Source organism: Beta vulgaris, chromosome 6 (genome assembly GCF_026745355.1).
Source record: "Beta vulgaris subsp. vulgaris cultivar EL10 chromosome 6, EL10.2, whole genome shotgun sequence".
In the NCBI taxonomy this organism is placed as follows: Eukaryota; Viridiplantae; Streptophyta; class Magnoliopsida; order Caryophyllales; family Amaranthaceae; genus Beta; species Beta vulgaris.
The window spans coordinates 58,125,269-58,186,017 of NC_079207.1; the positions used below are offsets into that span (position 1 = coordinate 58,125,269).

The 60,749-nt window shown below is 36.0% G+C and overlaps 1 protein-coding gene and 2 long non-coding RNA genes across 3 annotated transcripts; 1 reads left to right on the forward strand and 2 right to left on the reverse strand.

The window, feature by feature from the left end:
* Positions 1 to 16,257: 16,257 nt before the first annotated feature.
* Positions 16,258 to 17,046, reverse strand: LOC104897197 (uncharacterized). The gene has a single exon (XM_010684020.2). The coding sequence runs from the start codon at positions 17,044 to 17,046 to the stop codon at positions 16,258 to 16,260; it is 789 nt and encodes a 262-aa protein (XP_010682322.2).
* An 11,293-nt stretch (positions 17,047 to 28,339) lies between these two features.
* Positions 28,340 to 29,257, forward strand: LOC104897789 (uncharacterized). Its single transcript, XR_790693.4, has 2 exons — positions 28,340 to 28,522; positions 29,021 to 29,257. It is a non-coding gene; the product is annotated as an uncharacterized LOC104897789 (long non-coding RNA).
* Positions 29,258 to 34,106: 4,849 nt separating this feature from the next.
* LOC130591697 (uncharacterized) lies at positions 34,107 to 35,392 on the reverse strand. The gene is made up of 2 exons (XR_008969710.1): positions 35,321 to 35,392; positions 34,107 to 34,253 (listed from the first exon to the last, which is right to left on the reverse strand). It is a non-coding gene; the product is annotated as an uncharacterized LOC130591697 (long non-coding RNA).
* Between the last annotated feature and the right edge of the window lie 25,357 nt (positions 35,393 to 60,749).

Here is a 60,749-nt window from a genome sequence, read left to right on the forward strand (position 1 = left end):
GATTCAACTGTGTTTAACACCTATGAATGAGCTCTTTGGAAATTTATTAATGTTCTTATTGTACGACTTGTTTAGAGTTATATAAAGTAATGATTAGAGTTGTAGACACTCTTGATTAGAGTTATAGGAATTTATTGCCATATCTTTTATGTGTGCAATACTTTGAATTGTAAATCGTTGACTTACAATTAATACCTATTTAATATGCAGAGGCAGGAACTAGTAACTCTACGCAAAGCATAAACATTGCGTCGTTAAATCTGTCTACACCACCTAAACGAAGTACAAACATCACCCCATGCGGAGAACATGAGTTCACTCGAGTTGTTCCAGCAGAATTAATTCCTAAAGTTCGGCAGATTTTCGACAGTCTTAAAGATGCAACAGACTTTTATAATATATATGCTGTAGCATGTGGGTTTGATACTAGAATGGCTACCGAAACTCGAGCAAAGGATGGGACTATTGTATTCAAATACATTTTGTGTAACAAGCAAGGAGTGAAGGCAGTGGCTGCAGCAAATCAAACAACTAACAGTGAGTCGGGTGAGCCAATTTCCCTAACTCAAAAGAGGAGGAGAAAACTTACACGGGTTGGTTGCAAAGCCAAGATTGTTTTCCGACTTCATGAGAAAGGGAAGTATCGAGTTTGGTGTTTTAATGAAGGACATAACCACAAGCCACTAAGTCCTGAAGAGGGAGAATTCCAAAAGTTGAAAAGAAATTTGACGATGTATCAAATAACTGATAATTGATAACTCTAAACTCAATATTGGAGCAACAAAGACGTACTGAATGTATAAGGAGAAGGTTGGTGGTTATAAAAATGTTGGAGAAACTGTTGACGACTTCAAAAACTTTGCACGGGATGTTAAAGCATACATTGGAGAACATCATGTTGATATGTTTATAAGCACATTAAGCATAAAAAAGGAGATGAATAGTGGATTTTCTTTGACTATGTAGCTAATGCGAAAGAAGGTTTGCATAGAGTGTTTGGGCCGATGCTTTGTGTAGGAGAAATTACTTTGCTTTTGGAGATGTTGTCTCATTTGATGCTACGTATGACACAAACATGTACAACTTGGTATGTTGCCCATTTACAGGGATTGACCATCATAAAAGGTAATTCATATAACTCTTATGACTAGTCAAATACTCCTGTAACTCTAATTAGTAATTCATATAACTCTAACCAAATACACTTGTATCTCTAATTAGTAATGCATATAACTCTAATCATATACTCCTGTAACTATAATTTCTCAGTCTAGTCTATCTTTTATGTATCTTCGTATATTTTAAGATTTTATCCTTTCCTTTTCATAGGTCTGTGATTTTTGCTGCTACTGTGACATCAAGAGAGAATGACAATTCTTTTGTGTGGGTTTCTGAAAAATTCAAACAAGTTATGAGCAATAAGGAACTAAACTTTATAATCACTGACCAGGATCCTGCAATTAAGAAAGCTTTCCCAAAAGTAATCACTGATGCACAACAATTCTGCATGTGGCATATTATGGGAAAACTCACTGACAAGGTGGGGAAAGGGAAAGACATGCAGATTACAAACTCAAATGATATAGAAGGGTTGGAAGAGTCGGAACCTAATGACATGGTGGGGATAGATGAAAGAAATAAAGAAAAAGATTTCCTCAAGAAGATAAATGCTTGTGTTTGGGATAAAGAATTAGAGCCACAAGAGTTTGTTGATAAGTGGAATAAAGTCATAAAAGAATTCAATCTGCAGCAAAATAAGTGGCTTAATGACATCTTCAACATAAAGGAGTCTTGGATCCCACCATATTTCAAAGAGAAATTATGGCTGGCTTAATCCGCACAACGCAAAGATCAGAGAGCCAGAATAGTTTTTTTTGGTAATCTCAATAGTCCATGTGCTACATTGGTTGAGTTCTGGTTGCGATTCCAAACGGCTGTACAACAACAATGACATGCTCAAAGCAGTTTGAACAAAGATAACGACACTTCCTACCCTCAACTTATCACCCCTTGGCCGATGGAAGCAAGTGTCTCGTAAGCTTAGACCATGCTACGAAGCTGACTCTTACGTTGGAAACAAAACAAAAAAAAATGTTTGTAGGTAGGCCAACAAAGGAAACCAATATATGAGCGGTCCAACTCAAAGTTCAACCCAATCCCAACCAATTCACTTATTTTCTCAGTCGAAAATTCCAACCCACCTCTCCACACATAATCCACCAGTCACCACCCACCCAATTTCCATAACCTAAACCCGAATACTTCCTTTAATACGAGTTCCCTTCAATCTAGAAGCATAGAATTCGAAGACTCAGTGAGCAGGAACTGCAACAGATGAAAGAGAAGGGTTTGTGTTTCAAATGTGACGAGAAATGGACCATTGGTCACTTATGCAAAGGTAAAGAGTAATAGGGTGGAAGATGCTTTATCAAGGGAGTATAACCAATACAACTAGAAGCTCCAATCTCCTCTCATGGAGTGGTATATCTTCTCTCATGGAGTGTTATGTGATGACATTTGGAGCCAATCCAAGATCCCTTGATTATCAAGATCAAACAAGAGGTGGAGGAAGGGGGAAACCCAAGTAAGGGATTTATAGTGGAGCATAAGATACTAAAGTTAAAGGGAAGAATTTTTCTCCCCAAAGGCTTAGATTTGTGCAAAAATTATTAATGGAGTATCATAACTCTCCTGCTGCACGAAGATGGAAAAAGAAGGGAGTTGTCCTTTGAGATAGGACTTCAAGCTTAGACTATAACCAAAAATCGGTCTCTATCTGGCTGCCAAATAATATGGGTCTTTCACCATAATGGAGAAGATACGGGCAATGGCTTATAAACTTAACCTCTACCCCCGACTCGAATACACCCTTTGTTCCATGTCCATATTTCCTTGATTAAAAAAGCTCTTGGAACATATCTATCTGCCCCCAACTCTTCCACCTGAGTTACCTTTAACAACAGTAGAAGTAGAACAACCAGTCTTAGGTGTAAGACAAGCAATGCAAGGGCCCCATCTTCGCATTGAGTGCTCATTCAATGGCAACATCTACCCCCAACACAAGCTACTTGGGAGGATTGCACTTCCCTTTAACTTAGTTTCCCATCTTTTCATCTTGAGGATAAGTTGAAAATCTGGTTGGGGCTAATGCAAAGAATCACAACGGCCCACCCATTCAATACACCTACACCACAAGGAAGAAAGGATAAATTAGAGGACAGATGGTAGTAAAACAAGAGTGGCCAGCAGATGAAGAAAATAGAGAATAGTCTTATTATGCTATTGTAGCGGAAATTATGTAATAAACAGTGTGATTGGAGGCTGTAATCAGCATGAAAATATTGTGTAAGAGAGAGAAACTTGGGAGAGTCCTCATATATATCTCAAATAGTGGGGTTGTATTGTTGTTCATACTCTGAGAATTTCAAGACAAACTATTTGGTTACTTATTTTCTAGTGTGTTTTAGCTTGATTCTTAATAGTATATTGAAGAAATTCTCACTTATGCATATCGGTGGAGCTGAGTAAAAGAGACTGTAAGAAAATCTAACTTTCACAGCATGCAGCTTCAGCCACAATATATAGGGGTAATATATACTGTAGAGAGGTATTCGGGAATGTAATTAAAATCTGCTATTGAAGAACATACATCTTCTACGGCAAAATCATTTTGTCTTTACATCTAAAAGTTTTGATATATAACCCACTTATGAAGATAATAGCCTTCGGTATTTCAGATGATTAGATGGACAAAAGGTCAAGATCATCCATGAGTTTGCTTTAAGCTTGTCTAGGAAGCTAAAATCTCAGGTGAAACTTTTTCTTCATATGCACTTAACTTCATCTCCAATAACTCATACTTTCTCCGTCTAAAAATAATTACCACATTTGAAAATGGCACATCTTTTAAGAAAGAAATTTGAGGGCATGTAAGGGTATATTAAAAAACTATTAAATGCAAAAGGAAAGTGTGAGTAAATAAGGAATTATGGTTATCATCTCCGGTATTCAGAAAGGGTTGAAACAAAAACCATCAAGCTTTAAAGGTAGAGCGACGCGTAAACAAAAAGGAAAGCTAGATACGAATACAACCATGGAAATAAGTGGCATGCATGATCATACCTGCAGCATGATTTGTGTCCACCGAAGGACTACTGCAAATCGTAATAAGCAGGTAAGACAAATCTAGGTCTTTCCTTGCTAGAAATCAGCATATGCTCCATCAAGTTAAACTACCATACCACTCTTTTTCTACTCTTTCCATCCTAACCCAGTACCGTAAATGCAAATCCCTTTTGCATCCAGTTCAATGAACCGTAAGATTGCTAAATGCAATAGAATTATAAATGCAATATAGGGTTCATGTCAAGTTCACTTCTGTAGATCATGTAGTCTTATTATTGATTAAGTTAGATCTTAAGATCGATGTGTTCAAGAAATGTATTCCACATAGAACGAAAGCATTATAGATATGATTATCTGGCAATAGTCACCTACTTACAGCTTTTTCCGTGCTTGGAAAATGCTTCACCCTGCTTGATCGAACTTTTTGCATGTGGACCAATGAAGCCAAGGCAGTTGCCTGATATAGATATAACGTTAGGTTAGAACAGGTCAGACATTCAAGACAACTTACACAAAGAAGTATAAACCATAAATATCACACCTCGACAACATCCACAATAAGAAATCCAGCCAAGCTGGGTAATGTTCTCTTTACAGTAATATGCACAGTAACAGAATCTCGCGTGCCTTCCTCAAATCCATAAATCACATCAATTATCAACGATATGTATAAAGAAGATAAGCATACATGTACCAAAAGGCTAAATTCGGAAGTTCGACTCAAAGCTAGGAGCAAGCAATCCATGTCTTTAGACAAAATTTAAAAAGAAACAAGTACATACGTAGCCAAAAGGTAATTTTTGAAGTTCGACTCATAAGTTGGAGCATGACATCAAGCTATCTATTTGCTCACCTCATTTACGAATGGAAATAAATTTAAACAATTTAGGAATACATTATTATTATTAAAAAAAGAAAATTATAGGTACAACATCCAACAGCCAAGACTTTCTTTTTAAAGTACTAAGGAAAAATGAGCATGCCACTAAATGTTAGGCAAACTGTACTAAAATTGAGGCTGCTCATGACAGCTTCATGATAGAAACTTTTGTAAATAAGTTGTTAGTTGTAAATTATGAAGAATAAAGTTAGTTAGAAAACTTGTAAGAGAAGATTAGAAGTTACTTAGAAAGCTTGTAAGAGAAGTTTAGTTTAGCTGTATATATATGTATGTATATATATATATATATATATTATAATATATATATATAATATATATATATATATATATATATATTATATATATATATAATTATATATTTATATATAATATAATATATATATATATATATATAGATATATATATATATAGATATATGTATATGGATTTCTCTTAGTTTGTAAGAAAGAAATACAGAAATAAACACATTCTTACTCTCTTCTCTTCAATTGTCTCTGAAACATCTTTTATTTTCCGCACTGATTCAACTTTAATAGGTTGAATTCACATGGTATCAGAGTTGCAATGGTTCTTAAGGTCATTTTCTGCTTGAATCTTCAAGCTCTAACACAATCAAAGTTAAATTTGATCATTTCCTGATCATTCTCTTCTTAAATTTCTTGAAATTTTCTTCAAAAATTTCTCTAAAATGGATGAAGCTGCTGGAAATTTGATTCCAAATACACATGAAGTAACAGATAAAACCTCAAATATTGGATATAGTGATCCATTCTACTTAGGTTCTAGTAATCATCCAGAACAACAACTTGCTGCACACAAATCTAATGGCGATAATTTTTTGAGCTGGAATCGAGCGATTCGAATGGCACTTGGAGCTAAAAGCAAGTTTTGTTTCATTGATGGATTAAGCAAGAAACCTGATGTTGATGATGCAAATATGCAAAAGTGGATCAGAAATGATTATATGGTGCAATCTTGGATTATCAATTCAATGGAGAAAACGAAATCTGAAGGATTCCTCCTACAACAATCTGCACATCAATTGTATGAAGAAATTCTTGAGAGGTATTGTCAATCTAATGCACCTCAAGTATTTGAATTACATCAAAAAATGACTTATATTCAACAAGATAACTCTTCTATTATTGAATATTACTCTCAAGTGAAAAGAGTTTGGGATGAAGTTCAATTGATTGAAGGATTTCCTGATTGTAACTGTGGTGCTTTGGCCAACTGTTTTTATGGATTGCTTAAGAAAGTATTGGCTGCTGATCAGAAACAGAAACTGATTCAATTTTTTGCTGGATTAAATTTGAATTATGCATCATCCAAGACTAATATACTTAGTATGGATCCATTACCTACTGTTAATCGAGCATACTATATTATGTTGCAAGTTGAAAAGCAGAACAAACTGAATAATAAACAGCCAGAAACCTCATCTCAGATTAGTGCTTTTAATTCCATGAAACAAGATTATCATACGCCTCCTTATAATTCTAGTGGAAAGAGAGACTACAAGAAACTTAAGGTTGATAAGAGTGATAGGAAGTGTGATTATTGCAAGAAGATTGGTCACACAAGAGATCAATGTTTCAAGCTTACTGGCAACATTCCTGAATGGTTCACTAATTAACCTCAAAAATAAGTAGTCAAATGGTGTAGGTTCTACTTCTAAAATGGCTGCAAGTATGTCTGATGTTCATACTGGAGATTTTGTTGGTGAACATCTGTTGGATTATCATGCTAATTATTCATCTCAGAAAGAAGTTATTGTGGATTCCTCCTTAGTAAATGTTGTATACAAGGAGATGATGAAGTTGATGAAGAGTAAATCTAACTCTGCTGGAAATTGCTCACAATCAGCAGCCTCCATCAACTTTACAGGTACTTTTAATGCTTCAAACAAGTTATTATCTACTTGTTATACACACCTGGATTGGATTGTGGACACAGGTGCAATAGATCACATGATATGTGATAAATCACTATTCATTGATTACAAACTATTACCTCAACCAATAAAGGTTGTCTTACCAGATGGTAAGATGAAATTAGTTGATCTTATTGGATCAGTCTCTCTTACTCCTGATATTATTATCTCAAATGTTTTTTTCTACCTGATTTTAAACACAATCTGTTATCTGTTGGTAGAATTTTGGATGAACACAATCTGATTGCCAAATTTACTTCTACATCATATATTTTCCAGAATCCTATAACTAGTCATATCAAGGCAACTGCTGTGAGACAAGCTGAGCTTTACAAATTTTAATCAGTCTCTTCTACTATTCATTCTTTAAACAATGCTTTGCATGTTAGCAAGCTACCTTCATTTGTTGTTTTTCATTCTAGACTTGGTCATCTTTCTGTAAATAAGATGCATAACTTGTCTCACTTGTTCAAAATCAATACTCATTCTTCTTTAGATTGTGAACCTTGTGTGTTTGTTAAAATGCATAAATTCCATTTCCATCTTCTATGTCTCATGCTTCTACTTCTTTTGATTTACTACATGTAGATCTATAGGGTCCCTATAAACATCCCTCCTTGACTGGTGCTTATCATTTTCTTACATTACTTGATGACCATAGTAGAGTCACATGGACTCATTTAGTTCATTCAAAAACACAAGTTCTAGTCATCTTATTTCACTTTATAGCCTATATTGAAAATCAATTTAAAAAACATTTGAAGAATACGAGTGATAATGGGATTGAAATAATTCAGAGTTATTGTACTCAATTATTTTCTCAAAAAGGCATTATACATCAAAGAATTCTTCCTAACACTCCCCAAAAAAATGGGAGAGTGGAAAGGAAATATAGACATCTTTTGGATACAGCTAGAGCGATTAGATTTCATGCTCATCTACCTATTAAATTTTAGGGAGATTTCTTATTAGCAACTAACTACTTGATTAACCTTATGCCTACTAAAATTCTTGGATGGAAAACACCATTTGAAGCATTGATGCAGCAAACACCTAGTTATGATCACTTAAGAACTATTGGTTGTTTGTGCTATGTTGCACAAAAGACGTTCTGATAAATTTTCATCTAAAGCTACAAAATGCATCTTTCTTGGTTATCCTTATTCTCAAAAAGGATATCAGTGTTATGATCTACAAACACATAAAATCATTCTTAGCAGACATGTTACATTTCAGGAAGATATGTTTCCATTTGCTTCATCTCCTTCTTCTTTTGTTTCCAGTTCACCTTCTCCTATCAAGTTAGTTAATCCTGCTCCTATTGATCATGATCATCATAATATTTCTCCTCTTCCTCCATCTTCAGTTCATCTTCCACCATTTCCGCAACCTTCTTCTCTTTCTATTAATACTCCCCCTGCTCCTGTTTCTACTGCATCTCCTCTTTCCCACTCATCTACGGATTCTATTAATACTTCTTCTTTTTCTTCTTTACCTATACCTACTGTCACTATTCATGTTCTTCGGAAATCAACTAGACATCATCAACCTCCTGCTAAATTAGCAGATTTTATTGTTGATCTTCCTACTATGCATCAACCTCAACATTCTGCATCTAAATCTCCTTCTTTGGGTTTTAGCACCTCTACTTTCCCCCTATTCTCTACCTATAGTATAGAACACTTAGCTAGCCTTGCTAATGTTCTTTCTACTATTGAACCTGCAAATTACAAACAAGCAAGCCAATATAGCATATGGATTGAGGCTATAAATAAGGAAATTGCTGCCTTAGAACAGAACCACACTTGGGATCTTGTTTCTCTTCCTCAAGGGAAGAAAGCTATTGGTTGTAAATGGGTATACAAGACCAAATTTAATCCTGATGGCTCAGTTGAGAGATGTAAAGCTCGACTTATGGCTCGAGGAGACAGACAAATTAAAGGTAAGGACTTCAAACACACTTTCAGTCCTATTGCCAAGTTCAGTACTATTAGGATACTTATGGCTTTGGTTGCTTCTTGTAACCTTGAATTGCATCAGTTAGACATCAATAATGCATTTCTTCATGGTTACATTGAAGAAGAATTGTATATGCACCCTCCTCCTGGCTATAACAAGGCTTCTCCAGGACTTGTATGCAAATTAAAAAGGTCCATATATGGCTTAAGATACGCTTCCAGACAATGGAACCTTGAGCTAACAAAATTTTTGCTCACTCATGGTTTTGTTCAATCCAAGCTCGTTGGATATTCTATGTTCATTATGCAACATGGATCTGACTTCACAGTGGTGGTGACTTATGTAGATGATTTGTTAGTTGCTGGCAACAACATTTTTATAATTCAAAATCTCAAAGCTTACTTGCATAAGGCTTTTACTATCAAAGACCTTGGGTCTTTGAGATATTTTCTAAGCGTAGAAGTCAAAAGGGATTCATCTGGAATTCTATTAAATCAAAGAAAATATATCCTTGATTTACTTACAAATTGTTCTATGTCCAACTGTTCATCTGTTGTAGTTCCTCTCCTTAAGGGACTTAAACTTAGCATTTATGATAGAGATAAACTTCCTGATCCAGAAGTTTATAGAAGGATTATAGGTAAACTCCTATATTTGAACATGACTAGAACAGACATCAGTTATTCTGTATAGTAACTTAGCTAATTTTTATCTGATCCAAGAGTGCCTCCCTTCTTAGCAGCACAACATGTTCTTAAATATCTAAAGGGTACATTACATCATGGGTTGTTTTATTCTGCTCAAAATAATCATTAGAGGACTGCATATTACGATGCAGATTGGGGAAATTATCACTATTCAGGTAGATCATTAACTAGGTATTGTATTTTTCTTGGCTCCTCCCTCATATCTTGGAAAACTAAGAAACAAAAAGTTATTTCCAAGTGTTCCACAGAGGATGAATACAGAAGCATGAGCCATATAACCAGTGAACTTGTTTGGCTAGTTGGGGTTCTAAATGATCTACACATTTATCCTTCTCTTCCAATTCCTTTATTCTGTGATAATATAGCAGCAGAACATATTGCAGCCAATCCAGTTTTTCATGACAAGACTAAACACCTCAAGATTGATTGTCATTATGTTCGAGAGAATGTACAGTATGGCTTTCTTGTTACTAATCATGTCAATTCTCATATGCAAATTGCTGATATTATGACAAAATCCCTTGGAGCTGTGCAACACAAGTTTTTAACTGTCAAGCTTGGAATGATTCTTTCTGATTGATCTCACATTACTACTTAAGGAGGGGGTATAAATAAGTTGTTATTTGTAAATTATGAAGAATAAAGTTAGTTAGAAAACTTGTAAGAGAAGATTATAAGTTAGTTAGAAAGCTTGTAAGAGAAGTTTAGTTTAGCTGTATATATATATATATATATATATATATATGGATTTCTCTTAGTTTGTAAGAAAGAAATACAGAAATAAACACATTCTTACTCTCTTCTCTTCAATTCTCTCTAAAATATCTTTTATTTTCCGCACTAATTCAACTTTAGTAGGTTGAATTCACAACTTTCCTACCATTAGCATGACAAAAAGTCTTCTAGGCAACTATAAGTTTATTCCATTGCGTCCAGATCGATTTCTATAGTACACCACATATACTTCCTCCGTTTATTTTTAGTTGTACCTAAAAGACTTGGCACGTTTGCCAACATCGTGGTTCAAAAATACGGTTTTGGTTTCGGAAACGGGAACGGTCGCAATTTTGGGGTAACGGAACGGAGACGTTGGTCGCGGACCACGTTGTGGTTGTCGGTCTTTTTGCTTCAATTACTCTTCGATCTTAGTGGGCATATAGGGTTTAGTGGTGCCTCTTCCTCTCTTTCTTTCTCTTATCTTTGAGTCACTATTGGAGGTAGACTGGTGCTACTGTAAAAGTAAAGATAAGAAATTTTGAAAAAATCTGCAAAAACTTGCAAAGTGATGTTTTGCAGGGGAACAAAGGGCGATCCCTTGTTATCACGGGTGATACGGCCGAAATATCAGGCTTTTCAAATCAACCTTGTTAGGTCGAGTTCGGTTCGCCAAAGCTGAAAATGGTTGCAACTCGAGCGAACCGTTCCGATACGGCTATATTTTTGCACCATGGCCAACATACAAATATTAGCATTAATATCTTAAAAAAAACTTGTACATAACCAACTTACTTTATCACTTTTTTAAAAAATTACCACCTTAATGTATTTTTTAACTTACCACCAAAACAGTCATAATTTATCGAAAAATCCCTAATTCCTCCGTTTATGGGTAGTGATTCATATCCTTTCCCTTATAAAATCGAAATTTATACTTCACTTCTTCGTCAAACATTAAGAAAAAAACATTCTTCTTCAATTGAAGGGAAAATTATAAGCGATTTTGGAGAAATTTCGAAGTCAATTAAATCTATTTCAACTTCATAAACCAAACTCAGAAATTCGACAAGTTTAAGTCAGAAAGCAGGTTCTTTTTTAACAATTATTAGGGGAATTTTACAAAATTAATATTAAGATTACATAATTGATGTTGGAATTTTGCAATTGGACATTTCTAACAAGTAATAATCTACTACTAATTGAAGCTTAATTTTGGTAGAATATGGCTAAATGCCATTGTGGTTATTCATTGGTGTTGGTTTCATGACATGAAAGTGAAATCTTTAATCGAATCTATAAACTAGAAAGTAGCAAGAGAAAGGAATGGAGAAATGATGCGGATGAGAGAAAAGAGTTCCCTAGAAAAATTTAGTACATTGATGAAAATGGTGGAAGAAAGTGAAAAAAAGAGAGAAAGAGTGAAGCACGAAGAAAGAAAAGGATTTGGACGAAAGAAGATGAATCAGTTAGTATGTAGTTCCGTCGGGGATTAATTATAATCAATCCCTGACATGTTGACGATGCGACGATGGTTCTGCATAAGAAATTCGTATGACTTGCAAAGACTTTAAGGACCCCACAAGACGAAACAATTTGGGATTTTTCGATAACAGTTAGGAACTTTTAAGAAATTAGAAATATTTTGGTGGGAAGATAAAAAAAATATTAAGGTGGTAATCTTGAAAAAAGTGACATTAAGGTGGTAATATACAAATTGTCTTATCTTTAAATATGCATAAGCAAAACTTATAAAAAGCTTGTATTGTTCTGAAACAAATCTAACAAGATTGCACATTATTATATGTTTATTTAAGTTAAATTACAAAAGAGGATCAAAGTAAACTATGTAAATATTATCAAAAGTCAAAAAATAAAAAATGCAACGTGACAGCTACACATTTACTTAATTTGTTCTTTTCTTTTACATAATTCTATTCAATAAAAAGAATGTAGAATCTCTAAGTTCAAATTCTCAACAATCCTATCTGAAAACAATTTCAACTTAAGTTTAAATTTTACTGAAATTTATTTGAAATATGAACTATTACAAAGGCTAGTATCCATACTTTTCCATTTTCTTTAAAAAAGTTTATGACAATCTACCTATTATAAGCCAATTAAGGAAGAAAATAGCACATGTGGTTGTGTTCGCGGTAACAATTGTGATGGCGGAATATAACGGATGAATAATGGAACAGATTATGGTGAAAAAGATATCATATTAAGCTTTTTAACCTCATATTTGCATTTTGTTTCTACTTGAAAAAAATCAACATAATACGATCCAAACCTATCTAATTATTGGTTAGATATATAATGAATGAATATTGCTTAGAAACATGAATGCCCCGTGGCCGTCCCATTATTCATATAAATAGACACAAACTCATATACATTACCAACTCAAAAAGATGTGTCACGTTCTTCTCCCTTCTTTTGTGTGTGAATATTGTTAATTTTTTTTTTTTTGCTCCTGAGGAGGTACAAGCATACCAAAAGAAATAAAAACTAACTAAAACACTGGCAAACCAAACTAACAGAAAAACAAAGCAAACAAGAACTAAGGAGGCAGAAGACGAGGGAAGAAACCCCTCTAAAATCTTCATCAAGAATGGAGCGAAGCCCCGATGGTGCCGAAGTATGAAGGATGGTGGGGAGGAGCTGAGTAACTCCATGATTGGCAAGCCAATCAGCAGCTCAATTACCCTCGCGATAAACATGAAGAATCTGCACATCCCAGGAGTCATTATCAAGCAACTGGATGGAGACATTGGTTCAGCAGATGGGTGCACTCATTACGCCCTGATGCTTTGTGTTGCAATAATTGTACACAAGCTAGATTATCCAATTGAATCATCAACTTGCTTATTTGTAACTCTCGGGCTAGTTTTAAACCCTTTAACAAAGCCATGACTTCCGCTTTGAAGGAAGTATAGTGACCAAAATTCATAGATAGCGCTGAAATTAAACCCCCACAATGGTCCCTTATGAGGGCACCACCACCAGCAGGGCCAAGCGCACCTTTTGCTGCCCCATCTGAGTTGAGGACGTACCATTCCAGCGGTGGGTGTTGCCAAGAGACGCCACTTCTTCCTAATACAGGTTGTCGAGGTTTCATGAAAAAAAGACTTCCTATCGATAGCCCGACGCACTTCATTGTAGCGCACATGGATGAAGCCTCCAATATCTTTGGCACCTCCTGATTTCTACCAAACACTATACTATTCCTCCACTTCTAAATCCACCACACCGCCACACAAAAGAGTGTCACCCATATCATATGCCCATCTTTATCATCATGCTGAAGATTGGTGGAGATCCATTGCTTTATAGTCGGCTCATAGAACCCCGTCGAGTCTGCAGGCCCTCCAAGCTTAGACCACACCATTCGGGCCGTCGCATAATTGCGGAGAATATGAAGACTTGATTCCTCGTCTGCACCACAGACCTAGCATTTTGGGTCGTTCGTTAGGCGCCGTTTGTATCTCAAGGAGTTACTCATTATCCTCTCATAACAAGCTGTCCAAAGAAAGGCTCGAACGCGTTGTTGAATAGGGGCAGACCAAATGAGGTTCCAGCAATCTTCATCTATCATTCCCCATAATTTTGCATTAGATTCAGCGAGGATCGAATAGAGAATTTACCCTGCTTACCTTGCCTCCAGTAGATCAAGTCCCCCTGCTCATCCGACTCGCGTAATTCGAATGATTAGATAACTTTAAGGACTTCATGGGGGAGATAATCCGTGAACAAATCCCAACGCCAACCTTGATTGATATCCCACATTTCATTCACCGTAGCTCCCAACAAGGCCTCAGGAATAGGTTGCGTAGCTAGAGATGACAACGTAGACTTTGATGCCCACTTGTGGTCCCAAAACAACGTAGTCTTCCCATTATTTACCGCTACTTGGGCTCCTTCGCAAAGGAATTTGATTCTCTGTAATTCCTCTCCACACATTTGACATCCAGGTTTGGGAGAAAACATGTCATATCACAGCGACCTTTACAATACTTAGCCCGCAAGACCCAAGCCCAGAGAGCATTGGACTCCACCAGAACACACCACCCAAGCTTTGTCATGAATGCCGCATTAGCTTGTCTTGAAGACGGAATAGATAAGCCCCCCTGGCCTTGGGGTTTTTGAAGAGTTTCCCATGCAATAAGATGCAAGCCTCATTTATCATCGGAACCACCCCATAGGAATTTACGCACTTTTTTATCAACGTCATCACACACGATCTCGGGATAACTTCGCCGATTGCATTGAATAGTTTTCCATAGTGGTCAATGTGGATTTGGCAAGAGTGATACGACCCGCCAAGGATAAATATTTTGTCTTCCAACCCGCTAGCTTTATGTCAATTTTCTCACAAATGTGCCCAAAAGTGGCTCGCGTCACCCGACTTGTTATGGTAGGCATGCCAAGATACATACCCAGGACCGTTGTAGCTTCGATGTGCAAAGCCTCAAAAATGCTATGTTGACTGTCCGCATTTACATTGTTAGAAAAGTACACCCGGGACTTCGGCAAACTGATTTTTTGGCCTGATGCATTACAGAACTTAGTGAGACAATCATGGATAATATGGGCCTGATCTTCACTAGCTTCTACGAAAAAGACAATATCGTCCGCAAAGAACAAATTAGACAACATAGGTCCATTGCGACTTGCGTAAATCGGTTTTCATTTTTTGTTTATAATGGCTTCTTCAATTGTTTGGTACAATCTCTCCATGCACATCACAAATAAGTAAGGAGAAAGGGGGTCCCCTTGACATATCCCTCTACTAGGTGTGAAAGAATCAGTGGGTTCACCATTCCACAAAACTTGAAAGGTAGGCGTGGAAACACATTCCATAATAACATTAACCAAAAGAAGGGGAAGGTTCATTTGAAGTAACGTGTCTCGAATGAAAGACCAGCGAAGTCGATCATAAGCTTTCTCAAAATCTATTTTTATAGCCATATAGCCTTTTTCACCCTGCTTACGTCGCATTGTATTCAGAACTTCTTGCATAATCACAATATTATCAGTGATCGGTCTTCCTGGAACAAAGCTTGCTTGAGTATTAGAAATGAGTCCTGAAAGAATTGGTTTCAGACGATTGACAATAACCTTGGTGATGATTTTATAAACAACATTACATAATCCAATGGGCTAAAATTGAGAAACCGTCTCCGGATGCTCTACCTTGGGTATTAGTGCAATGAAAGTTTCGTTAAGACCCTGAGGGAGGCCCTTGCCTGACAGTGCTTCAAGCACTAACGAGTATACATTATTGGCTTGCCAATCATGGAGTTACTCTTCTGATAAAATAAAGCTTGGAAACCATCCGGACCTGGAGCTTTCATTGGGTGCATTTGTGTGACCACCTCATCAATCTCTATTTTGGAATAAGGTTTAGAAAGGGCATCCCAATCTCAGCTTGATAATTCCGGGAAAACATCTTGTGAAACAGCCAAAAGGTCACCCCCCCCCCCCTTCCTCGGTGAATAAAGAGGTGAAGAAATCCACAAAAAGATTTTTAACCAAACTTTTATCATGAATCCAGTTACCATCATCGTCCTTAATGGAGACTATATTATTTCTCCATCGACAAATCAAAGTGCTCAAATGGAAAAAAGTCGTGTTTCTGTCACCATCACATAGCCAATCGACCCTGGATTTTTGATACCACAAAGTTTCCTCCCTGTGAAGAATTTCATCTAGTTCAAGTCTCAACTTAGCCTCCAATTTTATAAGGCCCCTATCCTTTCGAGAAGTAAGAGCAGATTGGACCCCTGCAATACGCGCAAGAAGATGGCGTTTTTGGATAAAAATATTGCCGAAGACTTCTTTATTCCAGACCTTAAGATCTGTCGCAAGAGATGATAAAGCTAACATGAGTACCGAATTCTTGCACCATTTATCCTCTAAAAAAGATCTGAAAGATTCGTGAGACATCCACGTCGCTTGAAACTTAAAGGCCTGGGAATACTCTGAAGTGGAATAAACCCATTAGGGGAAATGAGCAGGGGAGTATGATCAGATTGGATAGCCGGAAGGTGGCGAAGCTTAGCATTTTCAAACATTAAACCCCAAGGACCATTGCAAAGGGCCCTGTCTAACCGAGCACTCTGACGAGTATCCGGAGTTAAGCCTCGAGCCCAAGTGTGAAGGGACCCAGAAAATTCAACTTCAATTAATTCTAAATCATCTATCCATGTATTGAAGGATTGAGAGCACCGAGTGGTTTCGTGGCAAGCACTACTTCTCTCAGATGGGTAGCGGGTCTCGTTGAAATCCCCTGCAAGGAGCCATGGCTCCTTCATATGGTGCGCAAATTCCCTTAGTTCAGTCCAGAGGTTTTGCCTCTTAGTCGGGTCCGGGCTCGCATATATTGCAGTAAAGTACCAAGGAAACGAACCTACGCGAGTCACATTCATAGTAATAAACTGATCATGCTTTATGATAAGGTCAACAGTGACCTCTTCTTGACGCCAATAAACCCAAATTCCACCAGAGAAACCAACTGCATCGACTCTAGTGTGACCACTAAAACCAATAACCCTAGCAAGTTTTTCCGCGTGGTCACCTCTCATATGGGTCTCAACCAACACTACAATATTAGGCTTATTCCTTTTTAGAATTTCTTTTAACGCAGCCATAAAGGCACGACTTCCCGCCCCTTGAACATTCCAAATTAAACATGAAATAGGCATGGTATTGTGAATGAGACTAGGTAGTCTATCAACCATATCCATAGGCAAGTGGTTTAGAGTACTTACGTAGGCTTGACTGAGAAAATTGACGAGCCGATTGATCTCATTGGGGACCGACATCATAGCTATCAGTTTCGGCATCGTTTCTGGCTCCTCCCAGGTTTGGAACACAATTTCCACCTTGTGGATCAGGTGGTTTACCTCCACTAAGTAAGGATTCTCCATCTGTCTGCCCACAAATAATGTTTTCTCGGGGGGGAGGAGAAGAGATATGGCATGAGGGGGATGCATGGAGAGGGGGAAGGTGGACTGCTGGAGTAGGCATGGGGTTGGATTCAGCATGGTTGCGAGTGACCGAATTTTCACGAGGGGTGGCTGGTATGAGAGGAATAGAATTTTCCTTGCCTAAGGCTGGCTTGCTAGAAACCCTGGATCGAGCTTGGATGGTCACATTAATGTCTTTCACTCGCAATATTTGTTTCCTTGTTGGTTTCGATTTTGAATTTTGCTTTACGGGTGGAATAATGGGCTTAATGGCAACAGCAATCTTCTTCGGAGTTGAAATTTTATCCTTTCTTAAATTGAAGCCTACTGAGAAAGGCTCCTTGATGAAATTTGGGGCTTGAGAAGATTCTCCGAGATTCACGGTAGCGTACGAAGGTTTCTCCATAACATCCTCAACCACTTCCTCCAAGATAGGAAGGTCATTATTATCACGATAGATAAGCCAGAAAGTTGCTAAGTGACAAATCACTATAGAGAGAGAATGGAGAGAGTGAATGAGCGTATGCATGGATGTGTGAATGATACTGATATCTCCCCTGAAGAAAGTGATCAGATTACTCGATCTAATAAGAAATTCAAACGCAAGATCACGAACTGGATATTTGATAATAATCTGGCCACAAATGCGAATATGGTGGAAGCTTCACCTCTGGTGGCACCTCCTGGTCCTCAACCCAACGACGCTCCCCTAATACGAAATGCCCCTCCAACCTCCTTCAAAGACATGCTTAACCACCGCAATTTTTCTAATCATGTAAACCCACTCCATTCCTTTCCTGAAGAGGAGGATGAAGCATCGGATGATGACTGTGCCCCTGAGGAATTTAGAGACAATCCTCTTTGTCCTGCCATTCTCTTATCTAAAGCGAAAAAGATTCAAATGCGTCGACCATGGAAATCTGCGCTAATTCTCAAAATTTTTAATGGCAAATTGGGGTATATGGCCCTTATGCGAAGATTAAAGAAAAAATGGAGCCTTAAGGGAGACATGACACTGACGGATATAGGATGCAAATTCTATATTGCTCGGTTCACAAACCAGGATGACTATCACCATGTGCTCACTCAAGGCCCATGGATGATTGAAGATAATTATCTCACTATTAGGAAGTGGGTTCCCAACTTCATTCCAGATGAAGCCCCCATTAAGGTGCTCACTGCTTGGGTCCATATTCCGAACCTCTCAGTTGAATACTTTGATGGCAATTTCTTGCACAAAATTGGCTCAAAGCTGGTAAAGTCCTTAGGATTGACAAGACCACTTCAAATGCTGAAAGAGGCCAGTTCACACGACTCAGTGTTGAGATTGATCTAACCAAACCTCTACTCTCCAAATTTTGGCTTAAGGGACGAATCTGGAAGGTCCAGTATGAGGGCCTTCAACTTATTTGTTTCAATTGTGGATGTTGGGGTCATTATGCTCATGAATGCCAATCTCGCCTTAATGCGGAGGCTAACATGGACCAAGATGCTATCCCAAATAATGCTCAGCCTGATGAAGCTCAACCCAAGGCACGTCCAGAACTCGAGCAAGATTTGGAGATTGGATGATGGTTCGTAAACCCATTCGGAAAAGGCCTTCCAGGATCGAAGTGAAAGACAGAGCAGGGGGCCGGACTGTGGTGGCTGAACCACCCCCAGTTTCCCCTCAGGCGAAGCCTGTTAGTAAAACAATTCAAAATTTGAATAGTTCGTCCCCTTGCGCGCAGATTGGTCTGACCAGCGAAATTCGAGGAGACGGGTCACGTTTCTCAGTGTGAATATTGTTATTATGCTGCAATGTATGTTTATCCCTTCTCTTTTCTGGCCAAATCTTACAATTAATGAACATACAGTCTAACAAGTAACCGTCGCAAAATGGACGAAGCCATGAGAAGGGCATAATTTTTGACGTACATTATGCAATGGCATTTCGCATAACGGCAAGTTCAAAATTCATTACATCATGACCATTATGTTAGCGGGACGACCTAGTTTTAATTCTATGCTAGAAACTCTAACAAATATGCTAATATAAAGATGTTGAGAAGATCAATTATAGAACGGGGAAAAAAAAAGGAAAAGGGGATGGAACTATAAAAACGAAGACCACCAACTTTCCGTTGTTTCACGTGGATGCTTGAAAGAAACAAACCAAACAATGATAGAAAATTACCAATTATTATTATAGTTAAAAAGTCGACAAGAAGTTAAGTTTACAATCAAGGAGAAATCTGAGGCAAATAATTGCAATAGCTGGAGGGAAATCTCCATACATTGTCTTCAAAACAGCAATACATCCGTGCATAAAGTCTGAAGATGACAAAATGCAACTTATTTTGAATAACTTCGGAAATCTTAAAACATGTTTGTTTACTGTTTCACCATGACTTTGATTTTAATTGTCATTTTGTGTTCAATAGATATTAAACACAATTTTGTTTCAAAATAATAAATTTCTTTTAATGAATCTGTTCATGGTAATTGCCCAGTGCCCACTAATTTTGAACCACAAATCATAAAATTTGTAGCAGTTACGAATCTTGAGGAGAACTATGTACCATCAACCACGGCTGGGTGGCGCATCGAATTCCGGTGCAGCCACGGTGATTGAGGTAATGGTGTATAAAAAGGGAGCGAAAAGAAGTGCGGTGTTGTTGGTAATAATGCAATAGCAGAAGCTGCTGCCGGCGTGCACTAGCCGTCTGGTTGCCGCCGGTGTTCGCGGTAATGGGAAGTTGCGGTGGTGAGGTGGCTCCCTACTGCTGTGGCCGTGCATTTGGTAGTCTGGGCAGATGACAGATGTGCACTGCGCTGGGCGGCCTTGAGTTGCTGGCGCTTGCTGCGGTGGTCGGATTAATCTCCACTGCCATGGCAGATCTTCAAGTTATTGAAGATCTTGCCATTAGCGTGATTTCGGGGCAGCTCTTCAAGTTATTGAAGATGATGATTCCGTGACAAATCTTCAGGAGGAAAGCCGAAAGTCTCGGCTGATTCATGGTTTTTCAAAAAAAAAACGGAAAAGGAAAGGGAATTCTAAACGTTTTAATTTTTTTTCAATGACTGCAGTGTTGTGCAGTTGAGCACCTTTTCTTTTCTTTTTCTTTTTTAATTTGAGCATTATTATTAATTTCCAATCATGCAAATTAAAATTTAATTTGATTATTTCCATAATACGTCCAAATTAAATTAAAATAAGAGAGTTTCCTAGAGTTAGTTTACTACTTAAATATTTTCAAAAAAAAAAAAAGTTTACTACTTAAATGGTTAAGTACTGTAACGGATATGAAAGCGGGTTTTTTTTTTGCTCTAGTTATTTCTTAAATTTGTTAAGTTTAACTTAGTTGGCATGTTTACTTTTAATTGTTAACTCGTACATATCATGTTTCTTTTGCTTATTAATTGTTAATGAGTATGTATTTATTTTATATTGATATTAGAAATGCATGGATGCTTAATATAATATGTATGATATTAGAGAAGGTATTATGTCAGACCGTCCGACCATAATCTTTGGTCGAACGACTTTCAGTTGGCTTCAATTTTTTTTCAGTTGGTTTCAAAAAAAATTCAGTTGGTTTCAATTTTTTTCAGTTGGTTTCAATTTTTTTCAATTGGTTTCAATTTTTATTCAGTTGGTTTTAAATTTTTTTCAGTTGGATGTCAGTTACCTCTAAATGAAAGTAACTTACCTCTAAATAAAAGTAACTTACGTCTAAATGAAAGTAACTTAACTCTAAATGAAAGTAAGTTACCTCTAAATGAAAGTAACTTAACTCTAAATGAAAGTAAGTTACCTCTAAATGAAAGTAAGTTATCTCTAAATGAAAGTAAGTTACCTCTAAATGAAAGTAACTTACCTCTAAATCAAAGTAAGTTACCTCTAAATGAAAGTAAGTTACCTCTAAATCAAAGTAACTTACCTCTAAATGAAAGTAAGTTACCTCTAAATGAAAGTAACTTACCTCTAAATATTTCTGAAAAAAGGCTTTCACATAAATCATCTAAAAAACCCCTCAATTTCTTCAAATTCAAAGTTTAAAAACAATCTGCATTTAAATAGAGGAGAGATGAAGATGAGAGAGAAAATCTTGAACATATTATTGATGATCATCCAAGCGGAATAGCGGTTCTCTTTCTTCTGGAACGTGGAATAGCGGTTTTCCATGATTATCTCTTTCTTGAATAATAATCTTGAACATATTATTCCATGATTATCTCTTTCTTCGGAACGTGGAAAGTGAATGGGATTGTTTAGGGAATCGAACGAAGTTGATAAATACAAAGAAAGAGGGATTGGGTTGTAAAGTATAATGTTACGGGATAATGTATTTGTTAGTAAAGATGGTGAACTAGAGTTATGGTCATAGGTAGTGCTTAGTTCTTCTTCAAGAAGTGGTGAAAATATGCTGAACATGAGGAAAGAGAGAGCCCGTCTGACAGGATGTATTGGGTCAGACGGTCTGACCCAATACTTTCACTATGATATTATGTTTTGCATGTTGTGACGAGTATGACCCAAAACTAGGATAGAAAATACGATCTGTGCATCGTTAAATTTTATGTAAATTAAATACTGTAACACCCCAAAACTTTGGTTCTAAAACTTTATAAAATATTCACTTTTCATTAAAATATCTGACCAACCTTTAGGGTGTTACCGCCGCATTTATTGTTCAAAATAAATGCAAGGCTAATTATTAGAGATAAAAATTTTACTCACAAACCAAAGTATCAAAATAAACCAAACTAAGTTGTCTACTTTATACCAAAACAAAACTAAACAATCTCAAATGACAGTACTGTAGTGTTTATTAAACTAGGTGAACTTAAAAACTATAAATTCACTCATTCCTGCAACGTAGTCCCTTTCACCAACCTGCACAAAATAAATATGGAACAAAACAAAGAAAACAAAAAATTAGCGAAGCTAAGTAATTACAATCCATCCCGTAAAATAATAATAATAGTTATATTTTAAAAATAATTTTATAGCATACATACAAATATAATACAATGCAGACAAGTATAACATAAACAGACATATATAACGTAATACAAACAAGTATATACACACTTAATCAATTTATATACTCCAAGTTTATATGATTCACACAACATCAAATTTAATCATTAGAGGGGAATCGAACGTCAGTAGGCCGGGACTAATCCCAGTAACCACCTACTTCAACATGGGTCGTCACCCAATAAATTAAGAGTGGCCAATATCGTTTTGCAGAGCGTCCCTAGTGTGCACACCCCTCACTAATCTAATGGGTATCCGCAATGCGCACCAATAGTATTAGGAGGAAGACAATAAAGAGTTGTAACAGAATAAAAATCAAGTACTGTTCATCACCTATGGAGGATCCAAGTCCATAGGATAATTCCCTCAATATTATTTCCACTTTACGTGATTAATATATTTAAATAGTTATGGCACATCAAATTCACATTAACATTAACATGAACGTCTTTAGGTCAAATAATATTTTCACAACTTAGCCACTTAATAAAATTATAATAATCAACGCCCATAATTCATAGTAACCAATATATCCATCATTAGAGCCTCATAGAGTCACAATATATATATCAACTTATAATACCGTTCGTTACATCATTAACACACTAGTTATACCTTAAGTACATTATCACTATTAGTATAATTTGAATATGATGGTATAATTAGGTACATTAAAAAATCCAATTTCATAACAACAATACCAGTAGATACATATATATTATACGCAGGGATAATAGTACTATAGTAGTAATAATAATAATAATTTTAGTCATAGAAAGTACTATACTATTCCTGTCACATAATATACATCTAACATAAACGTAGAATCACACAACCACATGTATTACACCTAGCACATACAATTCCTAACGGGATTCTAGTTGTTGATGGACATTGTGAATTACCTCGAACGCGTCTCAAGTATAGCAATATCAACTAAAATTCGCCTCTACGAAGTTTCCGTCTACAACAAATAATATTACCTAAAGTTAGTCACTTGATATAATATCCCGAAAAATAATTAACCAAAATTTACTAGATTAATACTAACCAAAGTCGAAAAACAAGAGAAAGATTATTAATTTTCTAAAAACAAAAAAAACGTGACTGTCACTTTAGCAAGGAAACCAAAAAATAATTTGTGGAAGAATGAACTTGTATGTGTCAGCAAAGTCACAGCCTCACGTGACTTTTGCTGCACATGTCAAGTTTTTTTTTTTTTTTATAAATATTAGTATTATTTTTAAAACTTAGAAAAAAATGACTAAAGATAAACCTCTAAACCTCCAGAAGACGGGAAGCAGAAGAAGAGAGGAAAGAAGAAAGAGAAAGAGGAAGAAAGAAGAAGAGAAAGAAGAAGAAAGAAGAAAAAGAAGAAGACCCGTGCCGGATTCCGGTCAAGTCGTCGGAGTCTCGGTGTCGGGTTTTAAATAATATTTTTTTTTCTGGTTGAAACCTTCGAAACACAACAATGGTGATTCTAGATCTGAAATTTAGAACTTACCCAAGAGATGAAGAAAGTGAATTGCGTGAGAATTTTTTGGGTGTTTGGGGATATATATATGTATGTAAATCTAGGGTTTCACTAAAAGATAAGTATTTAAAAATTTCAGAATTTTCTTTTCTCTCTATCTTTCTTTTGAATGAAAAAAAATTCTGATTTTAAAAAAAATTCTGATTTCGAAATTTTTTTTTTTTTTAAAACCATAAAAATCTAATTTAATAAGTAAAACAGTTTCATAAAAAAAAATCTGATTTATTATGATTTTACTTTATTTTTCAGAATAAAATCTTATTATAACAAAATAAATTTTATAAAATAATTATAAAAATTTGGGATATTACATCTACTCCCCGTTAAAAGAAAGTTCGTCCTCGAACTTTAATGTTATCGTTCGCTACTAATTTGGGATATTACATCTACTCCCCCTTAAAAGAAAGTTCTTCCTCGAACTTTAATGTTATAGTTCGCTACTAATATGCAAACAAAAAGTTAGTATCACATTCTACCCCCCTTAAAGAGTTTCGTCCCCGAAAATCAAGCGTACCTGCTGAAAAAGTTCGGGATATCGGTTTTTCATATCATCTTCGGCTTCCCAAGTAGCCTCTTCAGAAGTTTGACTTGACCATAACCTTGACTAGTTTTACCGCCTTGTTCCGGTACTTCTCTTTTTGGTGTCAAAGATCCTAACTGGGCGTTGTTCAAAAGATAAGGTCTCATTTAGTTCAATGGTTTTAGGTTGAATGATATGGATAGGATCATGGACATATTTTCGAAGTTGAGACACATGAAAGACATTATGAACATGAGCTAACTCCATTGGTAAGGCTAATTTATAAGCTACTTCCCCAATTCGCTCCAAGATCTCATATGGTCTAATGTAACGCAGACTAACTTCCTTTTCCTAACTTTTCAACGGATAAACTAGCTATGAAAGAACGAGACGCCCTAGAATCAAAAAGCATGTAAGCAGGGTTAGAGTTTACGAGGAAAGTACCCATAACATTGGCATTGGTGTCTGCTTCATTCCGGTTCATAACATAGATTCTTCCATTGTTGCCTTGAGCACCATTTCCATTGCTGTTCTGATTGTTGTTTCCTTCATTTACTCGATTGTTATTCTGACCATTATGCTGAGTATTATTCCCTCCTTGAGCATTCGAAGCCTGACCTTGGGAGTTGTTATTGTTATAGGGGCGGTTGTTGTTGTTCTGGTTCTGATTAGGTCCATGACCATTCTTATTCCCCCATTGTTCCCATTTTGTCCATTATTCTGACGCTTGGGACACTGATTAGCCTTATGCCCTTTTCTCTCCACAAGCATAACAAGTTATTGGGTCTCCTTGACAGGTAAATCCTGGGTGGCTTTTGTTACACTTCCTACAAGTAGGATTTTGGGTACGGGATCCCTGCTGGTTTGATCTCTCCTGACTTTGGTAATTGCTACGGTTCCCTAGATAATTACCACCACCATTATTATGATCATTGCCCCCATTACTATCATTACCCTCATATCTAGGTTTCTTGTCATCTCCATGGTCATTTTGGTTGTTAGGTGGGCCTTTTCTCTTATTCCTCCCCATAACTTCCTCTTCACGCCTCAAAATCCTCTCAATATTAGAAGCCTTAGCATAAGCCTCCTGAAAAGTTGCAGAAGTTGCTCCTCCAAGTCTGGTCTGAATTCTAAATGCTAATCCATCCTCAAACTTTTGAGCCTTGGCTCTCTCATCTGGCACAACATTAGGGCAAAATCTAGCTAACTCATTGAATTTTGGGCATACTCTTGCACAGACATAGTACCTCCCTGGTTAAATCTAGTAAACTCATTGTATTTCTGCCTCCTAATATGTTCAGGGAAAAACCTATCCTTAATAGCAACCTTAAAAGCATTCCAATTAAAGTTTTCCTGAGCTTTAACAATAGGTCCTTGACTCTCCCACCAAGTGTCTGCATCCTCCCTCAAATAAAAGGTAGCTTGGTCAACTTTTTGAGCTTCAGGTGTCCCAGTAGCAGTGAATAACTTATCAAAGTCTCTTAGCCAGTTCTCTAAGAGTAAGGGATCTTCCTTTCCTACAAAGATTGGAGGTTTAAGGGTTGCTAACTTCTTTGCCATAGCAGTTTGTGGGTCATCTCCACCATTATTTCCTAATTGGTTTTGCAACACTAAACCCATACGTTGCGAAAGTTGTTCAAGAGATCTCAGTCTCTCAAGCAGTTGTTCAAGGGTTTCAGCCATTTGTTCAAAAGTCCTCCTACGAGATCTAGTGTATACTTGATAGGTTTGCATACAAATCCTGCACATTAGCATTGGTATTACTACATCTATTCACCCATACATGGTCTTGCACATCGTTTTATTTACTCAATACAAACTTTCATCATAAGAAAATTACATGACTCAACCAAACTATATTTCATCATAACATTCAAGACAACCTTTGCATGCTTCCATCAAATTTGACAAGTAAACAACAATTATAACAAGAACTTAAATTCTATTCAACTTAAATAGTCAAGTAATAAGATTCCTAATTAAAACACATAAATAGGAACTTAGAGAATTTCCAATACTACTAAAGAACTTAGTAAACAAATTTTATTACAAATATAAATTTCTAAATCCTATGGTTAAACGGTCAACATTTTCTTGTAGTTACAACATCTAAACATACAAGAACGAAAACAAATAATTAATAAGCACTTGAAATAAGTGCTTTCACATTAAGGCACATAAACCCTTTTCGATCCCACTCTCACAATTTATTTTAATGTTTATTAATACCTATATTATTTAACCTTAGACTCGTAATTATTTAACAAATTTTATTAACTCCTAATTTATATTTATTTATTATAACCTAAGCTCTGAATACCAATTTGTAACACCCCAAAACTTTGGTTCTAAAACTTTATAAAATATTCACTTTTCATTAAAATATCTGACCAAAAAAGTCTCCTCTCTAGCGTGCTGCTAGGGTTTGGTTTTCACAGTCCTGGAACTCCATTCTTTCCACTCGAATTTCCGAGCTTTGTGATCTCGTTTGGGATTCTTGTTAGTCGTAGTAATGGCTGATGATATCGCTAGTAAAGTTTCTAATCTTCGTATTACTGCTGAAGAAAATCGAACGATCGTCTTCGAGGGTGACGATCTTAATGAAAGTTCGCAGGACCTTGCTGCATCTTTAGTGGGTAAAATTTTGACGGTTCGATCATATAATTTTGAAGCGCTAAAAAGAACCCTAAATCAAATATGGGCTATCTCAAAAGGGGCGATATTCCGTAAGATTGAGTATGACCTTTTTGTTGTTCAATTTGCGTGCAACCGTGACCGCGACAAAGTCTTGGCGGGAAGGCCTTGGACTTTCGACCAGAGCCTTGTAATGCTTCAAGAAATCGAAGATGATATACAACCCTCTAATATAGTGTTGAAGAATTGTCCATTCTGGGTCCGCCTTTATAATTTACCGATGCGAAACCGAACTGAGAGTCATATTCGGATGATAGGAGGATGCATAGGGGAGGTTCTCGATTTGGATTCTGATGGGATCATGTGGGATAAGTCGGCTCGTTTAAGGATCCTTATAGATGTTACTCAACCACTTAGGAGAGTGCAACGTATTTCTATGAAGAATGGCACGTCCAGTTTGATTGAAATAAAGTACGAACGTTTGCCGACGTTCTGCTTCGCTTGTGGAGTTATTGGCCATATTGAACGAGATTGTTTGAAGGCCATAGATGATGGAAGAGAAGAAGAGAAACAATGGGGTGTATGGCTTCGAGCTTCGCCACGTAAAGGGAGACAAAGGCTCGAGGAGGAAGCGAAGCAGTTTCTACGTGGGGCAAAAAGTTTGGATTTTAATGGCCTTTCTATGGAGGGTGTTAAGCCTCACAATCCTACTGCAGTGGTGGATGAATCCACGGTATTAGTTCAGCAGACCCAGGGGTCGGGTTTCCCGACGCTTCCGAGTAATTTGGACGTCGGAGTTGCGTCTCACGTGGATGTTACGGAACGGCAGCAGCAGGTCCAGGTGGAAAAAACTACAATGCCAGTATGTGGGTCAGACGTGGGAGGTAGGCCTGGCAAAAGCTGACCCAACCCGACAACCCGACCCGAACCCGACCTGAAAATAGCGGGTTTGGGTTGAGGTTTTCAACCCGATTAGTTAAATGGGTCGACCTGAACCCGACCTGAAAGTTAAATGGGTCAGGTTCAGGTCGAATTTTCTGACCTGACATTGACCCGCCTGACCTGATAAGAATGATTAAACTAAAAAAAAAAATATTACTGTTCGGCCGTTTGCCACTTTGCCCAGCCCGAAGATATCCCAGCCCAATAACTTCTAACGCTACCTCTCACTCTCTCTCATTCTCATAAAGTCATAACCCTAAATTTCTAATCCCCATCTCTGTCTCAACTCTCTCTCTCTCCTAAGTCCTAACCCTAAATTTCTAGCGCCTCTCTTTCTCACTCTCTCTCATAGCTAGACGAAATCTCTCAGTCTTTCACTCTCTCTCACACAGTCTTCTTCGGTGCTCTTCTTCAACATTTGATGTTCTTCGTCTCGCAAAGTCGCAATAAATCTCTCAATTTCGTCTCGCAAAGTGCAATTTTGTTGCTTTTCTTCAACATTTGCTCTTCTTCTTCTCTCAAAGTCGCGCAATTTGCTGTTCTTCTTCAACATCAGGTATTCTTCTTTTGTCAATTTTTTTTTATTTTGTCCTTTATTTTCTTTCGTTTTTTTCTGCTATTTTTTGTTATTTATGTGATTTTCGTATTTTGACCCTTTTTTTTTTGTATTTTGTCATTTATTTTCTGTTATTTACTTATTTATGTTATTTTCATATTTTGTCTTTCGTTTTTTTTCGTAGTTTGTCATTTATTTTTCTATGTTATTTTCTGTTTAATCTTATGTTTTTTTTTTGTTTAGTTTTCTATTTTTTTGTTTAATTTCTGTTTTATGTTCTGTATTTTTTTCTGTTTAATGTTCTAACATTTATTTTCTAGTTTATTTTTTTATGCTATTTTTCTGTTTTATGTTATTTTTCTATGTTATTTTCTCTTTTTCCTACCAATTAATATTAATGTTCTGTTTTTTTGTTTTTGTTTATTTTTTGTTTTTGTTTTTGTTTTTTTTGTTTAATTCTCAATTTAACGTTATGTTATTTATTTTCTACAAATACAGAGGAGGAGATTGACTACAAATGCTGTGAAACACTGAAACCTCAACAATGTTTTTTTGAGTTGTGGACTTGTGTTTGTATAAGATACATTATTGTTGTTTTATTTTGTAAAACTTTGCTAAATTGTTTTGTAATATTGCCAAGTATGAATTTGGTTACCTAGAACTTGGTAGAAGTATGTAATATTGCCAAGTATAAACTTGGTTAGCTAATATTTTGACGAAATTTCAAGGCCCAAATGGCTAGTGCCAATTATGAACTATGCAATTATTTTAAAAAAAAAAAATCAGGTTATATGGGTCGGGTCAACCAGAAAAAACCGGGTTAAACAGGTTCAAGTTGACCCATTTACAACCCGTTTTAAAAAAATTCAGGTTAAACAGATCAGGTCAGGTTGACCCGATAATTTTCAGATCAGGTTAGGGTTGATGATATTGACCCGAAAATTTAAACAGATCAGGTTCAGGTTAGGGGTTTTCAACCCGATTTTACTTGACCCGAACACGAACCCGACCCAACCCGACCTGATTAACAGGCCTAGTGGGAGGTGTGATCCAAAAAGGTGAGACGGTGGCTTTTATCCCAGGTGATCCACAAAATTTTTCATTTGTAGCTGGAGATGGTAATACTGCTACTAGGTTTAAAAAAATAAAGTCCAAAAAACATGTTTTGCAACCTGTTGAAAACTCTTTATTATTAAACCCATGCAATATTTCAAATGGTATTATGAGTGGTGATAAGCGAAAATTGGCGGATAATATGTTGATTGATGATGCACCTGAACAAGCTAATTTTAGTGCAAAAAAACAAAGGTTAAGTGGGCATTCTATTACTGGCAGTGGTAATGACATTGTCGAGGCGGAGGTTGGAAGCTACCAACCCCGCCAGGAGTTATGAAAATATTATGTTGGAACTGTCAGGGAATGGGTAACCCTTGGACAGTTCGTCAGATGAGGCGACTTTCTGAGTCGTATACCCCCGACATATTTTTTGTGTCGGAAACAAAAGTTACAAAAAATATTGTGGAGGAAAAAAAGGAGAGATTGGGGTTTTCAAATGCTTATGGTGTGTCGAGTGTGGGTAGAGCTGGAGGTCTTTGTATTTTTTGGAGGGATGAGACTATCTCTTTCACTTTGGTTTCGTTCTCTCAGAATCATATTTGTGGCGATGTTGTTAGTAGGGGTGGAAAAACTTGGCGATTCGTGGGGATCTACGGGTGGCCGGAGAAGGAAAATAAACAAAAAACCTGGACATTGATTAAGAAACTCTGTGAAGAGTATCAGGGGCCGATTGTTTTTGGTGGTGATTTTAATGAAATTCTAAGTTACGATGAAAAGGAAGGGGGCTCGAACAGAGATAGGAGGGCTATGGAGGGTTTCCGCGATGTGATGGCGAGTTGTAGATTGGGTGAGCTACGGTTTGTGGGGCAGTGGTATACGTGGGAGAGGGGTCGAAGTCCGGAAACGAGGATAAGAGAGAGACTTGACCGATTTATAATATCTCGTGATTGGTTGGATCTGTTTCCGGAGGCTTTCATTGAGCATTCGGTAAGATATAGCTCGGATCATGCTGCGGTGGTGTTAAAAGAAAGTGTTAGTGTGGGGGAGCGAGTGAGCGGTAGTCGTGGTTTCAGATTTGAGACTGGATGGTTGTTAGACGAGACTTGTGAGGAGGTGGTGAGGAAGGCTTGGGACGCAGGGGAGGGTGAGCACCTTACTGGAAGATTGGGGGCGGTGGCGCGAGATCTGCAAGGGTGGAGTAAAAAGAGTTTCGGGAATTTAAAAAAGCAAATTGCTCGAGTTGAGAAAAAACTTCATGCGGCGCAGAGGGGACCGAGTTCGAGGGAGAATTGTGATCTCTGTGTAGCTTTGGAGGGTGAGCTTGATGGTTTACATGCTAAGAATGAGGCTTACTGGTACCTTCGGTCGCGAGTTGTGGAAGTAAAGGATGGGGATAGAAACACTGCCTATTTTCATCATAAGGCGTCTCAAAGGAAAAAGAGGAACTATATTCATGGAATCAAGGATCGCGACGGTGTGTGGCAAACAGAGAAAGAGAGCATCGAGAGGGAGGTGGATCGTTATTTTGATACGATTTTCACCTCGTCTGAGCCATCTGGAGAAAATTTGCAAGGAGTTTTACAGCATGTGAGGGCTTCTGTGACCCAGGAATATAATGACATTTTGATTCGCCCATACACAAAAGAGGAGATCTATACAGCATTAAGTGAGATGCACCCTTGTAAGGCTCCCGGGCCGGACGGGATGCATGCTATTTTTTATCAGAGGTTCTGGCATATCATTGGAGATGAGGTATTTACTTATATTAGCAATATTTTACATAACTTTTCTTGCCCAGGAGATGTTAATTGTACTAATATTGCCCTTATTCCTAAAGTTAAATCTCCTACGTTTGTCTCTGAATTCCGGCCTATTAGTTTATGTAATGTATTGTACAAAATAGCTTCTAAAGCTATTGTTCTAAGGCTTAAACAATTTCTCCCTGCAATTGTAACTGAAAATCAAAGTGCTTTTGTTCCTGGAAGAATGATTTCGGATAACTCTCTCATTGCTTTGGAGATCTTTCATACTATGAAAAAGAGGAATAATAGCAGGAAAGGTCAGGTTGCGATGAAACTTGATATGAGTAAAGCCTATGATAGAGTGGAGTGGGGTTTTCTGAGGAAGCTCCTATTGACAATGGGTTTCGATGGAAGATGGGTTAATTTGGTGATGAGCTGTGTTGCCACTGTGTCGTATTCCTTCATTATTAATGGAAGAGTATGTGGTTCTGTGACTCCCACTAGAGGATTGCGTCAGGGCGATCCTTTATCCCCGTTTTTGTTTATCTTGGTCGCTGATGCCTTTTCTCAGATGATCCAACAAAAGGTGGCTACGAATGAAATTCATGGTGCGAGAGCAAGCCGGAATGGTCCAGAAATATCTCACCTTCTTTTTGCAGATGACAGCCTTCTCTTTACTAGGGCTACCCGACAGGAATGCTTAACAATAGTTGATATTCTCAACAAATATGAAGCAGCATCTGGGCAGAAAATTAATTATGAAAAATCGAAAGTATCCTTTAGTAATGGTGTAAGCTGCGAGAAAAAAGAAGAATTGATTAATCTTCTCCAAATGAGGCAAGTTGAGAGACATCAGAAGTATCTTGGTATTCCATCTATTGGCGGGAGATCTAAGAAAGTGCTGTTCCAGGAAACTCTTAGATAGAATGTGGAAGAAGTTGAGGGGTTGGAAGGAAAAGTTGTTGTCACGAGCTGGGAAAGAAGTTCTGATCAAGTCTGTTATCCAGGCATTGCCTACATATTTGATGGGCGTTTACAAACTCCCTGTCGCTTTATACAAGAAATTCACTCTGCATGGCTTGATTCGGTGGGGAGGAGTGGGGATGAACGGAAAATGCATTGGCTAAGTTGGGAGAAAATGTGTAAACCCAAGTGTATGGGAGGAATGGGATTTAAGGATCTTGCGGTCTTCAATGATGCTTTGTTGGGCAAACAAGTTTGGCGACTATTACATTATAAAAAGTCCCTCCTGAGCAGGGTAATGAGTGCCAAGTATTATCCTCATGGTATGTTTGCCAAGCCGGCTAGGATATTCGCATAGCTATTCGTGGCGTAGTATTTGGGGAGCGAAGAGTTTGTGTTGGAGGGTGATCTGGAGGGTTGGAGATGGTAGGAATCGACATATGGAGGCACCTTGGGTGGGGAGAAGAAGGTCGATTCATCAAGAGTGATCGAGTGAGGGACTAGAAGTGGTAGGAGATTTAATGGATGCTGAAAGAAAAGAGTGGAATATGGAAATTATTGAGAGACATTTCAATGAACGTGATCAACATTGTATTTTGGCCATTCCTTTAAGTGCGAGAGGTTTACAGGACAATTTAACTTGGGCGTACTCAAAGGACGGCACTTATTCGGTGAAAACAGCTTATATGTTGGGAAAAGGGGGGAACCTGGACGATTTTCATAGAGTGTGGAATATTTTATGGAGCCTAAGTGTGTCGCCTAAGGTACGCCATTTCCTGTGGCGTGCTTGCACGAGTTCACTTCCGGTAAGGGAAGTGCTTAAGAGACGCCACCTTGTCGAGGAAGCATGGTGCCCCTGTTGTGCTAGAGAGAATGAGACACAATCACATTTATTTTATCGCTGCCCGATGTCGCTAAAGTTGTGGGAAGAGCTGGGCAGTCATATATTATTACCAGGGGTGGAAGATGAAGCCATGTGTGATACCCTCATTAGATGGAGTGAGATGGAGGCAAATGTGGTCCAAAAGGGTTGCTATATCCTATGGAATATTTGGGCGGAAAGAAACAGGAAAGTCTTTGAGCATGTAAGCCACCCTGCCATTGTTGTGTGCCAGAGGATTATGAGACAGGTTGATGATTTTAATAACTATGATGCGAAGATTTATGGTAGAGGACGGCCCCTTGCGACTCCTAGTCCTGGTCGATGGCATGCTCCCCCTGCTGGAGTTATTAAATTGAACACGGATGCAAGCTTGGCTGATGAAGGTTGGGTGGGACTTGGAGTGGTAGCCCGCGATTCGGAAGGTAAGGTGTGTTTTGCTGCCACTAGACGTATGCGTGCCTACTGGCCTCCCGAGGTAGCTGAATGTAAGGCCATTTATATGGCAACCTGCTTAGCCAAAGCTCATGGGTATGGTGATGTGATCTTCGAGTCTGACTCCCTAATAGCCACGAAAAGACTAACCAAAGCAGCAATCTTCTTCTCTGATTTAGAATCATACTTGGGATATTCTTTCTATGTGTAATGCTTTTTCTTCTATTTCTTTTTCTCATGTTAAAAGGGATGGGAATACTGTTGCCTAACCTTGCTAGAGTAGTGCCTTTTGGGTCGAGCAATGCTGGGATATCACTTGTCCCAGTATTGTCCAACCTTATGTACTTATGGACATCTTGTCCCTTTGATTAATGCACTTCTCTTTCCCCTCAAAAAAAAAAAAAAAAAAAAATATCTGACCAACCTTTAGGGTGTTACCGCCGCATTTATTGTTCAAAATAAATGCAAGGCTAATTATTAGAGATAAAAATTTACTCACAAACCAAAGTATCAAAATAAACCAAACTAAGTTGTCTACTTTATACCAAAACAAAACTAAACAATCTCAAATGACAGTACTGTAGTGTTTATTAAACTAGGTGAACTTAAAAACTATAAATTCACTCATTCCTGCAACGTAGTCCCTTTCACCAACCTGCACAAAATAAATATGGAACAAAACAAAGAAAACAAAAACACAAAAATTAGCGAAAGCTAAGTAATTACAACTCCATCCCGTAAAATAATAATAATAGTTATATTTTAAAAATAATTTTTATAGCATACATACAAATATAATACAATGCAGACAAGTATAACATAAACAGACATATATAACGTAATACAAACAAGTATATAACACACTTAATCAATTTATATACTCCAAGTTTATATGATTCACACAACATCAAATTTAATCATTAGAGGGGAATCGAACGTCAGTAGGCCGGGACTAATCCCAGTAACCACCTACTTCAACATGGGTCGTCACCCAATAAATTAAGAGCAATGGCCAATATCGTTTTGCAGAGCGTCCCTAGTGTGCACACCCCTCACTAATCTAATGGGTATCCGCAATGCGCACCAATAGTATTAGGAGGAAGACAATAAAGAGTTGTAAGAATAAAAATCAAGTACTGTTCATCACCTATGGAGGATCCAAGTCCATAGGATAATTCCCTCAATATTATTTCCACTTTACGTGATTAATATATTTAAATAGTTATGGCACATCAAATATCACATTAACATTAACATGAACGTCTTTAGGTCAAATAATATTTTCACAACTTAGCCACTTAATAAAATTATAATAATCAACGCCCATAATTCATAGTAACCAATATATCCATCATTAGAGCCTCATAGAGTCACAATATATATATCAACTTATAATACCGTTCGTTACATCATTAACACACTAGTTATACCCATTAAGTACATTATCACTATTAGTATAATTTGAATATGATGGTATAATTAGGTACATTAAAAAATCCAATTTCATAACAACAATACCAGTAGATACATATATATTATACGCAGGGATAATAGTACTATAGTAGTAATAATAATAATAATTTTAGTCATAGAAAGTACTATACTATTCCTGTCACATAATATACATCTAACATAAACGTAGAATCACACAACCACATGTATTACACCTAGCACATACAATTCCTAACGGGATTCTAGTTGTTGATGGACATTGTGAATTACCTCGAACGCGTCTCAAGTATAGCAATATCAACTAAAATTCGCCTCCTACGAAGTTTCCGTCTACAACAAATAATATTACCTAAAGTTAGTCACTTGATATAATATCCAAAAATAATTAACCAAAATTTACTAGATTAATACTAACCAAAGTCGAAAAACAAGAGAAAGATTATTAATTTTCTAAAAACAAAAAAACGTGACTGTCACTTTAGCAAGGAAACCAAAAAATAATTTGTGGAAGAATGAACTTGTATGTGTCAGCAAAGTCACAGCCTCACGTGACTTTTGCTGCACATGTCAAGTTTTTTTTTTTTTTTTTATAAATATTAGTATTATTTTTAAAACTTAGAAAAAAATGACTATTGATAAACCTCTAAACCTCCAGAAGACGGGAAGCAGAAGAAAGAGAGGAAAGAAGAAAGAGAAAGAGGAAGAAAGAAGAAAGAGAAAGAAGAAGAAAGAAGAAAAAGAAGAAGACCCGTGCCGGATTCCGGTCAAGTCGTCGGAGTCTCGGTGTCGGGTTTTAAAACAATATTTTTTTTTCTGGTTGAAACCTTCGAAACACAACAATGGTGATTCTAGATCTGAAATTTAGAACTTACCCAAGAGATGAAGAAAGTGAATTGCGTGAGAATTTTTTGGGTGTTTGGGGATATATATATGTATGTAAATCTAGGGTTTCACTAAAAGATAAGTATTTAAAAATTTCAGAATTTTCTTTTCTCTCTATCTTTCTTTTGAACGAAAAAAAATTCTGATTTTAAAAAAAATTCTGATTTCGAAATTTTTTTTTTTTTTTAAAACCATAAAAATCTAATTTAATAAGTAAAACAGTTTCATAAAAAAAAATCTGATTTATTATGATTTTACTTTATTTTTCAGAATAAAATCTTATTATAACAAAATAAATTTTATAAAATAATTATAAAAATTTGGGATATTACATCTACTCCCCGTTAAAGAAAGTTCGTCTCGAACTTTAATGTTATCGTTCGCTACTAATTTGGGATATTACATCTACTCCCCCTTAAAAGAAAGTTCGTCCTCGAACTTTAATGTTATAGTTCGCTACTAATATGCAAACAAAAAGTTAGTATCACATTCTACCCCCCTTAAAGAGTTTCGTCCCCGAAAATCAAGCGTACCTGCTGAAAAAGTTCGGATATCGGTTTTTCATATCATCTTCGGCTTCCCAAGTAGCCTCTTCAGAAGTTTGACTTGACCATAACACCTTGACTAGTTTTACCGCCTTGTTCCGGTACTTCTCTTTTTGGTGTCAAAGATCCTAACTGGGCGTTGTTCAAAAAGATAAGGTCTCATTTAGTTCAATGGTTTTAGGTTGAATGATATGGATAGGATCATGGACATATTTTCGAAGTTGAGACACATGAAAGACATTATGAACATGAGCTAACTCCATTGGTAAGGCTAATTTATAAGCTACTTCCCCAATTCGCTCCAAGATCTCATATGGTCTAATGTAACGCAGACTAACTTCCTTTTCCTAACTTTTCAACGGATAAACTAGCTATGAAAGAACGAGACGCCCTAGAATCAAAAAGCATGTAAGCAGGGTTAGAGTTTACGAGGAAAGTACCCATAACATTGGCTTGGTGTCTGCTTCATTCCGGTTCATAACATAGATTCTTCCATTGTTGCCTTGAGCACCATTTCCATTGCTGTTCTGATTGTTGTTTCCTTATTGCTCGATTGTTATTATGACCATTATGCTGAGTATTATTCCCTACTTGAGCATTCGAAGCCTGACCATGGAGTTGTTATTGTTATAGGGATGGTTGTTGTTGTTCTGGTTCTGATTAGGTCCATAACCATTCCTATTCCTCCCATTTTTCCCATTTTGTCCATTATTCTGACGCTTGGGACACTGATTAGCCTTATGCCCTTTTTCTCCACAAGCATAACAAGTTATTGGGTCTCCTTGACAGGTAAATCCTGGGTGGCTTTTGTTACACTTCCTACAAGTAGGATTTTGGGTACGGGATCCGCTGGTTTGATCTCTCCTGACTTTGGTAATTGCTACGGTTCCCTAGATAATTACCACCACCATTATTATGATCATTGCCCCATTACTATCATTACCTCATATCTAGGTTTCTTGTCATTCCATGGTCATTTTGGTTGTTAGGTGGGCTTTTCTCTTATTCCTCCCCATAACTTCCTCTTCACGCCTCAAAATCCTCTCAATATTAGAAGCCTTAGCATAAGCCTCCTGAAAAGTTGCAGAAGTTGCTCCCCCAAGTCTGGTCTGAATTCTAAATGCTAACCATCCTCAAACTTTTGAGCCTTGGCTCTCTCATCTGGCACAACATTAGGGCAAAATCTAGCTAACTCATTGAACTTTTGGGCATACTCTTGCACAGACATAGTACCTCCCTGGTTAAATCTAGTAAACTCATTGTATTTCTGCCTCCTAATATGTTCAGGGAAAAACCTATCCTTAATAGCAACCTTAAAAGCATTCCAATTAAAGTTTTCCTGAGCTCTAACAATAGGTCCTTGACTCTCCCACCAAGTGTCTGCATCCTCCCTCAAATAAAAGGTAGCTTGGTCACTTTTTGAGCTTCAGGTGTCCCAGTAGCAGTGAATAACTTATCAAAGTCTCTTAGCCAGTTCTCTAAGAGTAAGGGACTTCCTTTCCTACAAAGATTGGAGGTTTAAGGGTTGCTAACTTCTTTGCCATAGCAGCTTGTGGGTCACTCCACCATTATTTCCTAATTGTTTTGCATACACTAAACCCATACGTTGCGAAAGTTGTTCAAGAGATCTCAGTCTCTCAAGCAGTTGTTCAGGGTTTCAGCCATTTGTTCAAAAGTCCTCCTACGAGATCTAGTGTATACTTGATAGGTTTGCATACAATTCCTGCACATTAGCATTGGTATTACTACATCTATTCACCCATACATGGTCTTGCACATCGTTTTATTTACTCAATACAAACTTTCATCATAAGAAAATTACATGACTCAACCAAACTATATTTCATCATAACATTTCAAGACAACTTTGCATGCTTCCATCAAATTTGACAAGTAAACAACAATTATAACAAGAACTTAAATCTATTCAATCAAATAGTCAAGTAATAAGATTCCTAATAAAACACATAAATAGGAACTTAGAGAATTTCCAATACTACTAAAGAACTTAGTAACAAATTTATTAAAATATAAATTTCTAAATCCTATGGTTAAACGGTCAACATTTTCTTGTAGTTACAACATCTAAACATACAAGAACGAAAACAATAATTAATAAGCACTGAAATAAGTGCTTTCACATTAAGGCACATAAACCCTTTTCGATCCCACTCTCACAATTTATTTTAATGTTTATTAATACCTATATTATTTAACCTTAGACTCGTAATTATTTAACAAATTTTATTAACTCCTAATTTATATTTATTTATTATAACCTAAGCTCTGAATACCAATTTGTAACACCCCAAAACTTTGGTTCTAAAACTTTATAAAATATTCACTTTTCATTAAAATATCTGACCAAACCTTTAGGGTGTTACCGCCGCATCTATTGTTCAAAATAAATGCAAGGCTAATTATTAGAAATAATTAAAACTCACAAACCAAAGTATCAAAATAAACCAAACTAAGTTGTCTACTTTTAACCAAAACAAAACTAAACAATCTCAAATGACAGTACTGTATGTTATTAAACTAGGTGAACTTAAAAACTATAAATTCACTCATTCCTGCAACGTAGTCCCTTTCACCAACCTGCACAAATAAATATGGAACAAACAAAGAAAACAAAAACACAAAAATTAGCGAAAGCTAAGTAATTACAACTCCATCCCGTAAAATAATAATAATAGTTATATTTTAAAAATAATTTTTATAACATACATACAAATATAATACAATGCAGACAAGTATAACATAAACAGACATATATAACGTAATACAAACAAGTATATAACACACTTAATCAATTTATATACTCCAAGTTTATATGATTCACACAACATAAATTTAATTATTAGAGGGGAATCGAACGTCAGTAGGCCGGGACTAATCCCAGTAACCACCTACTTCAACATGGGTCGTCACCCAATAAATTAAGAGCAATGGCCAATATCGTTTTGCAGAACGTCCCTAGTGTGCACACCCCTCACTAATCTAATGGGTATCCGCAATGCGCACCAATAGTATTAGGAGGAAGACAATAAAGAGTTGTAACAGAATAAAATCAAGTACTGTTCATCACCTATGGAGGATCCAAGTCCAAGGATAATTCCCTCAATATTATTTCCACTTTACGTGATTAATATATTTAATAGTTATGGCACATCAATATCACATTAACATTAACATGAACGTCTTTAGTCAAATAATATTTTTCACAACTTAGCCACTTAATAAAATTATAATAATCAACGCCATAATTCATAGTAACCAATATATCCATCATTAGAGCCTCATAGAGTCACAATATAATATCAACTTATAATACCGTTCGTTACATCATTAACACACTAGTTATCCCATTAAGTACATTATCACTATTAGTATAATTTGAATACGATGGTATAATTAGGTACATTAAAAAATCCAATTTCATAACAACAATACCAGTAGATACATATATATTATACGCAGGGATAATAATAGTACTATAGTAGTAATAATAATAATAATTTTAGTCATAGAAAGTACTATACTATTCCTGTCACATAATATACATCTAACATAAACGTAGAATCACACAACCACATGTATTACACCTAGCACATACAATTCCTAACGGGATTCTAGTTGTTGATGGACATTGTGAATTACCTCGAACGCGTCTCAAGTATAGCAATATCAACTAAAATTCGCCTCCTACGAAGTTTCCGTCTACAACAAATAATATTACCTAAAGTTAGTCACTTGATACAATATCCCGAAAAATAATTAACCAAAATTTACTAGATTAATACTAACCAAAGTCGAAAAATAAGAGAAAGATTATTAATTTTCTAAAAACAAAAAATGCGTGACTGTCACTTTAGCAAGGAAACCAAAAAATTAATTTGTGGAAGAATGAACTTGTATGTGTAGCAAAGTCACAGCCTCACGTGACTTTTGCTGCACATGTCAAGTTTTTTTTGTATAAATATTAGTATTATTTTTAAAACTTAGAAAAAAATGACTAAAGATAAACCTCTAAACCTCCAGAAGACGGGAAGCAGAAGAAAGAGAGGAAAGAAGAAAGAGAAAGAGGAAGAAAGAAGAAAGAGAAAGAAGAAGAAAGAAGAAAAAGAAGAAGACCCGTGCCGGATTCCGCGTCAAGTCGTCGGAGTCTCGGTGTCGGGTTTTAAAACAATATTTTTTTTTTTCTGGTTGAAACCTTCGAAACACAACAATGGTGATTCTAGATCTGAAATTTAGAACTTACCCAAGAGATGAAGAAAGTGAATTGCGTGAGAATTTTTGGGTGTTTGGGGATATATATATGTATGTAAATCTAGGGTTTCACTAAAAGATAAGTATTTAAAAATTTCAGAATTTTCTTTTCTCCCTATCTTTCTTTTGAACGAAAAAAAATTCTGATTTTAAAAAAAATTCTGATTTCGAAATTTTTTTTTTTTAAAACCATAAAAATCTAATTTAATAAGTAAAACAGTTTCATAAAAAAAAATCTGATTTATTATGATTTTACTTTATTTTTCAGAATAAAATCTTATTATAACAAAATAAATTCTATAAAATAATTATAAAAATTTGGGATATTACAAATACGATCTGCGTATCGTTTGTATTTTGGTAATTTAAATTTTAGTTATTTAAATTGTAAATTATATGTAATCAAGAATGAAGTTCCATGGAGAATCAAGGATGGAGATCCATAAAGATTTAAGGAGGCATTCATGAAGATTAGTTTTTCTAGGTTTAGGGACCATACTAGGATCACTTTTAATTATGCTTATATTAATTTATGCGTTTAACATGTTTAAATGCTTGCTTAAGTTTATATGTGTGGTTATCTATGTTATGTGTTCACTTTAAATTAACCGACATAGTAAACTTAGGTCCCCCAACATGTAATATTGAGTTTTAATTGCTTTTCCAAACAACACGTATATAATGCATTAGATAGTGAGTAATAAGTTCTACCAAAGTAGGGTGTTGCTCATTTTATCCGGGGACAGTAGGGTAGGTTTTTAAAAGTTACATGTTAATGTTTTGTTTAACTCAACAAAATCATCAAAAGACAAAGTTTTGGGTTTTGAAGCTAAGAGATAGGAGTAAACAAGGAGTTGTTAACCTGTCTACCAAGAATTATAATTAGTAAAATGTTTCCTTATCTCAACTACTATGAATTGGAGGCAGGGACAAAGTCCATTTGATTGCAATGGGAGGGGATCTTGGTTATTTCTTTATTCAATAGGGGACTTTCATTTTGAATAAAGGGTAGTAGTTAATTAAATTTGTTTAATTGTTACTTTTATGATAAACATTGATTGAATCTTGTTTTATTGTTCTTTTTTATTAAAGTTATCATGTTTGGTTTAAACAACAACCCCTCCGGTTTTAATTTACACTATTTTCTTGAAAAGGACAAATTGACTGCAAATAACTTCTGAGAATGCGAAATGGCTGTGAGAATCGTTCTTAGAGCCGAAGAACGGGAAAATGTTCTTGACAATCCTCTCCCTGAATCCCTGCTAGATAATGCTACGCAAGCTGAACGGAGAGAAAGACAAACCATTAAGGCAAATTCTGTGCAAGTAACATGTTTGATGCTTCCTTGCATGGAACCAGAATTTCAAAAGCTTTTTAATGGTCAGGATGCTTATTCCATCCTCCAACAACTGAAAGTTATGTTTTAGAAGAACGCTAGGTTAGAGAGGTTTGAAGCTCGCTATAAGTTGCTGGAGTACAAGTTGGGCAATGGAAAACCTATTCTTAGACCTCAAAAATATTAACACGTAGAAAAAGAGAGGTCAATCCCACAGAGAGACTACTAAATTCCTAAACTCAAAGTTCAACTAAGAGAAGTACCATTCACACAAATAAGCGAGATTATACAACTATAAAATAACCACTGCAATAGACTTAAGTAACTAGTCATGAATTATAAAAACTGAATTCAAGATTGGTATAATCTATTATATATTAGTACTGAACTAGGCTGATACTAACTCTAAGCTAGACTCTACATTGTACGTATGATCGCAACTTACAATGGCGAAATCTAGAAGCATTTGGAGTAGGACTTCATTAATCATATTCACATTAATCCCATAGAAGTTTAACACGAATATTATCGGATTACACTCTGATCTTAATTCAGACCATTCGCAAAAATAAATTAAGATCAGTACTACTAATAGTATATAATTTAAACTGGGCAAAATTATACACTTAGCAAACAATCATAACCTAAAAACAAAAAGATAGCAAATTATGCCTAAATTACGGTAGTGAAACTGAAACTCAATTTCGAAAATTAAACCAATCCTTGAATTCATATAATTAATCTAAAATCATATGTCTAATACAAAATCAACCAAACTACAAACTCATTGAATTGAGAATTCTAATAACTGAATAAAGAGAAACAACATAAGGAGAATATCACTTAAGCTCACTGAGTATTTGCCGACGTATCAAACCTTCGTGAACAGCAGACTTCTCGCTCAATTGAACTCCCGATTTCGCTACTACGACTTTACGAAACTCCCTTGTAGTACTCTCCTTTTTTTTCTAATTATACTTGCATACCCTAAATCGAAAGAAGGGCTTCCAATTTATACTCAATTCAAGCCTACACAAAATCGGTGAAAAATCCCGAAATTGGTCGGATAAATAATTTGGGACTGATTTCGTGAGATTTTAGTGTGAAAGAGAAAAAGGAAACAGCTTGATTTCCTTCCATTTTTGTGATGTACAGAAGGATGAATAAGAAAGTTTCCTTTATCTTCTCTTGATCTTTCCTCTGTTCGTGAAGGTGGAAGATGGAGATGATTTACTTCATTTCTTCTCTCTTCTTCTTTTGTTGTTTTGATTTGGTTAGCTTCCACATGATTTCCAAAGATGATGTGACTTCTTTTTTTTTCTTTTGTTTCCCATGTGTACTGTAGTAGCCAATAGCTTAACAGTGTGTTTGGTCCATTTTTAGTAAAGGAAAGAAAGGGAAGAGAAAGGAAGGGAATTAAGAGAAAGGAAAAGAATGGAAGAGAAAGGAAAAAAAACCTTAATTTCCCATGTTTGGTATAAATTTTCTATTTCCTTCCGAATTACCCCGCTTTTGGAAGGAAAGGAAAGTGAAATTTTATTAAAGAATCTTTCCTTCCAATTCCTCCCATTTTCTTTCACTTAATTTTTTTTAATGAACCAAACATTGAAAAGTAATATATTTCCTTCCACTTCCTTTCCTTTCCTTCCAAATTCCTTCTACCAAACAAACTGTAAGTCAAGCATTTTTGGTTTCTTTTTCTCCTTCAAAAGGGCTTTTTAATTACTTTGAGGTGTAGAAGACCTCTTCTTGGATTTTTTTTTATCCTTAGTCTTTCTTTGATTACATGCTGCCAACCTTCAAACAAATGACTTGACCCGAGCCTTATTTCTTTGAATTATGATCATTGATACACAAACAATAGGATAGTAGTGAGTGTTTTTAGTCCATTAATTATTTCCACAAAATAAATCCATTAATTAAGCCCAGAAAACAATCAAAAAAAAATAATTAATGATAGTAATAACATGTAAATAATAATGCAAAATAAGATATATAAGACATCCAAAATGATGCACCAAGGGAATAAAAATATATAGAATTTAACACTTATCGAAACAACTATTTTTTTTTGGACGAAAAAGTTGTGAAGACCAAAGAAGCAGGAAGGAGGAAGGCACAAGAAAGATGATCAGCATTGCGATTGCTACTTATGGTGAGGCTAAAATTGATGTATTTACGGTGTACTTTTTCAACTAGGTGCTTTGATTTTTGATGCATTTGGTGCGATTCTTCAACTAGGTGCTTAGTTTTAAAAGGCGCGAGGCGCACTAAGGCGCAAGGCATGCCTAACCTATATGCAACGCACGCCTCTAGTCCCAAATATTTAGAAATTATTTATAGATTATATTGATACTCAAAACAACATTATAGTTTAAAAAATTAGAGGAGTTGTAATTTTAAAAAATAGATAAGTTATTATTGTTGTATGCCTAAAAATAAACTCCTCCAAGAAAGAAAATAAAAAGTTGTAAGTATTTATTCAAAGAAAAACCATGTGACCACATACTAGGCACAATAAAATCATAACAGAAGAAAAGACAGTAGAGGACTAGCGGAGAAGGTTAAAAGAAAAAACAGAATAAAGAGAAAAAAAAACTAACTAGGGACAACAGAAGACTAAAAAGGAGAGGAGAAAGGTAAAAAAAATAGAAAAAAAACATGCGAGTGACTGCTTCTCATTTTTTTTAAAAAAAAGAGTGACTGCTTCTCTTTTTTATTTAAAAAAAAAAGAGTGACTGCTTCTCATGTTTAAAAAAAAAAAGAGTGATTGATTCTCATGTTTAAAAAAAAGAGTGATTGCTTCTCACTCTTGGAAACTAGGGTTATAGCCTTATAGGTTGAAATTAGAGAAGGAGAAGAGAGAGAATGAAATGCAATTAGGTTAGAGATAAAAGGAAAGAACGACTCACATGGAAACCTTCACTGGCGACTAACGCCGACAGACCTGCTGCCAGCTACCATCGGACATTAACCCGGTAGATCTTAATCAGTCTTCAACACTTTTAATTTGCAGATGCTTCAAATTTCGGAAATTAGGGTTTCTAAAACGAGGGATTTACATGGTAAAGACTGGGTAAGAATTAATTTGAATTTTTCTTTTGTTTTTTTTTCATGTTTTAAACTCAGATTTCTTCTTTTAGTCGCTTGTAAACCAAAGGTGACTTAGGCGGCATGCCTTGCACCTCAGAAAAGGCGACCTGAGGGGCGCGCCTTTACGCGTCAGCCGTTGTGTACCTTGCCTGAGCTGATGGATGCGATTTTCTCATCGCCTTTCTTGGACACGCTTTTTATGCGCTTTTTAAAACTAAGACTAGGTTCTTGGTTTTCTTGACAATTCCTTAGTTGTTTGTGGAATTTCCAATTTTGAGGAAACAAATTGGGGTTTTTGAGTTCGATTTAGTGATTTTGGGGGACTACTTGCTTGACTGCATTTGGGTTGAATTTGGTTGTGTTTCTTCTTACTGGAATACTTTTGCATTGACTATAAATGTGGTTGGTGTTGTTAAGGGTTGGTTGTTGATTACTTTTGTAACAATCCGGTCCAAATAGCAGCTTAATTAAGACCTAGTACTGCTAATTACGAAGTTAAGTTGCTTGGAAATTTAGGAACACTAGAGGAAAAAACCTCAAACACTATGGTGGTTTAGGCCCCAAATTCTCCATATTTGGCCCGTAGCAGACGTCACACGAGTATTTGAGGACTTTACAAATGCTCTGATGGTAACCGGAGCATTTGGTATCTCAAATGCTCCGATTTTTTATAGAATCGAAGCATTTGAGCTACCAAATTCTCCTGTTAATAAGAGAAAATCGGAGCACTTGTTTTCCAAATGCACGACATGCATTTGCAGCAAAAGGGGTTGAATAACAAGCCATTTCCTCCGTTGTCTTTCAACAATATGCTACAACCCCTATCCCAGCGTAACCCTCCCTTTACTAGCATTGCTTAGAAAAGACTCGAAAACTGAAAAATACAGTGAGCATCTACAAGTCTACATGCTAATAAACTATACAAACTATGATTGACAAATTATAATAATCTGAGTACATGATAGGCAAAAGTCGTATCACCTAATAAAAAATAACCTAAGCTCCACTAACTAGTAGCCAGGGAAGTCAGGATCGAATCCACAGGGAGAAGTTATATTATTGTATCTGAACTCTAATATTACACTAACGAAATCAGATGAATGGAGTTGTGTTACTAAACTAAACAAATAGCAGAATTGAATATGAAGGTGTAAATATATTAATAAAGCACTAGAATCATGGATCACTATGCATACAATTCAGGTTATCAGGGATAAATAATAACCACCTAGTAAGTCATCTGTCTAGGGCACATGTAATTTCTCTCGAACATTACCTCCCTCAAAGATCACCCAGCCGCTCTCGCATAGTCAAGGGTCACTTTGCCTAATAATTGAAAGCCTATACGGTATCTCTGCTCTCGAAGTTGATTCAGTATTGCAGCAACAGAAATATAAATCAGGCCTAACTTATAATTCTAGCATGAAGAATCAATCAAAGGAAACAGTTGAAATACAAGATAATCAAACTAATCTATCAATCCCTCATTGCATACATAGATCTCCACAATTCTAGATATAGAACTACTCACTCATAATCATGAAAATAATAACAAAAGTCATATAAAAACTCATACTTTGAAACATGGCAAATAACTAAGAAAATAATCTAATTAACAATGAAAGAACTAACAAAGAAATAATGAAGAAAGATTACCGAATTATATTGAACTATGATTAAGCAAAAGGTTTAATCTTGAATTGAAATCACAAAACACTAAATTAAGGTACTTGAAATCCTCTCTAGAGAAAATTAATAATAAAAACCAAGATGATTCTAATAATTCTGATTTTTCTATTTATACAAGCCCTAAAACAATAGCCAAAAGTCTCAAAAAACGGGCTCGTATTTATTAAAAAAACGCGTGTCGTCAGTCGCCCGATCGGGCCAGAGATGCCCGATGGAATCGGGCTCCAAAACAGAAGAACGGGACCAAAATGCAAAGGCGCCCGATGAGATCGGGCTGACCCGCCCGATGGCATCGGGCGGCCTATGAACATAGTAGGTTTGCAGCAGCTGGCCAAGGGTGCCCGATCGGGCGAGACACCGAATCACGACTGGGCGTTCTACGCCCAATCGGGCCCGCAGCATAAAAATGAAGTTTGTTTCTTCGCCCGGTCGGGCTGGGCCGCCCGATCGTATCGGGTCGGTCAGCTTAGGCTCGTTCCTTGTTCTTCCTTTGCTCAAAGTCCCGGAAAGCATCCTCGGGATCTTGAAACTCAGCGTCCAACCTCTCTTAATCCAATGTGCGATCATATAAAGTAGGTAATAGCTCCCCAAAACCTACAATCCAATACAAAACAACAAACCACAACTAGATGGAGAGAGTTAGTACCAAATGGCTCCTAAGAGCACCATAATCATAACTTTTAGCATATAAATAGGGGAGAAAAACTCTATATAAAATCGTAACATCAGTACAAGAAACCATAAAGATTACAAATGTTCCCTATTCATATTATCTTTCACCCTATCTTCAGATTCACTACTTAGAAACACTCATAGATGCATCAAGCAAAGAGAAGAGACAAATACTTCTGGCTTCCTTGGTCTAAAGCAAACAACATAATGCTAGATAAGACAACATCATATTTCACATTTCACCAATTACAATAATTGTGAAGTAGCAACAAAATTAGGGTTTCAACAATAGAAGATGAGGCGACTCAAACAATATTTAGAAGAGGAAAAAGTCCCTCAATAAAATCACAAGTACACGAATAAAGAACTAAATTTCTCACTCTTGCTGTAAAATTTGCTCTCAATTCATACACATAGTTCATAGCAATTAAACCAAATTACATAAAAGAAAAATAAAAAATCAAGCTTCAATAAGAACATGTGCAGTTAATTTCATAAAAAGTACTTAACAAATAAACACCTAATCTAAGATGCATAGAGAGGTATGAGAGAAGAAATTAGGAAGATGAAAATTTAGAAAAGCGAAAACAAACCAGAAAGTATACGGCGGAGGAGAGCTCAATTACTCCTATGTTTTAGCATGCTTCGAGATAGCAGTGGCTCGCCGCGGTGACCGGAATGGCAAATTGAGGTGAGAGAGAAAGATTTTGAGAAAAACATAACCTTAAAGAATCAAAGAAAACCCTAAAAAAATCCCTAAGTCTGGGAAACTAAAAAAACCTAAAATACAGCAATAAAACTAAAATACAACAGTATAAATCGAACGAAATTACCTAGACATGCATTCAAAGAAGTGGATCGAGAGTGAGTGAAGATGGGAAGAGAGAGAAAGAGAAGCAGTTTCATGGAGATGGAAAGAAAGAGAACAAAAATTAGAGGGGGAGAATAGTTTTAGACTTTCAGCGTGTTTCAACTTCCAAGTATTAAATTCCTTTCCTAAAAAGAAGTACTAGATTAGTCAAATGCTCAGTTTGTTTTTAAAGACTCGAGCATTTGTGAATTTTTCTTTTTAATTTTTCAAAAAGTTATCAAATGCTTGGGTTTTTCAAATAACTTAAGCATTTGTAAGGTAGCAAAAGAGGTTTTTTCTATCAGTGAAAATCCCATAGTATCCAAGCATGTTGTGAAAATAAGTTATAATAAATTTGTCATTACTATATGTTTTGAGTATTTAGATTACAAATCGAAAATATATGTTTAACTTGCTAAGAATCATCATATAAAACAGATTATCTCATAGCAGCAGACTAAACACATTGATCATGACCTCACATTTGCACATAGGAGCTAACTCGAACATTCTCTCTAATCCTACAAAATAGATGAATCTACCCCCACTAGAACAGGTTCAAAGAACAAAACAAATCAGCTTACGTTCGTACATAAGTCCCACACGATACCAAAATAATTAAGTAGCTGAAATTACGCAATCGTTTCATATACTTAAAGCACAAACTTATAACTTTTGTAACTTCACTTTCCTCTTGCTCAGAAATTCATTGATGCATCGGTATACTTTTATTCTTATTCAGAAATACGTTTATACTTGCTTAGAAATACATTGATTCTTTCCTTTACTTCCAAAGAAATACGTTTCCATTACTGGAGAAATTTTCCAATAAGAATTATCTCAAGATATCACATATCATTCTCAATACATAACACAAATAATAATCTGAAACTCATCACAAAACATAGCATAACTCCAGGGAAGGAACACGAATGGATGGCTAGCTAAGCCAAAAATCCAGAATTTTGAGGGACGTCTCTTCACCTTTCTTATTTCCTGCTTGCAAGACTTCTAGGTCATGACCCTTCATAATGGAGCAATATATACCCGCTCTAAACACATAATGAGCAAACCCACTCTGTGAGTTGTTCATCACTGCTTACATAACTACTTCCTTTCTAAAACTAAACTTTTAATATTTACGAAACTTATACTCAAATATATTACTTAGCTACTTGTTCTTACTTAATGGTATCCACTTTTAAAACTAACTTAACTTATTAAAAAAAAGTTTCGTTAAACAAGCCATCTATGTCAAGTTCCACCATTGCGGAAAAGTGTCTTAACAACAAGGTTGAGATCAGCTGAGGTAGTTAAAGGAGGTGTTTATCATGGTATGTCATCATGGAATAGTTTTATAAAGATGCTCTTAAATATATGAGAATAATATGCCATGCAAGTGTATGTCAATTTCACGGTTTTCAATTTGTATTAAAGAATAGTGGTTTATATGCGAAATCAATTGTAACTCATAAGTTTAGCTAAGGGTTTGGTATAGGATTCGGTATATGAATATATACAGTGTTCATCACTCAAAATCATTTGAGAAACCAAAAAAACAAGGGTTAATTAACTCGGAAAGCAACTAAGCAGAAATCGGATTTTTAAGTGTTATTTACTTCTTAAACGGAGGTTGTACGTGGCATACAACGGGGAAAAGAAAGAAATTTTTATTTAATAACCAAGATATGAAGTTTCCAGAAGGATATCATGAATGATTAGCAACAAATGAGACCATTAATCAAGGTACAACCAAGGTAATAGTAAGATTCAATCGATTTTATAGGAACTTGACATGCAGAGATTTGTATCTCAAAACTTATTACCAAAAATTCACATGCAATACTTTGAAATCAACTATTGAAAGTTAGAAACAAATCATTAGGCTTTCATCACAACACATATTCTAAAATCATATAATTTCCACAAATTAAGTGCTACATAAACAAACTAAAAGAGTAAATGCTTGAAGGGTGGTCCTTTAATACCTTAATCCAATGTTAGGAATTAAATCTCCTGTAATTAATTTTATCTCTCTTCCAGCGACCTTCTAAGACCTTAAGTACAACATCGATAACTTAAGTTCAACAATTAACCCAGAGTAATCAAGTTTACAATCTACTAAACCTCATAAGTGCTAAAGTTTAGCCACATCTTACCCTTCTTAATTTTCTTTGATGATATGGATGTGATACCTCAAAATAAAAGTTTCCCAATATGAAGAACATCTTGTGCAGCCTATGATAAGGGTTGTATGCAAGATATCAGCAGGATTATCAGCAGTTCCTACATTCTTCACCTTAATTCTAGTCTCACTCCTCAAGAAATGATATCTTACGTCAATATGGTTAGTCCTCTCATGATGGACTTCATCCTTGGCTAAGCATATTGCACTCAGACTGTTACGGTACACAGTAGCCTGATTATGATGTAAACCGAGATCACTAACTAGCCCCTTTAGCCATATTCCCTCTTTAGCAGCTGCTGTCAACGCCATGTACTATGTTTCAGTAGTAGACAAAGTAAATGTAGCCTGCAAAGTTGCCTTCCAAATAACGACAGAACCACCAAGAGTAAAAACATAACCATTCATTGACCTCCTACTGTCAACATCTCTAGCATAGTCAGAATCAGAATAACTAGTGACTAAACACTGAGTATCATTCCCATAAATAACGCCAATGTCAGACGTACCTCTAAAGTAACGAAAAATCCTCTTGACTGCCTGCTAGTTCTCCTTACTAGGGTCACCCATGAACCTACTAATAACACTAACTACATGTGGAAGATCCGGCCTAGTGCAAACCATATCATACATCAAACTCCCTACTGCACTAGCATAAGGAACCCGAATCACGTACTCCTTCTCCTCAACAGTCTTGGGTGCAAAAGCAACAGACAAGTGATTATTTGAATAACTTGGAGTGTCTATAGGCTTAGTTGTTGTCATGCCAAACCTTGACATAATCTTCTGAATATAACCTTTCTGTGACAAGAAAAGTTTCTTCTGACTTCTTTCCCTATAGATCTCCATCCCCAAAATCTTCTTCGCAGCACCCAAATCCTTCTTCTCAAACTCATCACTAAGAAGACCCTTCAACCTCTGAATATTAGACTTAGCCTTTGCAGTTATGAGCATATCATCTACATACAGGACCAGATATATAAAAGACTCATCACCCAGCTTGTTGTGGTACACACAACAATCATACAGAATCCTGTTGTAGCCTAACTCAATCATGTAACTGCCAAACATCTTATGCCACTGCCTAGGAGACTGCTTTAGTCCATACAAGGACTTCTTCAATCTACAAACATAGTCTTCTTTCCAGGAACTTGGAATCCATCTAGTTGAGTCATATAAATCTCCTCTTCCAACTCCCCATGTAAGAAAGATGTTTTCACATCTAGTTGCTCAAGTTCAAGATCCTGATGTGCAACTATTGCTAGTAGCACCCTGATGGAAGTATGCCTGACTACTGGTGAAAAAATCTCATTATAATCTACTCCTTCCCTTTGTGTGAACCCTCTTGCAATCACCCGAGCTTTATACTTAACCCCCTCAGAGGGTGAAGACCCTTCCTTCTTCTTGAAAACCCATTTGCATGTTACAATCTTCCTCTCCTTAGGATGTTTGACTAGCTCCCAAGTCTGATTCTTATCTAGATACTCCATCTCATCTCCCATTGCAGCAAGCCATAGAGTAGACTCACTGCCAGAAACAACTTCTTTATAGGTGGATGGCTCATGATTTTCAACCTCCACCTCCTCAGCAACCTGTAGTGCATAGGCAACCATGTCTTCAAAACCATACCTCTTTGGAGGTCCTACACCAACTCTTCTAGCTCTATCAAGTGTTGTGCTTGCTGGTTGATGTACTTCAGATGTGGTTGACTGGTTACTAGAAGACTCTTCAGTAGCACCATGTTGATCTTCTCCACCTTGGTGCTGTGATTCACTCTCAGCCTGAGTGACTTGCAGCTCCACCTGTTTATCAAAATCACTACTAACAGACACCACGACAGACTTCACAGGAGAGTTAAGCATATAATTTTCATCAAATATTACACTTCTACTAAGTACGACACGTTTTTCGGAAGGTGACCAGATTCTATAGCCCTTAACTCCACTCCCAAAACCCACAAATACACCCTTCTTAGCTCTAGGTTCTAATTTACCCTCATTTACATGATAACTAGCCTTCATATGCACGCGATGCGTGCATTAATTTCAAAATTTGTTATTGTATTAGATACTCCATTCGTACTTTATTTATGATTAAACTTAAATGTGAAAAATTCAACAGTTAGATGAATTTAGATATATTGATTCGCTAATGTAAAAAAATAAAAAGGTTGTGAGTGATTGTTAACATTAATTTTTTGTGAATAAATATTGAACAGAAAGAACAAAAATAATGAGTTGATTTAACTGAATTAAAGAGTATCAAAGGTAGTGAATGTTCAGACTTTTCATGTGCACGTTATGTATGCCATCTTTTTTTTATAAGGTATAATATTTTGTCCATTTAATTTTTTATTGAAGTATTTGATGCATATACCATTTTAAACTTGTTTTAAATGGCAAGTTGGAATGAGAATTTTTAAATGATTTGCTTTTGTAATTTTTTTCATTCCATTAATTAGATCATTAAGGGTATTTTAGTCACTTCAAAAGAGGACACCACACCTCCTCCCTTGGCTTATATAATAGATATAAACAGTTGAACCAAAAACTCTCAACAAAGAATAATCTGCAGGCTTACTAGACCACACCTCATAAGGTGTTTTACCATCAATACCTGTGTGAGGTCCACGGTTGATCAGATAGCAAGTTGTACTTACAGCTTCTGCCAAAATCTCTAGCTAACGCAACATTTGAGAGCATACACCTCGCTCTCTCAAACAGTGTCTGATTCATGCGTTCTGCAACTCCATTTTGTTGTGGCGTATTTCTAACAGTATGATGGCGAGCAATCCCTTCATTCTTGCAAAACTCATCGAACTCAGACCAACAGAATTCTGGACCATTATCAGTTCGCAGCCTTTTGACCTTTCTTTCAACTTGATTTTCCACTAAAGCCTTCCACTGCTTGAAATTCTTGAAAGCCTCACTTTTATGCTTCATAATGATTACCCAAGTCATTCTTGAATAATCATCAATCATTGACACAAAATACATGTGACCTCCAATAGATGCAACTTAGGAAGGTCCCCAACAATCAGAATGAATATAATCAAGAGTACCTTTCGTTGTATGAACCGCCTTTGGGAACTTGCTCGATGAAGCTTCCCAAACACACAGTGTTCACAAAACTCTAGACCTGCACCTTGTGCCCACATAGAATATCCCTCTTTGACAGAATTTGCATCCCCCTTTCTCCCATGTGCCCAAGTCTCATATGTCACAACTTGGTCAACTCCTCCTTGTGAATCTCATATGAAGTAACAGCAGCAGAATCTGTCACAGTAGAACCCTGAAGAATATATAAGGTACCTTTCATAACCATCTTTGAACCTTTATAGACACTCATAACTCCACCTTCACCTTGAAAACTAAAACCCTTGTTATCAAGAAGACTCAAAGATATCAGATTCTTTGTCATTAATGGAACATGCCTAACTTCATTCAAGGTACAGAATGTACCATCATGAGTCCTCACCCTGATAGAGCCTATTCCAACTACTTTGCAGCAGCACTGTTGGCCATAGAAACATTGCCTCCATCTACCTGCTTATAAGTTGAAAACCACTCCCTGCATGGACTAATATGATACAACGCCCCGGAATCAAGAACCCACACATCCCTACAATGTGACTGGCTATTAACTACTAGGGCCAGATCTTCCTCAGAATCACCTCCAGTTTCTCCAGTTTCCAATGTCCCTTTTCCTTACAGTAATTACAGACATCAGTAGTTTTAGGACCCTTAGAATTCGAATTTTAAGTTCGTTTTCTTTTTACCAGATTTCTTTTGTCCCTTTCCCCCAGTAACTACTTATCCAGATGCCTGATTCTCTGTACTAGAACCAGATGCCTCATGACGGACCTATCTAGCATGAAAAGCAGATCTTACTTCTTCTAACGACAGACTATATTTACCAACAATAAAATAATCCACAAAATTCTCATATGATACAGGCAAAGATACTAACAATATTAAAGCAGCATCCTCATCATCTACTTTAACATCGATATTTCGTAGATCTAGCAAGATAGTATTTAGTTTATCTAAGTGATCCCTTAGAGACGTACCTTCCTGCATACGCAGGCTGAACAGACGTTGCTTCAAAAGCAACTTGTTGGTTAGAGATTTCATCATGTATAAACTCTCTAACTTCAACCACAGACCAGCAGCAGTATCCTGCTCCGTAACTTCAGTAATTATGTCGTTAGAAAGACACAACATAATTGTTAAATGCGCCTTTTCCTCCAAAACTTCCATCTCAGCGGTGATTGAATCCGTTGCCTTCTTTGCCAATGGTGCCCACAACCCCTGTTGCTTCAGTAGAGCCCGCATTTGATTTGCCACAGACTACAACTATTCCTCCCACTAAATTTATCAATTTTGACATTCATCCCAGACATCTTTCTCACACAGATCGAACACAAAGCTCTTTATACCAATTTGTTATAATGGACGTGAGAGAGAAACAAATAACGAATGCAAAAACAATAAAATCAGACAACGGAATTACGTGGTTCACCAATTGGCTACTTCCACGGCAGAGAGAGAGAGAGAGAATATTTTATTGATGATGATATAAGGAAAAACAGAGTTACAGATGTTATATAGCCTATCTTAGTCGAATAAACGACATTAGGTTAAATAGGAATTTAACCCGTCTAATAACTCTTAACTAAAACATGTGTCGAAGAGTTCTCGCAAAAGCGCGAGTTGTAGAGCTGGCAGCGAGTCGCGGTGGCCGGCAGCCAGTCTCGGTGGCTGCCGCGAGTCGCGGTAATCTCTCGGCGATTTCGATCGCGAGTCGTTCTGCAATTCGCGAGTCGCCAAATCTTAGATAGCTCTACTATAAAGATTCAAGGCATATTTTCACAAATTCAAAAGAAAACAAGCTACCAAAGGCAGCTTAATTTGATTCACGATGGAAATAGCGTGATAGAGGAGTAAGAATAAGAGTGAGTTTTTGTGACTTATGAGTGATGAAATCAGCTGAAACAATTTGGGGTCCTTGGTCACTTATATATAGAGAATGGGTGGTGTCAAACTCGTGATTTTTTGTTTAGTAGTAATGGGGGCAAAATCGTCTTTTCACTACTCGAGAGCATTCTAGAATTTTGTGGTTTTACCTAGTTCATAACATTTCCAATCCTTAATTATACTTAAAATAAATCCTCAAAATATGTCTTGTAACTCAATAAATATATTATGGCTCATTTAACCCTTAAATCATAGTTACAGAGTATCTAAAAAACATAACTGATAATAGCTCAAAATCTCAAAATTTTAAAACGATACTCAACGTTCTTAATATACTTCATAAATAGCTTATCTTAACTCATAATGCATATTAAGAATCACATAATAACATATAATACTCAGATTCACATACAAACTTCACATAGAGACTATTCACAATTTCCTTATTCCTAAAACACGCAACTGATTAAATACTAATTAGTATGTTAAAGAATCCCATTTGTCTTAATGATATCAACTTAAAAAGTGAGGCTATTACAGCTTTTTTGGTCTATGATTAAAGATATTGTAAATCTTGTGAATTTATTTAAGTATTTGTTGGCTTTTCCGATGGTTGTGTACAATATTCTGATCATGTTAGGAGAAGAAGCGAGGAGGAGGAAGAAGAAGAAAGGATAGGGGTGGCGATGGTGGTAGTGGTGGCGGCAGTGTGGTGGCGGTGGTGGTTGTTTTAGGTTACAAGAAGAGGAAAAAGAAGTAAAGGAGGGAGAAAGAAGAAAAAAAAATATAGTACGAAAATATGTGCGATGTTAGTAAAATACAGGCGACAAACATCACGTTTTTATTTAGGGGTAGTGTTCTGCCTTGTTTCTTTTTAAACTACACACTTTCCTATTTGTTTTTTTTTTTAAAATCTAAACACTATTACTTTTTCTATTATTGGTAGCATGTCCCATCTATTTTATCCTCTTTTTCCACCCATGCCATCCACTTTTTAATATTTTAACCCACTTTTCAATATCTCTCTCCATTTTTTTTAGTTTATGTCTCATACTTTTATACTTACTCATTGGTTCCCCCCAAGGTGAAGTGGGTAAATTAAAAAGAAATGGAGGGAGTATATAATATGCTTTACCTACTTTTGCTGCTCTTGTTAACACGTTATTAATAAAGCGTCCATTTTTCCATCAGTATAGTACACTTCAAGTGTTAATTAAATAAATTAATAAATTAAATCAAACAAAATAATTGTCTATTAATAATTTTAATTTTTTTATTAATTACCATTAAAATTTCAGTAATTCATAAATGGTAATATAGTGGGATTATGATGAAAGAGTAAGTCTTGTAAGAGACCACCTACTCTTAATTTAAAATTAGGTAAAACCCAATATTGAGAAGACAGTACAATGTACCACCTTTTTGAATATAGGGATTAATTTAATTTATTTAGTGACTCGGCGAATCCCTTCAAGAATTAATTTCTTTAATCCGTGTAATGATTAGTTTAATCCATTTAGTGACTTATTTAATACATTCAGTAAGACTTTCATGCTATTTTTTAAAAATTGTCTGTTGTAGTTCAAGATCCAAAAGGAGACAAAGGAAGGAGAATATAATGGAAAATTAGGTTTGTGCGAGATGTATAGGGATAATGTTGGTTTAGAATGAGATGATATGAGTTTGCTAAGATAATGTAGGCTTGGGTTTGTCTAATTTTAACATAAGATTAGACAGTCTATTTTAGTAATATGTGATGATGAAAATTGAAAAAGAGAGAAAATATGCTGAGGTAGGTTTAAAAGTAGGATAGATAAATGTGATGATCACAAATTGGAGGACAAGCATTGAGAATAAGAAATATATGGGATTAAGATGAGTAGAATAGGAAAAATTGATTCTAATAATCCAACCTTTGACCATTCATCCAAATTAATCCCATCTTTTGATTTTTTTTAATAACCCAACCTTTTAGTACGATCAGCTCATATAGAAACCGTGACCTGCTGAATAGGTTGATGATTAGTAAAATGAGCTAACTGCACACGTGTATTGTTCTAATTCGTTTAAATTTAATTAATCAATTTTATGTGTTTGAGATAATTATTATCTATGAGTCAACCCATTTTTGTATGTTAAATCATACTTTTTGTCAAAAAGTATAACTATAATCTCTATAAAAAGTAAAAGTTGCATCGAATGGCATGATTCGCCACCCCCCCAAAGTTCAATTTATGAGAATCCTTGTTTGTGCATTTAAGATACTTGTTATTTATAAACCAACATCTGTTGATGTGTTTGAGACACCTGTTAATTATAAATTAGCCCATTATTGATTATGCGTCTAGAATCATACTTATTGTCAAAAAGTACAATTATGATAATATGTGAAAAAAAACTAAATAACAAGTTTCCAGTTAAATCCTCCAACAATATTTTTTGCAAAAATGGTTTTTGTTAGTTGCTTCGAAGCCACTATCAGTTAGGGTTTTATCGTGGCTCCAAGAGCAACTTCAATGGTTGAGCTAAATGGAAATTTGTTTAGGTTGCCACCTAAATTTCACTAACTAACTTCACTTTAAGCCAAAACCCCCACAATATTTAGCCAAATATATTTATTGCTTGAGTAGGTCTCAATTGTCAATCATATCTTTGGAATGGAAAATTGATGACGTAAATAAATCGGGCCATTCCCTTTTTTTGCTTTCCTTGGAATTGACTTGTGCGTGTAAATCATTCATTCTCCCTAGGATTTGTCAGTGAGTTAAACACACCTATCAATTTTCTTACCATCATGAGCACATGGGCCCACTGATTTTGCTTAGTTTTTTTTAGGGGAAACAATAGCAATTATATTAGTGAAAATCAGTCTCCATTTCCGCTAAAGCTTGAATGCCTTGGGGGAAATCACTTACAAAAACATACTCCCTACCATTATGTGGGATTAGTCTAGCATAAAAGTGAGCTATCGTATTCCCTACTCTTCTAACATGAGAAATCATAAAGGAAGAAAAATTCTCACTAAAGGAACAAATATTTTGTATAATCAAATTCATTGGAGTCCTGCCATATTGTTGTTTGTGGAACGCCATCACCAAATTCAGAGCATCACATTCCACCTCTATCTGTTGAATTCCCAGATTGTAGGCAAATTTGAAGCCCCCATTTTAAAGCCATCGTCTCGGCCAGGCCTGGCAAAAGTCGACCCAACCCGACAACCCGACCCGAATCCGACCCGAAATTAGCGGGTTTGGGTTGAGATTTTCAACCCGATTAGTTAAATGGGTCGACCTGAAAGTTAAATGGGTCAGGTTCAGGTCGAATTTTCAGACCTGAAAATGACCCGCTTGACCTGATTTGTAAATGGGTCAAAATCAAGTCGGGTCAACCCAACCCGAATAATTGAAACTAAAAATAAATTTGTCCAACCCAAAGATTTTGGGCCCAAAAAGAAAAGAGCACCTAAAATTAATATTAGCCCCAAAAAAAAAGGAACGTTAAGTGGCTAACCCTAAAAATCAATCTCCTGTCCTCCTCACTTCCTCAGTCACTCTCTCTCTCACACTAAATTTCCTAACCCAAAATTTCTCTCTCACTCTCTCACTTTCTCTCTCTCTCTCTCTCTGTCCTCCTCAGTCGTTGCTCCGTCTTCCGAGTTCCGCCACAACAACTCGCTGGTCTTCGTTGATCTTCGTCTTCTTCGTCTTCTTCGTCTTCTTCGTTGGTCTTCTTCTTCGTTTGGTCTTCTTTATTTCTTCAACATTCAGGTATTTTTTTTGTCAATTTTTTTTTCTTAATTTCTTTCTTTTTTTTTTCTGCTATTTTTTTCGTTTTTTTTCTGCTATTTCATTCGTTTTTTTCTGCTATTTTTATTTCATTTTTTTTCAGCCATTTTATTTTATTACGTTTTGTTTTTCTCTGCTATTTTAATTTCGTTTTTTTCTGCTATTTTTATTTCATTTTTTTCTGCCATTTTATTTTATTACGTTTTGTTTTTCTCGGTTATTTCATTTCTTTTTTTTATTCTTCTGTATTTTTATTTGTTAAATGTTCTGTTTTTTTTTTTATTTTATGCTATTTTATTTCGTTTTTTAATCTTCTATTTCATTTCGTTTAATCTGCTATTTTATTTCGTATTTTTGTATGCTATTTTTATTTCATTTTTTTTCTGCCATTTTATTTTATTACGTTTTGTTTTTCTCGGTTATTTCATTTCGTTTTTTTTATTCTTCTGTTTTTTTATTTGTTAAATGTTTTGTTTTTTTTATTCTTCTGTTTTCCTATTTATTTGTTAAATGTTCTTTTTTTTTATTGTTCTGTTTTCCTATTCTTCTGCTATGTTAAATGTTTTATTTTTTTATTCTTCTATTTTCCTATTTATTTGTTAAATGTTCTGTTTTTTATTGTTCTGTTTTCCTATTCTTCTGCTATGTTAAATGTTATGTTTTCCATTTTTCTACTCTTTAAACTTTATATTACTTCAATTTTAGCTAGTTTTCTTCTTATTTGCTTTGTTTTTTAATCTGAATTTTTTTAATTGTGTAGCAAAAATGGATCCACAACTTGAGGCATGAAGTGGATGAGGTGCCTATATAATCGCCTTCCCCAAGTGTTAACCTTGAGAGTCCTCGTGAATTGACCTCAACTATGTTTGTTTGAGTTGTGGTCTTGTGAACTTGTGGTTGTCTAACTCTAAAACATTAAGGATTTGGTTTGTAATATTTTTAAGTATGAACTTGGTACTTAGTAGTTAGTATTATGTATGTGTTATTGCCAAGTATGGACTTGGTTGGCTAAGGGCCTGTTCTCTTTGGCATAAAACAGCTGGACTGAACTGAACTGAACTGATCTGAACTGAACTGAATTGAACTGAACTGAACTGAAATGAATAGTGATATGTGAGAGTAAAAGTATTGTCAAGAGCTGAACTGAACTGAACTGAACTGAACTGGTCTGAACTGAACTGAATTGAACTGAACTGAACTGAACTGAATTGAACTGAACTGAACTGAAATGAACTGAAAATAAGCTGGGGAGAACAGGCCCTAAGTTTATTGAAATTTCATTGAATTATGCAATTGTTTTGAATGTAAAAAAATCAGGTTATATGGGTTGGGTCAACCTAAAAAAATCAGGTCAAACAGGTTCAGGTTGACCCATTTACAACCCGTTTTTAAAAAATTCAGGTCAAACAGATCAGGT

Coding starts and splice junctions, on each gene's coding strand:
- LOC104897197 (XM_010684020.2), bottom strand. CDS start 17,046: ATGCCTATTTCATGTTTAATTTGGAATGTTCAAGGGGCGGGAAGTCGT.